This window comes from Phoenix dactylifera, chromosome 17, assembly GCF_051530095.1.
Source record: "Phoenix dactylifera cultivar Ajwa chromosome 17, Ajwa_hap1_PhDact_Kaust_v1.1, whole genome shotgun sequence".
Taxonomy (NCBI): domain Eukaryota; kingdom Viridiplantae; phylum Streptophyta; class Magnoliopsida; order Arecales; family Arecaceae; genus Phoenix; species Phoenix dactylifera.
Window position 1 is genome coordinate 6823888 of NC_143206.1, and position 72089 is coordinate 6895976.

General features: G+C 41.1%; 2 protein-coding genes and 1 pseudogene across 8 annotated transcripts; all 3 read left to right on the plus strand.

Annotated features, from left to right (window-relative positions):
* Nucleotides 1-10600: 10600 nt before the first annotated feature.
* LOC120106756 (protein NRT1/ PTR FAMILY 3.1-like) lies at nt 10601-13722 on the plus strand. Of its 2 annotated transcripts, XM_089928201.1 has the most exons (4): nt 10800-10952; nt 11151-11277; nt 11373-12376; nt 12576-13722. In XM_089928201.1, the coding sequence occupies exons 3-4, from the start codon at nt 11538-11540 to the stop codon at nt 13477-13479; spliced, it is 1743 nt and encodes a 580-aa protein (XP_089784327.1). In that variant the 5' UTR covers nt 10800-10952; nt 11151-11277; nt 11373-11537; the 3' UTR covers nt 13480-13722. The 2 variants fall into 2 exon arrangements, with proteins under 2 accessions (XP_038975735.2, XP_089784327.1); XM_039119807.3 differs by lacking the exon at nt 11151-11277 and having other exon boundaries at nt 10601-10952; nt 11605-12376.
* A 3404-nt stretch (nt 13723-17126) lies between these two features.
* Nucleotides 17127-44227, plus strand: LOC103699717 (protein NRT1/ PTR FAMILY 3.1-like; annotated as a pseudogene). The gene is made up of 6 exons (XR_016398840.1): nt 17127-17387; nt 18106-18602; nt 18927; nt 36903-37175; nt 37427-37588; nt 43266-44227. The product of XR_016398840.1 is annotated as a protein NRT1/ PTR FAMILY 3.1-like (transcript).
* An 8209-nt stretch (nt 44228-52436) lies between these two features.
* Nucleotides 52437-65750, plus strand: LOC149751014 (uncharacterized). Of its 5 annotated transcripts, none has more exons than XR_016398837.1 (7): nt 52437-52686; nt 54514-54573; nt 54821-55067; nt 56430-56510; nt 56647-56712; nt 64482-64560; nt 65313-65750. XR_016398837.1 is itself a non-coding variant. In XM_089928110.1 (6 exons), the coding sequence occupies exons 1-4, from the start codon at nt 52546-52548 to the stop codon at nt 56444-56446; spliced, it is 465 nt and encodes a 154-aa protein (XP_089784236.1). In that variant the 5' UTR covers nt 52437-52545; the 3' UTR covers nt 56447-56510; nt 56647-56712; nt 64482-64840. The 5 variants fall into 5 exon arrangements, 1 of the variants encoding a protein (XP_089784236.1); XR_016398838.1 differs by lacking the exon at nt 65313-65750 and adding an exon at nt 53443-53611 and having other exon boundaries at nt 52470-52686; nt 64482-64840; XR_016398839.1 differs by lacking the exons at nt 52437-52686; nt 65313-65750 and adding exons at nt 52693-53306; nt 53443-53611 and having other exon boundaries at nt 64482-64840.
* The last annotated feature ends 6339 nt before the right edge of the window (nt 65751-72089 follow it).

The window sequence follows — 72089 nt, forward strand, 5'->3', positions numbered from 1 at the left end:
TACAAGGATGAAGTAGTGTGCGATGTGGTGGATATGGATGCATGTCATGTTCTACTCGGGCGTCCATGGCAGCATGACACAGATGTTACATTCAGGAGCCGAGACAACACATACTTATTCCGATGGCAGGGTAGAAAAATTCTGTTATTGGTGCCTATGAAAGAGAAGCCTACCCCCAAAACTTCTCAAGTGGAGGGGAAGTCTTTCCTTGCTATTTCTGGTGCGCAGTTCATGGCAGAACTCAAGGGGGCTGAAGAGGTTATGGTGTTGGTTGTTAAGGGGTCGGAGATGCCTATCATGCAGCAAGTGCCCGAGGAGTTCAAAGAATTGCTGATAGAGTTCAAAGACATCACCCCTGCAGATTACCGAATGGACTGCCTCCCATGCGAGATATTCAGCACCATATTGATTTGGTGTTTGGTGCAAGTCTCCCCAATCTGCCTCATTACTGCATGAGTCCTAAGGAGAGCAAAATTCTGCAGCAACAAGTTGAAGATTTGATCAAGAAGGGGCTGATTCGGGAGAGCATGAGTCCGTGCGCGGTGCCTGCACTTTTGACGCCGAAGAAGGATGGGAGTTGGCGCATGTGTGTGGACAGCCGTGCGATCAACAGGATAACAATAAAATACAGGTTTCCCATACCCCGTTTGAATGATATGCTCGACATGTTAGAAGGAGCCAAGATCTTCTCCAAAATTGATCTTCGGAGCGGCTACCATAAGATCCAAATTCGACCCGGTGACGAATGGAAGACGACATTCAAGACGAAGGATGGACTTTACGAGTGGATGGTCATGCCTTTTAGCCTATCCAACGCACCGAGCACCTTCATGAGAATAATGAACCAGGTACTAAAATCATTTATTGGAAAGTTCGTCGTCGTCTACTTTGATGATATTCTGATCTATAGTCGCAATGAAATTGAGCATAAGGAGCACTTGAGAGCAGTTTTGCTTGCTTTATGGGAGAATCAGTTATTTGTTAATCTTAAGAAGTGTCATTTTGTTACACAACGCTTGGTGTTCCTGGGATTTGTTGTTGGGGCTGATGGCATACAGGTTGATGAAGAGAAGGTAAAAGCAATACGGGAGTGGCCGATTCCTACAAATGTTAGCCAAGTCCGCAGCTTTCATGGGTTAGCGACATTCTATCGGCGTTTCGTTCGGAACTTCAATACCATCATCGCTCCCATCACCGAATGCATGAAGAAGGGCCAATTTCAATGGAGGGAGCAGCAACAAGCAAGTTTTGAATTGATAAAAGAAAAGCTAACTTCTGCACCAGTACTAGCATTACCGAGTTTTGAGAAGTTATTTGAAGTGGAGTGTGATGCTTCTGTGGTCGGCATAGGGGCTGTTTTGACCCAAGAAGGACGGCCCGTGGAGTACTTCAGTGAAAAACTTAGTGAAGCACGGCAAAAGTGGACAACCTACGAGCTAGAGTTCTATGCGATCATCTGGGCGTTGAAGCATTGGGAGCATTACCTTATTCAAAAAAAATTGTTCTGGACAGCGACCATCAAGCCTTGAAGTACATCAATAATCAGAACAATTTGAACCGAATGCATGTTCGATGGGTAAGCTTTTTGCAGAAATTTTCCTTTGTGTTGAAGCATCGATCTGGGTAACAAAATCGGATGGCAGATGCTCTGAGTCGACGTAATGCTTTATTAACTACCATGCAGGCAGAGGTTGTGGGGTTTGAATATTTGAAAGAGTTGTATGCAGAGGATGAGGATTTCAAAGATGTATGGGCAAAGTGTACAAGTCATCAAGCAACTGGAGACTTCAACATTCAGGATGGCTATCTATTTCGGGGCAATTCCTTATGTATTCCTAGATCCTCATTGCGAGAGAAGCTGATTAGAGACCTTCATGGTGGCGGTCTTAGTGGGCATATGGGTCGGGACAAGACCATTGCCAGTCTCACGGAAAGGTATCATTGGCCGCAGCTGAGAAGAGATGTTGGAAAATTTATTCAAAGGTGTTATACTTGCCAAACAGCGAAGGGGCAATCGCAAAACACTGGACTATATATGCCTCTACCTGTGCCAAATGCTATTTGGGAGGATCTGTCGATGGATTTTGTGTTGGGTCTTCCCCGAACACAAAGAGGTGTAGACTCAGTTTTCGTGGTGGTGGACAGATTCTCCAAGATAGCGCATTTCATCCCTTGCAAGAAGACATCAGATGCATCCCACATTGCAAGGTTGTTCTTTCGAGAGATTGTTCGTTTGCATGGAGTACCACAATCCATAACATCAGATCGGGATTCCAAATTTTTGAGTCACTTCTGGCTTACTCTATGGAGGATGTTTGACACTTCATTAAATTTCAGCAGCACTGCGCATCCTCAGACTGATGGACAGACGAAAGTGGTTAACAGGACACTGGATAATTTGATCCATTGTATTTGTGGGAGCACCCCGAAAAATTGGGATTATGCCTTAGCTCAAGCAGAGTTTGCTTACAACAATGCTGTCCATAGCGGGACCGGAAGATCACCTTTCTCCATTGTTTATTCAAAGGCACTAAAGCATGCAGTGGATCCGGCGCGCCTACCGAAAACCTTTGGGAAGAGCGTGGCAGCGGAACATTTGGCAGAGGAGGTTCAAACTATACAGTTGGAGGTGAAGAAGCGCCTAGAGGACACAAATGCTAAGTACAAATCAACGGCAGATAGACGTCGAAGGCACAAAGAATTTCAAGAAGGTGACATGGTGATGGTTTTCCTACGCAAAGAAAGGTTTTCCGTGGGAACTTACAGCAAATGGAAGCCAAGAAAGTACGGCCCATACAGAATCTTGAAAAAGATCAATAACAATGCTTACGTTGTGGACCTGCCAGATGATATGGGAATTTCAAAGACTTTTAATGTTGCTGATATCTATGAATACCATAATCCTGAGGAGCAGTTATATCCAGATGCGAACTCGAGGACGAGTTGAGTTCAAGTGGAGGGGACTGATGCAGAACCGGAATGAACCCAACATTGTTTTAAAATTCTGGTTTGGTTGAGTCTAATTGAGTCCTTGTTAGGTTGATTTCCAATTTAAGCTTGCTTAGGGTCTGAGTTAAGTTGAATTAAGAGTCTGTTTGATTAGGGATTTAGGGTTATTGGTGAAGTATAAAAGATGTAAAGGAGCGGAGGCCAGAATGCGTCTTGAAACCGTGTGTTTTAAGGTGTGAAGAACCTTGCTTTTGTCAGTAATAAAGCTTCAGTTGAGACTGGCGCATGATGCAACTGTATGGATCGAGATATGATCTTTAAATTCTAAAACAGTCTAAAACTGTATCTTGACATGATTTTAAGATATTAATTACTAGTGCTGAATTCATGAAGGCAAGTTTTGACAAGAGAGACCCTACAATGATATATTCCAGCTGACATGTAGGGATCTGCCCTCTCAGAGAATCATAAAAAAGTTGGGCTCTAGACAGAGAGGAAGAAAAACCATGTTTCAAGTAGAGAATTGCATTCATCACTCAGATAAGGTACAAGTCAAAGAGAAAACTGAATCACATTTAGAAGTTAAAGAAAATATCAATGATTTGGAATGATTGCTGAAAACTACTTATTCAAGAGCAACTCTGCATGGATCATATGTAGTACAGATATTCTTTTTCGAATAGCAGAATATCATCTTTTTATCTACTAATTATGATAAAACCATCTTTGTTCCTTTATGTAGGTGGCTGCAGTTCCTGAGGATGTTGGAATAGCTGGAGCACTACGAGCTGTGACACACCACCTTACCACCAATGATATTCTGGTAATAACCAAGATCCTTCATTGATGCTAAAGGAAAATTATATTATAGATATGGTATGCATTATTGTTAGCTACTTCATTTTCATTGTAGATCCTGTGTAGAGACCTGGTCTCTGATGTACCTCCTGGATCTGTGGCTGCAACTCACAGAAGACGGGTTGAGGTTGATAAAGATATTCGAGGACAAAAGAGCATACTCCATGCAGTAGGTCAGGTATGAATTATCATTATTGGGATTGATTACATGAAACAAATGCATATTTTCCAGTTATGTTTCACTTCTTGATATCAAGATAAAATAATGATTTGTTGGTTTTCATTCACACGGATAGTCTAGGCTAATTTTGGTTTCATAGAATCATTTAGGAAATTGTACAAACCTTTAGCCCCAGAAGAGAAAAACGATGAAAAAGAGAAGGGAAAGGTTAAAGAAAGGGAAAAAAAAAGAATTCCGGATAATTTCTTAGACTTGACACGATCTGATTACACAGCCCCCTGTGTCTGTTATATAATGATAAATTGACCTAAACTAATTTATAAACTGATCTAATTGCCATGATTTAATGATTAGAAGAGACTAAAAGAGGCTGGTTGCTAGGAGAAGTGGGCTCAGACTCTTCTTTTTCTTTCTTCTTCCTTTTCTTTCTTTCTTCTTTCCCTTTCTGTTCTGTGTCACACTGTCTTTTTTGGCTGCATGAGAGAAACCACAGTCCCTTGTTGCTGTGGAATTATGGAGAAGTTTGTACAGTCCCTGGTGACAAGTGAGGATGGATTCCAGAATTCCACTACTGGTTTGGTCTGACTTGGATGTGAACGGACCAATTATCTTAGAAAAAGAGCTCTACTTTTAAATGGGATTATAACAGAGATACAATCTGAAGTAGCTAGATCATTAGATGAGGCTTGAATTTAGGAATTTTATTAGTTTATATATTTATTTTCAGTTAATTTCATTTTTTTATTTGCTTCCTGTGGAATGAATGTTGAGTATCCATAAATAATTATATGAGTGAGAGATGTTCGGGGCTGCATGCAAGTTTTTAGGAGGAAAATTGGGCACTGGCCTGGTAGGGAGGGAAACATGGGGAAGAGAAAGGAAGGGAATAATAAAAGATAAAAAAAGGAGAAATAAGAAGGAAAGGAGAGGAGAAAGAGAACAGGAAAAGAAGAATTAGGAAAGAAAGATAATTACAGGAGAAGCAAGAAGGTGGTTGACCCTATATGGAGCAATGGAGCATTATTTTGCCTTCGAAAATAAAATATTTCTTTTTTTTGGTTTATGTGTTAATTCTACTTATCTTGGCAAAATCTTAAGTTAGATAAATAGAACCATGGTTTGTTCATTAAATGTTCTTCATCTTTCTACACTTTTGGGCTTGTTGAGTCATCCTAGGGCGTTGGTTTGTTTCTTGTGCACGATTTCTGCAGAAGTATGAAATTTATTTTTAAATATTTTTTTTTAAGTTTTGAAATAATTTATACCTTGTGGATAATGCCTGAATAAACTCTGCCTTATTATTTTAGTACTTGGATGGAAATGATTAGAAAACCTAACATAAAATAACTGGAAGGACCCTTAAGACTGAAAATTTACTCCCTAAGACTCAAAAACATCAAAAAATGACACAAATTATTTATGAAAAATAAAATTTAAAAACTAGTTCTCTTCCTAACCTGAAATTACGTCACTTTTTGTTTTTGGGACTCTCTCTTTGAAGCTTTATATCTGACCCATCTTGTTAAGCTAAGCCTTGGTATTGTTGTTGAAAGAAGTAACAAACATAATTGTATACATTGATTGCATCATGATGACTGTATTTAAGAAAGGGATGAGAAAACTGTTAAAACTGACTTATCATTCTTTCGTTGTTCACATTTCAAATGTATATGAACTCATTTTCCCTTGTGGTTATGAGTGATCCATAATACCATAACAATTACATTGTACGGACCCTTCAATTTAGCCTGAATTATCTGCACCTACTTAAACTGGGATATCGGTATGACACTTGGACATGTCTTTGGAGGAACAAATGCTAATTAGATGCTGAAAAGATTTGATGCTCAGAGACACACCAGCACCTGACGCAGGAGTCCTAGTCCATGTAACATAGCATTAAGAATACTTTCATTTCTTGTTTAGCTCGCTTTCTTCTACAATGTCACCACCATATTTTTGCACGTGAATGTTGGGATCTCAGCGATCATTGGACCATGATCAACGTGATATTGAAGTTGTTTAATCCCTATTTTAGTTGACATGTTAGTTGCTACTATAAGCCAGCAGGTTGCGACTTGAACCCAAGAAATAAAATGTAAACTTATTAAACATGACAAAATTATCAGTTCTCAAGTTTTGATCATATGTCGCATTCAGAGGTTTTTCTAAGTTCAAGGTCAGCGTTCTTCTGCTAAACCTTGGAGTTGTATTTTTAAGTAGGTTTATCCGTAGAGTGTTGAAGCTTAAGAATAAAAGCAAAACAAAATGATAGGAGGAAGAACGATGAACTCAAACTATTCTACTGAACTTGGAAATTGATGTTTCAATGATTTAAGGGACGATGCCAATTTTATAATTTGAAGTGGAAAATCTTCTTGATTTTGCTGTTCGTCCAAGTCCAGACACGTCTGAGATTAATATGAAGGCCCATTGGCTCAAAATATAGGTAAAGCAAATGGTGATATGTGAGGTCAGAGTGTTTCCTACTAAAATAATGATGATCAGTGGATCTACAATCTGTTTCTTTATATACTCTATATGTTCATGAAACATTAAGTTATCTTTGATTTTTTTGGATCATTATTTTGTCAAACTGCATAATGTGAAAGAAGAATCAGTCACCTCATGATAAAAAAAGCCAAACAGCCACAAACTAACTGTTCAGCACGTTGGAGATTTTGCTTTTTAACTTGGGTACAGAACTTCTTCCTCTATGCTTTCCAAGAGACTATGAAAATCCCATCAGCTGTCAAACTAGTTGGTATTGGTGCATCTATCTGCAGTCGGACAACAAGAATCATGTAGCGAGTGAACAATGTAATGAGCGTCAAGCGTTAAGGTGGAAAAGCTGGATTTTGAACAACTTGATTGTATGTATTTGGACAATAAAAAAAGCTTACGTCATTCACTGATGATTTAGATGAAGCAGATCCGGTCTAAAAGTAGTCTTAGTGCCAGCAAGTGAGCCAAAAACATTAGATTATTGTATACTTCTACAATAGAAAAAGGTGCGTCTAGGGCTATATGCAATTTTATTACCTACAAGAGTTGAAAAGATGGCTAGTTATCTTAAAGACAAATTATCTCTAAAAAGCATACCTTGAGTGACTAAACATGATGGGGATAAGGATTCACACATATTGCCAATGTCGATCAGGTGTTGGCATAGTATATATCATGCTGTATTATGTCACAGTTTGTATGAAGTGCATGGAAGGACATACAAGTTGGTTATAAATATTTGAAAATGACATGCTTAGATATGCAACTTTATTCTATTCTTTTCAAAACAAAGCAATGTGAACTGCATTTTGTTAGTGAATGTGTGTGCTTATGTTAAAGAGAAAATCCTATAGAGAGAGAAAATTCCATAGAGAGAGAAAGTGCCATAGTAAGTGAACATCCTAAAGAGAGAGAAAGTGGGGAAGAGAGAGAAAAGAGAGCAGAATTAGAGGGAGGAGGAAGGAGAGAGGAAAGAGAGAGAGAAAGATGAGAGGAGAGAGAAGAAGAGAGGAAACTCTCTTCTTTCTCCTCAGAACAGAGGAAAGTTCATCTCTCCCTTCCTCTTCTCAGATCAGAGGGCAATGTTGGAGTGTGTGGAGACCCAAGGTGTTTTAGATTGCACGTGGATGCATTTCGGATCGAAATTTTGCATTGAAGAAAGCTTCTATAGATTTCAGCAGCAGTGGGGTAGACTTCAGCAGTTCAAGAGTCGACTCGCATCTGTGTAGAAGTTGACTCGCACTATGCCGGAGTCGACTCGAGCTTTGTCCAGATTTTGGATGTTTTTGTTTCGTCTGAGGGAGACGACTCGCACTGTACAGGAGTCGACTCGCACTGTGCCAGAGTCGACTCGAGCTTTGTCCAGATTTCAGATGTTTTTGTTTCGTCTGAGAAAGCCGACTCTCTCTCTGATAGAGTCAACTCGATATCGGGAAGTTGACTCGAGCACTGCAAGAGTCGACTCCAGTTCGGACAGGAAGTTCGGAAATTCGCTGAAACGGAAGGAAAAGTCAAAGTTTGTCTTTGATTGGGACTTCTCCAAGCCAGAGGATAAGTTCAAGACATTTCAGAAGAAGTCTTCTCAGTTTGATATGCAAAAGGAGTGCTAGATTAAGAAGGACTCTGTTTGGGATCTCAAGGCTATAAATTCGTGGCCAAGGACTCTGGGTGTGGTGAATACGATAGAGAGAAAGACCAAAAAACGTGAAAGAAAGAGAGGAAGAGTGTTCTCTTGTAAAAGAAAAAAGGTTGTTTTTTCTTTGTTCGAGTGATCGGTTTGTGATTGACTTGGGATTATGCTCTCCGTTGTTATTGTTCTACTGCAATAGATTTGAGTACATTTTTGAGGATGTAGGTAAATATTTGCCGAACCTTGGTAAATTCTGGTGTGTCTTGTTAATTGTCTTACATAGTAATTTATTTTGTATTATTTTTTGACTCGTAAATCAGTGTAAGATCCTGCAGTTTCGTTAGGTTAGTCCTCCCCAACGAGTGGTCGAAGCCTGCTGGGGATTCCGGGCTCTTCTCCCAATAGGCGGCAGGCCCAGGTGGCCCAACCCCCGAGGACGATGGTGTTGGGCAGCTCTTCGGCCGTGGAACCACCGGCAATGGTGGTCGGCCGGCAAGAAGAAGGGAAGGAAAGTGGATGAAGACCATCAAACAACCCATCAAACTCAGCCTGATCAGGGTCGATCTATTTGATCGACAGTCACACGCTCTCAAAGTTCTTAGACAACGGTGAAACTCGGCCGAATCTGGCAGTCGGTGGCGGAGGAACTCTAAAGAGAGTCTCGCCAAAACAGAGCAAACAGGGGATCTTCCTCTTGGTCGATTTTCGGCCGATTACTTGGCCAACATCCGTGATTCCGGCTCGAGGGAAGAAGGGCAAAGAAAGAGGAAGAAGGATAGGGTGTTACCTCAGCTCCGGCAGCATCCGGTGATCCTGATTTCCGACAAACACAGTCATGGACACCTGCAAACTCAATGGAAAGAAGAACAAGGAGGGAGAAACAATGGAAGTCGCTAGAGAAGGAGGCTTAGGAGGGAGAGGGGAACTCATGAAGCCCCTAAATAGCGATGGACATGATCGGAAGCCAACGCGAAGTCGGATTCCTTTTGACGGTATCGGGAGGAAGAAGACTTCCATCGGGAGTCCTCTCTCTCCCTAGGCGACTTCTTTTGTGTGTGTGTGTGTGTGTGTGTGTTTGGCCTAGATTCAATCGGGCTGGTCAAATGGACCAGGCTCAATTTGTTCAAGGGTCGGGTCTTACATTCTCAAAATAGACCTATTTGCAATATCCCTAAGCATATTTTTCTTCAACATAAGAGTTTCATTCATAATTCACATACAAATTCATACCTCGAAGAATATTCCAATTAGGTATCATACAATCTTTCATAGCTCAAATCTTAAACAACTTCATATGAATGGATCCTAAGTTGCCACCAAAATAATTAACTTCAAGTTAGAAGTAATATCACAGTATACCACTATATCAAAATGAAAACTTCCAAATTAACTGGTAAACAAATAATTATATCGCATGATAATATTCCATGATCAATCCTCCTACAATAAATTTAGTCAAAATCCAATTAATCATCACTTGAAATATAAATTGCTCTACCAAGAAAATTCCCAAGGTAGCTTATTCACACTTTGGCTACGAGCCCAGTTAGCTAGCATTCTAATTTCAATAAGCGTATCAAACAAAATTTCAGATAAAATAACACAAATTTATCAATAACAAAAACAAAGACGCTTGTTTCATTGCCTAATTTCTACCCATCTCTCAAACTTTCCGACAGACCTTAACGATCCCAAAATTTAAGCTCCAATATGATTATTTCAATCACAATCCTTAGGAATCTTAAATCTAAACTCTAAAACTACTAAATTTGTCACACCCCGAGCCCGGAGCGCGATATACGCCGCACACCTGTATGGCGAACCATACAGGGATGCAAGGCAACAGATCAATTCAAAGCAATAAGAATGGATCTAAAGATACCATGGAGTTCCAGTCTAGTATAAGAATGGATCAAATTCGGCATGCTAGTAAAAGAAAGACACATACATGCACACTTTGATTTGCCGAGTTGAAACAAGCGGACTTAGAGCATTATGGACCCTGAGACGCTGGAGTTCCCAGTCTAGTATAAGAATGGATATCTTTTGGCTTGCTACCAGAAGAAGCACACCAACTTTGATCTGCCAAGTTGAAACCAATTATTTGGAGCATATATGGACCGAGTGACACTTTGAAGTTCCAGTCTAGTATAAGAAATGATACACTTTGGCATGCTGACAAATGAAGCAAACCTACTTTGATCTGCCAAGTTGAGATGAATTATTTGAACCATGATGGACCTAATGACACTATGAAGATCCAGTCTAGTGCAAGCCAATGATGTATTTTGGCATTCTAACAATAGAAAAGCGCCCACTTTGATATGCCAATCCACTGTCTGAGCCTAACTCACCACAGCGTGGGGTATGTATGGCTCTGCAGTACAATTGCTGCCAAACAAAAACTAAGTGCTTTGGCTTTTCCAGAACACGTACCTACTGCCGAAATAAATTCATTAAAGGGCCATGAATCGCTTAAGACCGTGAACCTTCATCTCGTTCCTTTGTCCATGGCTCCATGGGCCCAAAACAGGCGTACCAGGCTGGACCATAGATAGTGATGTTGGACAAGATTTCATGGTGTCGAAGGAGATGCGTAGACATAGTTTGTATCTAGTCATTTAATGGCAGTGGTGTCTCTCTCTATATATAGATGGCACCACCACTCATATGCTCAAGGTAAGGAGAGTCATACATTGGCCAAGGCCTTAAGCATTGCTACTCTTCTATTTGGGGAGGTTGGACAGTTCTATCTGTGAGCAATGGCTGAGGATGGAAGAGAAAAGGAGAGGAAGCAGGGGGGTCTCAAGACCATGCCATTTATACTAGGTGAACTACATATGATACAAGTAGTTATTCTCAAACTTCACTAGTTGGTAAATTTGTGTTGTTTATTTAGACTTTTCGGTTTCTGGGCTTGTTTCTTTTTTGCTGGAAGGAATTGGATAGAAACTTAATTTGAGCACTAAGTAGGAGTCTAATGCCGTTATTAGTCTCTCATTATGGATCTCCTCTGCTTGACAATAGGCGAGTTCTATGGTATTGCACATCTCGCTCCTTCAAAGTAGTATTTTGGGGATCAAATCTAAAGTTTATGGCCTTTGGAGATTTTGTCTTGCGCTCTAAGTTTATGATGTATAATTTAGGATTAATGGTACGAAAATAATATTTTTTACTCCTTTCTTTCTAACTTCAATTCATGGGAAACTTTATGTAGTCATGCTCTGTTTTCTCTGTTACTCTTAATAGAAGGAATTAGAAACAGATGCGACGTCATGATATCTGGTGTTTACGACTTGGTTTCATCATCCCAGGGAAGTGACTCAACTTTAACAAGTTTTTACATAGTCAAAAAAAGAAAAAACTTTGACAAACTTTATATTATGGTTCCACTAGTAGTATTCAACTATTTTCATGGAGCTTAAAGGACATCAATTTCCTTTCATATTTCTAAGATTGCTCAAATTATACTTCCATGCAGCAAATGAAATCTGCGACAGATTTGCCACCTCGGGATTCAGTGCAAACAAGATCACATACTTAACCCAGCAGCTTCACATGCCTCTGGTTCAGGCCTCAAACACCCTCACCAACTTTGGTGGCACGTCAAGCCTGACCCCTATCGTCGGCGCCCTGATCGCCGACTCCTTCGCCGGCCGCTTCTGGACCATAACTGTGGGCTCCATCATCTATCAGCTTGGAATGATGACCCTCACCATATCAGCCGTCCTCCCGTCGCTCCGCCCGCCACCCTGTTCCCCTCAACAACCATGCCGGCAAGCGTCGTCACTGCAGCTCGCAGTTCTCTATCTCTCACTCCTCTGCACATCCATTGGCTCCGGCGGCATCCGTCCCTGCGTCGTGGCCTTCGGGGCCGACCAGGTCGAACTCCAGGGGGAGGCCGGCCAGAAGTGGAACTTCTTTAACCTTTACTTCTTCAGCATGGGGATGCCTGTACTCTTGGCCTTGACTGTGGTGGTGTACATCCAGGAGAATGTGGGCTGGGGCTGGGGCTTTGGCATTCCCACCGTTGCCATGTGCCTCTCTATAATAGCTTTTGTGATAGGTTATCCTCTCTACATTAAGATGAAGCCTGGGGGGAGCCCATTAACCAGGTTGACCCAAGTCCTGGTCGCTGCCTTCAGGAAGAGGAATGTGGTAAAACCTGAGGACCCTAGTCTCCTCTACGAGGATAAGGAGCTGGATGCTGATATCTCTACCACCGGGAGGCTACTTCACACCAACCAGCTTGTGTAAGCCACTGAACACTGAATTTTATCAAAAAAATTCCAAGTCTGGGTTTGTTTTCTCAAAATTATACTTAGAAAGTATCGCATGTGCCCACAAATTCGACAGATTAATATGCTAAAAATTATTTGGTACTTGAAAAATAAGAAAAGATTAGGAGAAGATGATTACTTTCAACTGATTGTGGAAACTGGTTGCATGAAGGTTTTTGGATCGAGCGGCGGTGGTGGTGGAGGGTGACATCGAAGAGTCTGGCCAACCGAGGCTCTGGAGGTTATCGACGGTCCACCGCGTGGAGGAGCTCAAGTCCATCATCCGAATGATCCCCATTTGGTCGGTCGGCATCTTTGTGGTGACTGCAGCCTCCCACAGCTACACCTTTGCAATCCAACAGGCACGTTCCATGGACCGCCACCTTACCCCCAAGTTTCAAATCCCCCCAGCCACCATCTCCATCTTCACAGTCATGGCCATGCTCCTCAGCTTAGCCTTCTATGATCGGGTCTTCGTCCCGGTGGCTCGTCGGATCACTGGAAAGCCTTCCGGCATCACATACCTTCAGCGCATGGGCATTGGCTTGGCCATCTCCAATTTAGCCAATGTTGCTGCAGCTCTTGTCGAAACCAAGCGGAAGGCGGTCGCGGCGGAGCACGGGCTGCTCGATACGCCGGACGCGACCATTCCAATCAGTGTCTTCTGGTTGGTGCCTCAGTATGCGATCCACGGGCTGGCTGACGCCTTCTCGTCAGTGGCACACATGGAGTTTCTCTATGATCAGTCCCCGGAGAGCATGAGAAGCACGGCAGCCGCTCTGTTCTGGCTTGCGGGATCCCTCGGGAACTACCTGGGGACTTTGCTGGTGACTCTGGTTCATGACTATACTGAGGAAAAGGGGGACTGGCTCCAGGACAACATCAATAGGGGGAAGTTGGATTACTACTACTGGCTTGTGACAGGAATGCAGGTATTCAACCTTGGGTACTATATCATCTGCGCAATGTTTTATACCTTTAAGCCTTTGGAAGTAGCCAAGCCTGAGAACCCTTCGAAAGTTGTGGACGAGGAAGTTGGTGCCAAAGAAGTGGAGTTCAGCAAAGTGGGAACTTAGAGATTGGAAAGATGAAGGAAGTTTACCATTGGTGTAGATATTGTTATCCACTGTAGCTAAGTTTTGCCAACAATAATAGTAAGTATATTGTTGGAGGATTAAGTACCGTATATTAAGCGCATATTACATGCATATAGCCTTAGTGGTATGCTGATCACCTCGTGATCGTTGTAACCACCACGTATGTAATAATTCTCTCTTAATATATTAACATATAGAGAAGGAGAGCTATTAACAACCCAATGGAAGCTCTGATCTTCTTCTTTTCTTTTCTTTTCTTTTTTTTTTTTTTGGGTACATCGGCTCCTCACACCATATGTATATAAGTACCGCTATTCATATTAGAAAAAAGATGCTGACTAAACGAATAGGAAACATCCGTCTGGTTCACCCAAAGACCCCCCCCCCCCCCCCCCCCCCCCCGAGTGATGCGTCGTATAAGAGGCCATCCAGTCGGCCACTGTGTTAGGCTTCCGGTAAACACGAGTGGCTCTGAAGGAGCCATAGTCTTTAGCCATCCGTCATATGTCAAGGAGCAAGGACTGCCCATTTGACTCAAAATATCGTACCCGAACCTCCTCGATCATAGAGGCCGAGTTATCCTCTAGATGGATGCACTCCGCACCCTCTGATCTCTTTAAAACTTCATTGATGCTCTTGCATTTTATTCAATCCCACGACGTCGTCATGCATCGTTCCCATCACAAGCACCCATTTGCTCTCCGTTCCTCTTGCATCCACCTCTTAGCTACCAGTCCTATCAAATCGTGTAATTTTCTTGAAAAGATATTAGATCACCGTGGGAAACTTTCAAATGAGTAATGCTTACCCGTCTATTATTCACACAAACCTTTCGATGACTTATCGGCTGCCTTGTTTGAGGAAAAGTGTCACTAAAATGGAGACGAACCGGAATCACGTCCGATCTTGTTTCTTGATTGAGTAGAAAAGGGATATATGAAGTTCGTTCTCTTCCTCTGTGCATCTCCCTTATGGGTAAATCCCAATAATAAAGGGGCAACTTTTGTGTTGTTTGTGATTTGATGTTACCGTTTAGATTTTCTCTTAGAGAAAAAAAAAACATTTCTTTTAATAGATCTCCTCTTGTTCCTCAATCGTCGGAGAATGTGGCGTTGTATTAGAGAAAGTTCTCTGTTCCGAACATTTCCTAGAAGTAGATGACACATTTTAAATCTTAATGCAGGCATGGCATATCTCGTTGAATCAGTCTTTTTCGCCACATCGCGTATAATGGGAATCGAACCCAATTCTTCCACGACCCCCCACGAATGGTGCTCCCTTAACTCAATTAACTACGAGAATTCCTGTGGTTGCCTAGTTGTTGTCAGTTCTCATAGGTCCTAGATATACTACTTCGTAAACACTAGCTGAAACCCTGTAATTGACCAACTGCTAGACAGTGCTCAGGTAAAAGATAGTGTCAGAAAGCGAGCAGGAAAGCTCAGAAAGTGTGGCGTTCCGAAGACCTACCTGCTCTGCTCCCTATTGCAGAAACCCGGACCTGCCTCTCCCGTAGTAAAAACTCCCCTCTCCAGTGGGACCCGCCCTCAGGCTGGGCCAAAAGCCTCGTCTCCCTCAACTGATTCAAGTGATTCAGTCACTAGGAAAGTAATCTCACTTAAAAAGGGAATATCTAAAACTTAGTCAAAATTACAACGCTAAATCGAAAGTCCTTTTTTTATATACAACACAAAAATATTCCTCCCTTACGAACAATAAAATCCAGTGGATGGTTTGGAAGGCTTTTAGAGTGAAGAAAGTTCTTTACCATCGGAGACTGGCTTTCGTGAAAGCACCATTGATGGAGAGTATGTTCTCACAAAGCATGTCTGTGGGGCGTGCTCTTACAAAATTTTCTCAACCTAAGTTTATATGATTTTTTTTTCCTTTTCTTTTGAGACTCCTTGAGCCTAACTTTTCCACAAAAAAAAAGGCCTTTCTTCGAGGAAAATGAATATCATGTCATGCTTTTAATTTTAGTATCTTCTCTTACATTTCTTAAATTTTAAATTATTGGCTAACCAGGACCCTCTACTTGAAGGCGTCCTAGCTCTCAGAAGCAACAACATCGGAAGGCCCTGAAATAGTTCTAGCATTTTCATTCACAAGGACTTGCGTAGCCCATGGGCAAGCAAGTCTTGTCTATTGATGCAGCAATCTGGATCAATCTGGACTATCTCTCAACGTTGAATTGGATGAATAGTTCTAGCATTTTCATCCACAAGAACTTGCGTAGCCCATGAGCAAGCAAGTCTTGTCCACTGATGTAGCAATCTGGACTATCTCTCAACATTGAATTGGATGAATAGTTCTATCATTTTCATCCACAAGGACTTGTGTAGCCCATGAGCAAGCAAGTCTTGTCCACCGATGCAGCAATCTAGACTATCTCTCAACGTTGAATTGGATGAATAGTTCTACCATTTTCATCCACAAGGATTTGTGCAGTCCATGAGCAAGCAAGTCTTGTCCACTGATGCAGCAATATGGACTATCTCTCAACATTGAATTGAATGAATAGTTGTAGCATTTTCATCCACAAGGACTTGTGTAGCCCATGAGCAAGCAAGTCTTGTCGACTGATGCAGCAATCTGGACTATCTCTCAACGTTGAATTGGATGTGCGTGGATGAACTACACAAGGGCTTCTACACTTCAATGACATGTAGGTCAATAGCTACACATCATAATTTGTGGCAAATAACCACTGAATTGCTCAAAAAGAAAATCCTCATTCTTCTCCAAATGGAGCGAAAACCATCCCTACTTTCGGTCATATGTCTGCTTACAGGAATCACAGCAACCAAATATGATGAATTCACATACAATGGATTCCAAAGGAGTGAGTTGTACGTTGATCGCGCAGTGTGAGATGTGGGAACGAATTATTTGGAGCACTATGGACCTAAAGATACCATGGAGTTCCAGTCTAGTATAAGAATGGATCAAATTCGGCATGCTAGTATAAGAAACACACATACATGCACACTTCGATTTGCCGAGCTGAAACAAGCGGCCTTAGAGCATTATGGACCCAGTGACGCTGGAGTTCCCAGTCCAGTATAAGAATGGATACCTTTTGGCTTGCTACCAGAAGAAGCAGACCAACTTTGATCTGCCAAGTTGAAACCAATTATTTGGAGCATTATGGACCGAGTGACACTTTGAAGTTCCAGTCTAGTATAAGAAATGATACACTTTGGCATGCTGACAAATGAAGCAAACCTACTTTGATCTGCCAAGGAGACGAATTATTTGAACCATGATGGACCTAATGACACTATGAATATCCAGTCTAGTGCAAGAAAATGATGTATTTTGGCATTCTAACAATAGAAAAGCGCCCACTTTAATATGCCAATCCAGTGTCTGAGCCTAACTCACACCACAGCGTGGGGTATCCATGGCTCTGCAGTACAATTGCTGCCAAACAAAAGCTAAGTGCTTTAGCTTTTCCAGAACACGTACCTACTGCCGAAATAAATTAATTAAAGGGCCATGAATCGCTAAAGACCGTGACCGTTCATCTCGTTCCTTTGTCCATGGCTCCATGGGCCCGAAACACGCGTACCAGGCTGGACCATAATAGTGATGTTGGACAAGAGTTCATGGTGTCGTAGGACATGCGTGGACATACTTTGTCTCTAGTCCTTCACCCTTGCAGGGGAGGGGTATCTTCGTTTAATAGTAGTGGAGTCTCTCTATATAGAGATGGCACCGCCACTCATATGCTCAAGGTAAGGAGAGTCACACATTGGCCAAGGCCTTAAGCATTGTTACTCTTCTACTGGGGGAGGTTGGACAGTTCTATCTGTGAGCAATGGCTGAGGATGGAAGAGAGAAGGAGAGGAAGCAGGGTGGTCTCAAGACCATGCCATTTATACTAGGTGAACTATATATGATACAAGTAGTTATTCTCAACTTCACTAGTTGGTAAATTTGTGTTGTTTATTTAGACTCTCCGTTTTCTGGGTTCTTGTTTCTTTTTTGCTGCAAGGAATCGGATTGTAACTTGATTTGAGCACTGAGTAGGAGTCTAACATCATCCTCAATCACTGTCTATCATAGTTCCATAAATCATGCCATTTTAAAGATTGAATGCCGTTATTAGTCTCTCTCATTATTGATCTCCTCTGCTTGACAATGGGTGAGTTCTATGGTATTGCACATCTCGCTCCTTCAAATTAGTATTTGGGGCTCAGCTGTAAAGTTTATGGGCTTTGGGGATTTTGTCTTGCGCTCTAAGTTCATGATGTATAATTTAGGATTAATGGTACGAAAATAATATTTTTTACTCCTTTCTTTCTAACTTCAATTCATGGGAAACTTTATGTAGTCATGCTCTGTTTTCTCTGTTCCTCTTAATAGAAGGAATTAGAAACAGATGCGTCGTCATGATATCTGGTGTTTACGACTTGGTTTCATCATCCCCGGGAAGTGATCTCAACTTTAACAAGTTTTTACATAATCAAGAAAAGAAAAAACTTTGACAAACTTTATATTATAGTTCGTTCCATTAGTAGTATTCAACTATTTTCATGGAGCTTAAAGGACATCAATCTCCTTTCATATTTCTAAGATTGCTCAAATTATACTTCCATGCAGCAAATGAAATCTGCGACAGATTTGCCACCTCGGGATTCAGTGCAAACAAGATCACATACTTAACCCAGCAGCTTCACATGCCTCTGGTTCAGGCCTCAAACACCCTCACCAACTTTGGTGGCACGTCAAGCCTGACACCTATCGTCGGCGCCCTGATCGCCGACTCCTTCGCCGGCCGCTTCTGGACCATAACTGTAGGCTCCATCATCTATCAGCTTGGAATGATGACCCTCACCATATCAGCCGTCCTCCCGTCGCTCCGCCCGCCACCCTGTTCCCCTCAACAACCATTCCGGCAAGCGTCGTCATGGCAGCTCGCAGTTCTCTACCTCTCACTCCTCTGCACATCCATTGGCTCTGGCGGCATCCGTCCCTGCGTCGTGGCCTTCGGGGCCGACCAGGTCGAACTCCAGGGGGAGGCCGGCCACAAGTGGAACTTCTTTAACCTTTACTTCTTCAGCATGGGGATGCCTGTACTCTTGGCCTTGACTGTGGTGGTGTATGAAGAGTTTCAGACGATGAAAAGAAAAGAAGAAGATTCGGAACAGGGGAAAATGAAATGAATGAAAGAATGAGCAAGCAGGAGGTTTATCACATGTGGAGTTATCGGAGTTGAGATCCTTCCTATCTATGCATGATGCTCTTCTTAGCCAACAGGAGATCTTTTGGAGGCAGAAGTCAAGAGTACAGTGGATTCAGGAAGGGGACAGGAACACAAAGTTCTTTCATCAGTCTACATTGATCAGAAGACAGCGGAATAGGATCAGATCTATCAGGGACGAGGATGGACAGGCTATAGAGGACCCGATTATGATTTGCAGGGTGTTTGAGCAGTTCTTCAGGACTAGGTGGACGGAGCGGACAGGGAGTGGAATATTTACTGAGCTACCCTTATCTCCTGAGGGGGTCTCCGATGAGGACTCTTTAGCACTGATCAGACCGGTATCGGGACGGGAGATTCAGGAGGCAGTGTGGTCCCTGGAGGGGGACAAGGCGCCCGGACCGGATGGCTTTCCGCCCGTGTTCTTCCGTAGGTATTGGTCGATTGTCGGCCTTGATGTTATTGAGGCCATTCAGCAGTTTTTTAGCACGGCGGAGATGAGCCCGGAGTGGCAGAGGACTTTTATTACTTTGATCCCCAAGCGCCAGGTTGCTACTGAGCCTGGCCACTTTAGGCCTATTAGCCTTTGTTCTACTTTATATAAGATTACAGCTAAGATTTTGGCAATTAGAATGAGAGGGATTTTACCCAGAATCATCAGTCCAGAGCAGGGTGCTTTTATTGGGGGGAGGAACATATCAGATAATGTCCTTATTGCCTAGGAGTTCATGTTTGACCTGGTGAAGGCTCCAGTGCGGCGCTGTCTTATGGGGGTCAAGCTTGATATGGAGAGGGCATATGATAGGATGTGCTGGGATTTTCTTCGACATTCCTTACAGAGCTTTGGCTTCCATGAGATGTGGATCAGGTGGATCATGGGCTGTGTGAGGGGGCCATCCTTCTCCATTCTGGTTAATGGTTCACCTTCACACTTTTTTGATGCTTCGGTTGGTCTTCGTCAGGGGTGTCCGCTGTCTCCCTTGCTTTTCATTATCTGTGCAGATGCATTATCCAGAGCTCTTCGAGTAGCAGTGGACACACAGACTCTGGAGGCTTATAGGCCAGTGCAGGGGGCTGTGCCGATCTCCCATCTACTCTTTGCTGATGACTGTTTGCTGTTGGCTAGGGCGACCAGGCAGAATGCCCATGTGATCCGGAGGACCCTCTATGCTTATTGCTCGGCTTCTGGACAACGGGTCAACTTGAACAAATCGTCTATCTTTTTCAGTCCAAAGACCAAGGTTCAGATAAAGGCCGGAATTATGGAGACTCTGGGTGTGGGTGAGCAGGAGGGCACCTTGACTTATTTGGGTGTGCCGATACTTGGGCGACGCATGCGCAGTGGAGATACCAGTTCTCTTGAGCATAACATTAGGCACAGGCTGGAGGGGTGGCAGATGCATTCACTATCCATGATGGGCAGAGTCACATTGGCACGGTCAGTTCTTAGTGCTATTCCGGTATATCTTGTATCCCATACTGTTCCTCCCGTAGCTTCATTGAGGTCAGTTGAGCGGCTCATCAGGGACTTTATCTGGGGGAGGCGTGGTGATAGAGGCAGGGTACATCTAGTGGCTTGGGAGGTGGTCTGTCAGCCGGTCAAACATGGTGGCTTGGGTGTGCCGTCATTGGTGGCGCGACGGGAGGCATCGATTCTGCGGCTAGCAGCTAGCCTCTTGTTGGAGCCTGAGAGTTTATGGTCCTCACTGATGAGGGCTAAGTACGGGGCATTGACGGTTGGCATTAGGGCGGGACGGCTCCATTCCCCTATCTGGAGGGAGATCAGTGTTAGGGCTCCGTTGGTGCTTCCGGCCATCCGGTGGGCTGTCGGGGATGGTATGTCTGTGGATATCCTTGAGGATAGCTGGGTGACTGAGTTACCGATTAGCAGGCTACCGGTCATGGTGGATACGAGCAGGCAGCTGGAACGTCGTGTTGGCGATCTACTTGTACCGGAGGAGGGGAGCTGGGATGAGGTGTTCATTCGGGAGACATTTGGGGAGCAGCTTGTGGAGAGGATTCTGGCATTACCGATCCCATCCCGGGCGGAGCCTGACAGACTGGTCTGGTTACCGACGGGCCGATCGCGGGTACGTGCCAGGGATATTCATGCGTGGACTAGGCGGGAGCCGGAGAGGCGGATTGATGGTGGATGGATATGGAGGATGAGGGTGCATCCCCGGGTGGCGCTCTTCATTTGGAAGGTAGCCTGGGGTTGCCTTCCGACCAGGAGTGTATTGGCCCGGCGGGGGATGAGGATGGGCTCACTATGCGAGGTATGTCTGGATGCTGAGGAGACGGTCGGCCACGTCCTCCTTCGATGTCCTGTAGCTATGCAGTGTTGGAGATTGGCCTCGGCGCTACTACCACCTTTATGGGAGTCGGTGGAGGATATGCTCCGGTTCTTGAGTGAGTCTATTCGTAGGCCGAGGGAGGCTGAGACCGGTTCCATTGTGGCTTATCTAGCCTATCACATATGGCTAGCCAGGAATGATCGTCTATTCGAGGGTGGGCGGCTGACCCCACGGGCTGTGATGGAGAGAGCTCTGAGGCAGGCAGCTGAGACATCTACATTGACCACGTCGGCTCCACCTGGGAGGACTAGGGACATCTGGGGTACCTGCACTGCTGTTTCAGCGTCCAGGTTCAGTTACTTTTCTTGGGTACCCCCACCCCCCGGTTATCTCAAGGTGAATTTCGACGGTGGCTCGGCGGAGGATGGCACCTCTGGGGGCGTGGGTTTTGTTATCAGGGACCATCGGGGTACTTTTATTGCTGCGGGGGGACGGAGCACTTTTGGCGTTTCGGCGGTGGGAGCAGAGCTGCAGGCTGCTTGGGAGGGTGTTTGGTTTGCGAGACGAGTTCTGGGGGCAGAGAGACTCGTTCTCGAGGGTGACTGTTCTGTGGTGATTGACTGGATTTGTGGTGTGGACATATACGGTGATGGCCATCCCCTGATACGGGATACCCGGAGCTTGGTGCGGGAGCTGATTTCTTGTCAGGTTGTCCATGCTTACCGAGAGGCGAATAGTGCAGCAGATTGGGTCGCCTCTTATGTTGCCCGGCATACCGGGGAGGTTTTCTGGGCTAGGTTGGATGGCGTTCCACACGCCTTATTTTGTTTACTTTTCTTTGATATGTCTGGTTGTATTCACGTTAGTGGTATATGAATGAAATACCGTTTTGATCAAAAAAAAAAAAAAAAAAAAAAAGAATGAGCAAGCAGCTCTCTTGTGTTCTTTCCATTGATAAACTCAACTCATATTTATACATAAAACTGTAGCTGCTTAACTGAATAATAGAAGAGTTAACTAAATAACTGATTAACTGACTTAACTAGATAGAGTTGACTTAACTAGATACAGTTGAGCATCTGAAACTGAATTAACCATATACAGTTGAATGTCTGAATATTAACACTCCCCCTCAAGATGGAGTGTGTAAATTATGAACACCCATCTTGCTAAATAAAGTATGGAATCTAGCAATTCCAAGGCTTTTAGTCAATAAGTCAGCAAGTTGCATAACACCAGGAACATGCAAAGTTCGAACCACTCCGGACTGTATCTTGTCTCGCACGATGTGACAATCAATTTCGATGTGCTTGGTCCTTTCATGAAACACCAGATTAGCAGCAATATGTAAGGCCGCCGTATTATCACAAAATAACAAAGCTGCTCTTGGGTGTGAAACATTGAGATCATGAAGGAGACTAATCAGCCAAGTGAGCTCACAACAAGTGGATGCCATGGACCGATACTCAGCTTCTGCTGAAGACCTTGATACAGTATGTTGTTTCTTGGATTTCCATGATATAAGTGAATTTCCAAGAAAGATGCAAAAGCCTGTGACAGATCGTCGAGTGTCAGAACAAGCTCCCCAATCTGCATCACAAAATGCTTTCAAGTGTAGCTCAGAATTTGAAGGAAAAAACAAGCCTTGCCCTGGTGTTCCCTTTAGATATTGAGGATGATAGTGTTATTTTGATGATTAACAAGCAATAATCGAGAGTATGTTATAAGTTAATTCGATACTTCATTTGTAAGTCTGTTACTCTCAGTATATTCGTATAATTATATAAAGATGCATTTCATTGTTTATATAGATGAATCTAACCTTGAGTTGCAGCAAAGTGTGGATTGAGTCGACCCCAAGGTTGATTGGGTCGACCCCGGCACATCAAGAAAGCATTTGGCACACTTTTGCAAAAATGGCACAGATGAACAGTAAGTTGGGTCGACCCAAGGAAAGCATGAGTCGACCCAAACATCAAGCTTCTCAACAACTCAGAAAATGATTCTCTGGAAATACTGAGAGGGTCGACCCAAGATAAAGTTGAGTCGACCCAAGCTTGAGTCGACCCAAACCCTGAGTGGGTCGACCCAAAGGCAAGACAGAACAGATGACAGAAAAGGTTCTCTGGAAACCCTGAGAGGGTCGACCCAAGAAGAAGTTGAGTCGACCCAACTGAACCTTGAGTCGACCCAAAGAAATGTTGGGTCGACCCAAGTGAAGGAAGGGTGAATTGCAAGTTTCTGTGGTTCTGAGAGGGTTGACCCAAGGAAAGTTTGAGTCGACCCAAGGACAGGTTGAGCCGACCCAAACACAGGCAAAAGCATAACAGCTAGTTCTGCAGAAGTACTTTTTGTCCTTCCAACAGTGAGTAACGGCTAGTTTTTGAATTCTAACCATTAGGGCTTGTCCAATGGATGAAGAAAACTATTTAAAGTGGCACTATTCATTAGAGAGAACATCCTTTTGCAAGAATATCAAATAGTACACAAGAAAGACAAAGTGCCCTAATCTTCTTCATCCAAGTGCTTCATTCAAGAGTCAAAAGAAAGTGGTTGAGCAGATTCAAAGAGTCATTAAGAGCTCCATCCACCCGTGAAGAGTGAAGCATCCTTGACAAAGAAGAGAGAAGTCATATCAAGCGATAACCATTCTCTAAACTCTTCTTTGTAGATTATATTGTTATATTTGCTCATCTAGGAGTTTAAATCTTCTTCCTTTGTTTATTAAACTACATGTAAAGGTTGGTTGGTTAGCCCGCAAAACCAACGGAATAGGTTGATTGATGAACCCGGAAAACCAATTGTAAAGGTTCGTTGGTGAGCCCGTAAAACCAACATAGGTTCGTTGGTGAGCCCGTAAAACCAACATAGATTTTTGGTGAACCCGGAAAACCAAAGTGTAAAGGTTTTTGGATTGTGAGCCCGAAAAACAATCCAACTGTAATCCGCGAAATTATAGTGAATTCCCAAGGGGTCGCTTGGGGAGTGGACGTAGGTGCTAAGGAGAGCACCGAACCACTATACTTCTTGTTGTTTGCATTGTGATTTGTTTAAATTCACTAACTCATCATTTAACACAAGTAAGATAGTTAAAATTAAAAGAAACCAATTCACCCCCCCTCTTGGCTTGTCACCTTGGGCAACAAGTGGTATCAGAGCAAGGTGCTCCAATAGTACTCATTGATCTCACAATCAAGAGTTAAAGATCATGACAACCCAAGTGAGATGTTCTATGAGTGAGGGGCAATCCACAAATAGACCACTTCTATTTAATGGCACAAACTACACATATTGGAAAGCTAGGATGAGGATATTCATTCAAGCTTTAGACTATGAATTATGGTACATCATTACTAGAGGGCCTCACACACCCACACTTAATATAGAGGGCACTATCATACCCAAACCAGAAATGGATTGGAATGAAAGTGATAGAAGATTGGCACAGTTAAATGCAAAAGCTATAAATGTACTTTATTGCTCATTAGATGTAAGTGAATTTAATAGAATATCTACTTGCATCTCTGCTAAAGAAATTTGGGACAAACTTGAGGTCACTCATGAAGGGACCAATCAAGTTAAGGAGTCAAAAATAAACATATTAGTACACAAGTATGAATTGTTTAAAATGGAATCTACTGAGTCCATAACTGATATGTTTACTCGTTTTACTGAAATTATAAATGGGCTTAAGAGTTTAGGAAAGTCTTACACTAACTCTGAATTGGTGCGAAAAATTCTCAGGTCTCTACCAAGAATTTGGGAGGCCAAGGTAACCGCAATTCAGGAAGCTAAGGACCTCAACACACTGCAATTAGAGGAACTTCTAGGATCACTCATGACCCATGAGTTGACAATGAGGCAAAATTCGGAAGATGAGGTCAAGAGAAGAAAGCCCATTGCCCTAAAGACTACCACCCCTAAACAACAAACTGAATCGGAAGATTCAGATGATGATGATGAATTTGATGAAGAAGGGATGGCTATGCTTGGAAGAAAATTCAGAAAATTTATGAGAGGTAAGAACAGATTATATAAAAAGAAACCCTTCCTCAAAGGTAGCTCAAGCAAAGAAAAGGGTAAGGACAAAGAAAAGGAAAAAGAAACTCCTATTTGTTATGAGTGTAACAAATCCGGGCATTATAAGATAGATTGCCCAAATTTGAAATGAATGGCAAGAAAACTGAAAAAGAAGAACTTCATGGCTGAATGGAGTGAAAGTGAGGAGTCAAGTTCGGAAGAGGAAGATCATCAAGAGACGGCCCAAATGTGTCATATGGCCAATGACGATGAGGTAGATTCTGAACTTGAATGTGATTTTACTGTTGATGAATTACATGATGCATTCTTAGAACTCATGGAAGAACATAAGAAACTTATCAATAAAAATAAAGTTCTAAAAGAAGAAAATCAATCTCTTATCAAAGATAAGTTAAAACTATCTCATAACTATGAAACATTAAGTAGGAAACTTACAAATGAAACCAAGAATCTAATTGCTGAAAATATCAAGTTAAAAGAAGATGCTGAAAAATATAAATTCTTAGTAGATAAGTTTACACTTAGTTCTACCAAATTAAATATGATTCTTGATAGTCAAAAAGCTGTATATGATAAGGCTGGATTAGGATATAAAACAAATAGAAAACAAAAATTCTTAAAGAACATTTTTGTAAAAGCTAAAAATGAAAATATTACTTGTCATTGCTGCAATAAATTAGGACATAAAGCATATGAATGTAACTATAGAAAGTCCAGTCAAAACAAATTAAGTAATAATCATAAGATTAAATTCAAGAAAGTTTGGGTTCCAAAAGGAACATCAAGTACTAACCCTAAAGGACCCAACATAGTTTGGGTACCTAAAGCTCTTTCTTGATCTTGATTGCAGGGGTATCTTGCAGCTGATAAAGTGGAAAAACGATGGTATCTAGATAGCGGCTGTTCAAGACACATGACCAGTGACGTAGACCAATTTGTCACCTTGGAATCAAAGAAGGGTGGAGTAGTAACCTATGGAGACAATGGTAAAGGACATATCATTGGAAAGGGTAAAATTTTCATTACTCCATCCATTTTTATAGAAAATGTCTTATTAGTTAAGGGTTTGAAACATAACCTGCTTAGCATAAGTCATTTTTGTGATAAAGGGTTTAAAGTCACATTTGAAGCATCAGTATGCATAATCACAAATCCTAAAGATAATAGCATTGTACTTGTAGGACAAAGGCAAAGAAATATTTACTTGGTAGATCTTCATGATTTAGGCAAGAAAAATGGATTATGCTTAATTACTAATGAAGAAAAGAAAAATGAAACAAGTTGGCTTTGGCATCGTAGACTAGGACATGCTAGTATGGAATTAATATCAAAACTAGTCAAGAAGGAATTAATAAAAGATGTGCCAAAACTGATTTTTAAAAAAGACAAAATCTGTGGACCATGCTCATTGGAAAAACAAACTAAATCATCTTTCAAATCAAAGAATATAGTATCAACAACTAGGCCTTTTGAACTCATACACATGGATTTATTTGGACCCACTAGAACTGCGAGTCTAGGAGGGAAGAAATATGGACTAGTAATTGTAGATGATTTCTCAAGATATACATGGGTTTCATTTTTGGCACATAAGAATGAAGCATTTTCAGAATTCTTGAAACTATATAGTAATATCATAAATGAAAAGAAGCTCACCTTAGTAGCAATTCGAAGTGATCATGGTACTGAATTTGAAAATCAACACTTTAAAGAATTTTGTAATAAAAATGGTATTTCACATCAATTCTCAGCACCTAGAACGCCTCAACAAAATGGGGTTGTTGAAAGGAAAAACAGGACATTGGCAGAAATGGCACGCACGATGTTGTGTGAGTCAAATCTTCCAAAGTACTTTTGGGCTGAAGCTATAAACACTGCTTGCCATATTCTAAATCGGATTTTAATACGACCAATAACCAAGAAAACTCCTTATGAACTTTGGAAGAATAAGAACCAACTGCTAAATATCTTAGAGTATTTGGATGTAGATGTTTCATCTTAAACAATGGCAAGGAGGATCTAAGTAAATTTGATGCCAAGTCAGATGAAGGTATCTTCTTAGGATACTCCACATCTAGCAGGGCATACAGAGTATTTAATAAAAGAACTCTTGTAGTGGAAGAGTTAGTTAATATCATATTTGATGAGTCTGATAGTGAGTCTGCTAGGAAAGAAAATATTCTTGATGATGATACAGGAATTATCGACTTTGAAAAGTTGAATATTGATGACGTGCCAATTCAAGATAAGGGAGATGATTGCGTGCCACCACAATCTCAAAACTTGCCAAAGGAATGGAGGTATGCATATGGACACCCTAAAGACTTAATCATTGGTGATCCATCTCAAGGGGTAAGAACTCGATCATCTCTTAGAAATTTAAATGATTATCTTGCTTTTGTTTCACAATTAGAATCTAAGACTTATGAAGAAGCTGAAAAAGATACTAATTGGATAAATGCCATGCAAGAAGAATTAAATCAATTCAAAAGAAGTAATGTATGGACATTAACTGAAAGACCAAAACATAATTCAGTAATTGGAACAAAATGGATCTTTAGAAATAAATTAGATGAAAATGGGTTAGTTATAAGAAATAAAGCTAGACTTGTAGCTAAGGGATACAATCAAGAAGAAGGAATAGATTTTGATGAAACATTTGCTCCTGTAGCTAGATTAGAGGCCATTAGACTATTTCTAGCATTTGCATGTTTCATGAATTTTAAATTATATCAAATGGATGTAAAGAGTGCATTCTTAAATGGTTTTATTGAGGAAGAAGTATATGTAGAGCAACCTCCTGGTTTTGAGAATCATGAATTGCCAAATCATGTGTTTAAACTACATAAGGCATTATATGGATTAAAGCAAGCACCTAGGGCTTGGTATGATCGATTAAGCAAATTTCTGCTTAATAATGACTTTAGTAGAGGAAATGTAGATAAAACACTATTTCTCAAAAGAAAGACCAAAAATCTATTAGTGGTACAAATATATGTAGATGACATAATCTTTGGTGCCACAAATGATACTCTTTGCAAAGAATTTGCTGATTTAATGCATGGAGAATTCGAAATGAGTTTGATGGAAGAACTAAGTTTCTTTCTAGGATTACAACTCAAACAAACTAAAGAAGGCATTTTCATTCATCCAACTAAGTATACAAAGGAAATACTAAAGAAGTTTGGGAATGAAAATCATAAGGGAGTAGGTACTCCAATGAATCCTACTAGTAAGCTAGACAAAGATGAAAAAGGGAAGAGTATTGATATTAAGCTTTATAGAGGACTAATTGGATCCTTGCTCTACCTTACTGCTAGTAGACCAGACATCGTATTTAGTGTAGGAATATGTGCTAGATACCAATCAGATCCTAAGGAGTCACATTTAAGTGCTGTTAAAAGAATCCTTAGATATTTAAAAGGAACTACGAATATAGGATTATGGTACTCAAGAGACTCGTGTCTAGATTTGCTTGCATACTCAGATGCTGATTTTGCTGGATGCAAATTAGATAGGAAGAGCACTAGTGGTACATGTCAATTCTTAGGAAACAACTTAGTATCATGGTTTAGCAAAAAGCAGAATTCAGTGGCACTGTCAACAGCTGAAGCTGAATATATAGCTGCTGGTAGTTGTTGTGCTCAAGTACTATGGCTTAAGCAACAACTAGAGGACTATGGAGTTAAGCTAGATAATATTCCTATTAAGTGTGATAATACTAGTGCCATCAATCTTACTAAAAATCCGGTTCAGCATTCTAAAGCCAAACACATAGAAATACGATATCATTTTATTAGGGATCATGTGCAAAATGGAAACATATGTATTGAGCATATATGCACTGAAAAACAATTAGCCGACATATTCACAAAACCCTTGAGTGAAGATAGATTCTGCATGCTAAGGAGGGAATTAGGCATATGTGATCCTTTTTATTGAAGAGATATAAAAGGGAGCAAGCTGTCTCATGATACATTCCTCCCATTTCTAAAAACTCATGAAACATGAGTCAAACTTGTCATATATAGATTCCCTACTCATGTATCATTGTCCCAGAAAGAATTTATAAGGATTAGAAGCAAGAAAATTTTTAGAAGCAAAAAGGAATAAAAAAAAAATTCTGAACTTGGGTCGACCCAACCCAGAATAGGGTCGACCCAACGTTGAGTCGACCCAAGAAAATTCTTGAGTCGACCCAATGTCGGGACCCCACTATTAAAAGGGGGACCCGAGAGCTCTTTTAGGGCACTGTTTGCCCTTGTCCTCTTCTGAAAACCCTATTTCCCACTCTCCAAACTCCTCCAATCATCTCCAAACAGTAGATTACTTTAAGATCTTGGAGAAATGGGACCCAAAAGAGCCGTAGCCAAGAGATCCGGAAGAGTCTCACGGATCCAACGTGAGGAAAGACATGCTACGGAGCCATCTACAGTGTCTCCACAACGTGAGGCACGTGCAGAGCCACCTCCTCCTCCTTCCCCCTCAGTAATACTTGCAAGATTTGCGGGGAGACCAGTTACAACAGGGAGAAGGATCCATTCCGAGTTATTTGATCAAGAAGGGTTCCGTTTGAGGGAATGGATCCAAAGGCAAGGTTGGGAGTATCTTTGCTCCCTAGATGTGATGATCTATCCCGGATTAGTTCGGGAGTTCTATGCCTTCCTCAAAACTGGAATGGGAGGGCTTATTTTGGAAGTTCGAGGAGTTAGGGTTCGAGTTTCTGAGGAGAGTTTGAGTGAGCTACTTCATCTTCCATGTGAAGGAGCCACTCCAGAAAAGCCTGAAAATAAGATGAGAGCCCTACAGTTGATAATGGAAAATGAAAACTTCGACTTTTCTGAGAAGGTAATAGCTAGCTCTCTTTCTGCTGAAATGAGGTTATTGCTCAGTATCATAAATAAGATTTTATTTCCGAAGAGCGGGAGATTTGATCTCATCACAGAGCGAGATCTAGTAATGATGGAGCATATTATTCAGGGTATTCCCCTGAATCTCCCGGCCATGATCCTGAGGCAGATGAGGAAGGTGATCTGCAACTCCAGAGTATCTCTGCCTTATGGTATGATACTCACCTTGATCTTCCGACAGCACGACATATCTGTCGAGGGGGAGATCTCCAGGCAGCTACTTCATACTGATACATACACTGCACGATCACTTATACGCATGGGCTATGAGAAAGTGAACGGGCAGTGGGTTCATACTGGAGCAGGGATTCAGGGTGATGCACCAGAGGGTGATGCACCAGATATTGGAGACCCTATCCCTGAGGATGAGGAGCATATGGATCATCCTACTGCACCTTCAGAGGCTGGACCTTCGTCATCTGTTCCTGCGGGAGACACAGATGAGTATTGGAGTAGGATGACTGAGCTTATATCAGCTCAGACGAGGATTTTCTCTGATAGGCTGATGAGCAGACTCGATGTCATGACTGCTGAGATCAGTGATCTGAGAGAGCAGATAGGAGCTCTACGGAGAGAGAGAGAGGTTCATCGACCATCTGTGCCACAGGAGCTGAGTCAGAGATTTCGGCACAGAGTCATCCAGCTCATCGTGCTCCACGCCAGACTCAGTCTCATCAGGCTCGACCTCCCCTCGCCACGTACACTAGGAGGATGAGGACTAGATCCCAGCCATTAGATACTCCCTAGGCTGATATTAGTATTTCTGTTTAGAGCCTAGGATAGGTATCTAGTTCTCATACGTATTTTGTGTTTATCATGTACTTTGAACTTTGATTGAGGAACATTGTATTTGCTTTTGTTTTTGGCATTATTGTACTAAAATGTTCCTATTTTGATCAATGAAGTTTGAATGTTTGTCACTTATTGTATCTATTCCCATGCACCTATTTGATGATAACAAAAAGGGGGAGAAGTAAAGAAAGAGAAATAAGTTGTGAAATAAGTTGTGTAAGAAAAGAGAAATAACTTGTAAAACAAATTGAAAATTATAATGAGAAAGCATATACATTTTAGGGGGAGCAATCTGTAACAATGAGAACAATCAAATCTAAAATTTCTATTAAATTTCAGAATTTGGCACATAGAATTTCAGAATTTGGCACGCACCTTTCACACCTCGATACATAACCTGAAACTCATGTTTTATCTCAAATTTTTGGAGTTTCATCTTTAATGAAATATAATTGAAAGGGGGAGCAATTCAAAAAGTCAAATTGGAAACATTTGGATGAAATAGGGGGAGACTTCACTCTCATATTTGAAAAGCTGAAATTCAGCAACTTGAGCCCTTTTAAAACTGATTTTAAGACAAGTATCAATAGGTTCATACTCTATATTTTGTAATCATCAAAAAGGGGGAGATTGAGGATGATAGTGTTATTTTGATGATTAACAAGCAATAATCGAGAGTATGTTATAAGTTAATTCGATACTTCATTTGTAAGTCTGTTACTCTCAGTATATTCGTATAGTTATATAAAAATGCATTTCATTGTTTATATGGATGAATCTAACCTTGAGTTGCAGCAAAGTGTGGATTGAGTCGACCCCAAGGTTGATTGGGTCGACCCCGGCATATCAAGAAAGCATTTGGCACACTTCTGCAAAAATGGCACAGATGAACAGTAAGTTGGGTCGACCCAAGGAAAGCATGAGTCGACCCAAACATCAAGCTTCTCAACAACTCAGAAAATGGTTCTCTGGAAATACTGAGAGGGTCGACCCAAGATAAAGTTGAGTCGACCCAAGCTTGAGTCGACCCAAACCCTGAGTGGGTCGACCCAAAGGCAAGACAGAACAGATGACAGAAAAGGTTCTCTGGAAACCCTGAGAGGGTCGACCCAAGAAGAAGTTGAGTCGACCCAACTGAACCTTGAGTCGACCCAAAGAAATGTTAGGTCGACCCAAGTGAAGGAAGGCTGAATTGCAAGTTTCTGTGGTTCTGAGAGGGTCGACCCAAGGAAAGTTTGAGTCGACCCAAGTGAAAGTTGGGTCGACCCAAGGACAGGTTGAGCCGACCCAAACACGAGCAGAAGCATAACGGCTAGTTCTGCAGAAGTACTTTTTGTCCTTCCAACAGTGAGTAACGGCTAGTTTTTGAATTCTAACCATTGGGGCTTGTCCAATGAATGAAGAAAACTATTTAAAGTGGCACTATTCATTAGAGAGAATATCCTTTTGCAAGAATATCAAAGAGTACACAAGAAAGACAAAGTGCCCTAATCTTCTTCATCCAAGTGCTTCATCAAGAGTCAAAAGAAAGTGGTTGAGCAGATTCAAAGAGTCATTAAGAGCTCCATCCACCCGTGAAGAGTGAAGCATCCTTGACAAAGAAGAGAGAAGTCATATCAAGCGATAACTATTCTCTAAACTCTTCTTTGTAGATTATATTATTATATTTGCTCATCTAGGAGTTTAAATCTTCTTCCTTTGTTTATTAAACTACTTGTAAAGGTTGGTTGGTTAGCCCGCAAAACCAACAGAATAGGTTGATTGGTGAACCCGAAAAACTAATTGTAAAGGTTCGTTGGTGAGCCCGTAAAACCAACATAGGTTCGTTGGTGAGCCCGTAAAACCAACATAGGTTTTTGGTGAACCCGGAAAACCAAAGTGTAAAGGTTTTTGGATTGTGAGCCCGGAAAACAATCCAACTGTAATCCGCGGGATTATAGTGAATTCCCAAGGGGTCGCTTGGGGAGTGGACGTAGGTGCTAAGGAGAGCACCGAACCACTATACTTCTTGTTGTTTGCATTGTGATTTGTTTAAGTTCACTAACTCATCATTTAACACAAGTAAGATAGTTAAAATTAAAAGAAACCAATTCACCCCCCCCCCCCCTCTTGGCTTGTCACCTTGGGCAACAGATATCTTAAGACATAAAAAGCTGCATCAAGATGTGGTTGCTTGGGAGAGTCTAGAAACTGACTTAAGACTTGTACACAATAAGTCAGATCAGGCCTTGTTATAGTAAGATAAAGTAATCTCCCTACAAGCCTTATGTAGATTGAACGATCAGGAATGGGATCCCCTTCATATTTGCTAAGTTTTAAATTTTGTGCCATAGGACATTTTGCAGCTTTTGCACTAAGATATCCTGCATCATTCAATACCTCTAAAGCATATTTTCATTGAGAAATAGAGATTCCTTTGGAGCTTCTAGCCACTTCAAGACCAAGAAAATACTTAAGGACTCCCTAGATCCTTAAGTTTAAATTGCAGATCTAAGTTTTCTTGAACTGATTGATGTAAGATATATCATTACCAGCAATGATTATGTCATCAACATAAACTAATATAGCTGTGTAGGAGCAACCATTCTTTCTTGTGAACAGAGTGTAATCAGCCTTAGATTGAATGAAATCATGAGAAATAATGAAAGAGGACAATTTTTCAAACCATTGTCTTGAAGCCTGCTTCAAACCATAGATGGATTTATTCAAGCGGCATACTAACCTTTCCCTTTTCTCCCCTTGTATCTCATAACCTGGTGGTTGTGTCATATAAACTTCCTCATGTAAATCACCATGTAAAAATGCATTATTTACATCAAGTTGATATAAGAACCAGCTGTTAATGGCTGCAACTGCCAAAAGAGTCTTAATTGTCACTAATTTTGCAACTGGGGAAAAAGTATCATGATAATCTAACCCAGCTTGTTGTGTATACCCCTTAGCAACAAGTCTTGCTTTCTTCCTTTCTTCAGTTCCATCTGATTTAAATTTCTGCTTGTAAACCCACTTACAGTCTACTGCTTGTTTTCCTTTCGACAGCGTGGTAATGGTCCATGTGTTATTACCAACAAGGGCTTTGATTTCAGCATTCATGGCAGCACACCAATCAGGTAGTTTGGATGCTTCAGCATAGGTCTTTGGCTCAGTGAAAGATGGGATAGATAAGGCAAAGACTCGGTGAGATGGAGAAAGCTTTGCATAACCCAAAAAGTTTGAAATATCATGGAGTTTGCCTTGTTTTGCACAGAAATTTGATTGTTGAATGATTGATTGAGGATTTGAAGCATTTGAAACTAGGTTACAATGATACTCTTGAAGATAAGTAGGAGGATGCCCAGCTCGAGAAGATCTTTTAAGTGGTAAAGTCGGAAAAGATGCTTCAGCAGCTCTATCAACAGAATTCTGTGGCACAGCAGAATTTTGTGGCACAGCAGCTGCATCAATGGAACTAGTATTGTTTTGAGAGGAACTAGCATCATGTGAAGTAGTAGATGATGGAAGGAAAAGAGTATCATGATACTGAAATTCAAACTGCTGCGTATCATGATACGGGACTGAATAATTGTTGGAAGTGTGTTGAAGAGGAAAATTGTGTTCATAGAAGACAACATCCCTAGAAATGAGGGTGGATTTAGGTTGAATGTCATAGAGTTTGTAAACCTTCATACCATGAGGGTAACCAATGAAGATATATTGCCTAGCCCTTGGATCAAATTTTGACCTATTTCTTTTCAAAGTAGAAGCATAACATAGGAAACCAAAGACTCTTAAGTGAGAGTAGGATGGTTTTGAAGAGAATAACACTTCATAAGGAGATTTGTTAGACAATTTGGGAGTAGGTATCCTATTGATAAGGTACACAGCAGTAAGAACACATTCTCTCCAAAAATTCAAAGGAAGGTTAGCTTGAAATCTTAACGCTCTAGCAATATTAAGGATGTGTTGATGTTTCCTCTCTATCACTCCATTTTGCTGAGGTGTATCAACACAACTAAGCTGATGTAATATCCCTTTTGATGCATAAAATTCTCTCATACCAAACTCTAATCCATTGTCTGATCTAAGTGATTTTATTTTGGTAGAAAATTGGGTTTCAACAAAGGAATAAAAGGTTTGAATAATTTTCTGAGTTTGAGATTTAGAATGCATCAAATAAACCCAAGTTGCTCTACTGTAATCATCTACAATAGTAAGAAAATATTTAGAACCATCAATTAAGGGTGTTGAGAAAGGCCCCCAAATGTCACAATGAACCAATTCAAAAATGGAATTAGAGCAATGTTCAGAATTGGGCAAATTCAGCCTATGTTGTTTTGCAAGTGAACAAATACCACAAGGCTTATCTTTGCTTTCTTTGTCAACATGTAATTCAGGTACAAGTTTATTGAGTAAACTAAGCCTAGGAAGAGATGGATGACCTAGTCTATAATGCCAGAAATCAGAAACGGAAATAGAAACAGGGACTGTAGCTGAATGCACAGAAACAGGATGTGTAACAGAATTCGAATGGACAGCAGAATAGGATGAGTAATCAATTGAACCTTTGTTTAATTGAAGATGATAAAGACCATCTTCAAGCTTCCCCACTCCGATCATCATCCAAGTGACCAGGTCCTGTATGAAGCAAGAATTTGCAAGGAAGATTAGGCAACAATGATGAGCATTTACAAGCTTGCTTGCTAAAATTAAGTTGAAAGAGAAGCAGGGTACACAAAGCACATTGGTTAAGGTTAGATGTTCTGAAACTTTGACTGTCCCTATATGTGTCACAGAGACTTGATCACCATTGGGCAACTTAACAGTGGCATTAACCTTTGTTGGAGTTTCAGAAAATTGGAAAATGGAACATACCATATGATCTGTTGCTCCTATATCTATAATCCATGAAAACTGAGATCGTTTTCGATTAGAAGTGCTCAAAAGACTAATGTGGTTACTTGCAAATGCAGAGGTTGATGGCATTTGAGGATTATTACTTTCTATCCTCAATTTTCCAACTTGATTTGCAGACGGCACAGTTGGTGGCACACTTGCAGCAGAATTGGCTGTATAAGATTGCAACTACGACTTCAGCATGGAAAGAATCCTTTGGCATTGTTCCGAAGTGATTGTGAGAATAGAAAAGTCTTACACAAGATCTGGTGCAGACGTACCAGAGATCTGGTTGACTGTGGGAATTATTCCTTTGCTCTTTGTGAAGTTAAAACCAGGTGGAAAACCATGAAGGCAATAACATTTATCCCTCGTATGTCCTGGTTTACCACAGTGGTTGCATATAGGCCTGTTTTTCTTAAGCATTTGGCCTACATTACTCCGTTTTTGAATGGGTCTTGAAGGATAATTGAATGCAGTCGGATTGTGGAAAGATTGATTGCCAAGAGGATTTGAATTAAAGGTAGACTTACTGGTGAAAGCAGGAGCTGTAACTTCAGTGTTTTGAGTTGTAGCAGCCACCTCTCGTTGCCTTTCCTCTTGAAGCACAAGTGCAAACACTTTATTGACTAGTGGTAAAGGATCATGAGCAGGATCTGTCCATGAATGCTTGAGTATGAATCATCCAATCCCATCAAGAACTGCATGACTTGCTCCTCGGATTGATACTCAATTTGCTGAGGTCTGAAGTTCCCTAGCTCTTCCCAAAGCCCCTTCAACCTTGTGAAATATGAGATCACAGAACCATTATTCTGAGTAATGGACAATATGGTTTTCTGTAGCTGATAGATCCTGGGACCATTACTTTGGCTAAACCTTTCCTTTAGATCAATCCAGATTTGTCTAGCAGATTCCATGTAGATCACACTAGTGCTCATTCCTTTGGAATGGATTTCAAGATCCAAGTGGAAACTAGCATATTGCATCGCCTCCAAGCAGCATGATGGAAGCGCCTACTGCTCTGATACCATGAAAAGTTTCAGACGATGAAAAGAAAAGAAGAAGATTCGGAACAGGGGAAAATGAAATGAATCTCTCTTGTGTTCTTTCCATTGATAAACTCAACTCATATTTATACATAAAACTGTAGCTGCTTAACTGAATAACAGAAGAGTTAACTAAATAACTGACTAACTGACTTAACTAGATACAGTTGACTTAACTAGATATAGTTGAGCATCTGAAACTGAATTAACCATATACAGTTGAATGTTTGAATATTAACAGTGTACATCCAGGAGAATGTGGGCTGGGGCTGGGGCTTTGGCATTCCCACCGTTGCCATGTGCCTCTCTATAATAGCTTTTGTGATAGGTTGTCCTCTCTACATTAAGATGAAGCCGGGGGGAGCCCATTAACCAGGTTGACCCAAGTCCTGGTCGCTGCCTTCAGGAAGAGGAATGTGGTAAAATCTGAGGACCCTAGTCTCCTCTACGAGGATAAGGAGCTGGATGCTGATATCTCTACCACCGGCAGGCTATGTCACACCAACCTGCTTGTGTAAGCCACTGAACACTAAATTTTATCAAAAAAATTCCAGTCTGGGTTTGTTTTCTCAAAATTAAAAATATATAAACTACACACTACAGCTATGAATATCAAGGGAAGAAAATTAAAAGACATTCAAAGTATTGCATGTGCCCGCAATTCGACAGATTAATATACTAAAAATTATTTGGCTCTTGAAAAATAAGAAAAGATTAGGAGAAGATGATTTCTTTCAACTGATTGTGGAGACTGCTTGCATGAAGGTTTTTGGATCGAGCAGCGGTAGTGGTGGAGGGTGACATCAAAGAGTCTGGCCAACTGAGGCTCTGGAGGTTATCAACGGTCCACCGCATGGAGGAGCTCAAATCCATCATTCGAATGATCCCTATTTGGTCGGTCGGCATCTTTGTGGTGACTGCAGCTGGGTCGACTCGAAAGATCGGCACTGAGAACTGGCACGCTCCGTCCTTCTGAGAGAGTCGACTCTTTCAATCTTGGAGTCGACTCGAGCAGACCTCAAGTCAACTCCCGCAGGGCTTGAGTCGACTCCTGTAGGCAACTCGAAAAACACTTCTCTGTCTTTCTCTGTGGCACTGAGGGAGTCGGCTCCCTTAGTCCAGGTGTCGACTCCAGAAAACCTAGAGTCGACTCGAACAAGCGTGAGGTCAACTCCTGCAGCCTCAGAACTTTGCAACTCTCTATTTCTCACTGTGGCATGTAGCGAGTCGATCTTCTCATCCCTGGGGTCGACTTAAGCTTCACATGAGTCGACTCCTAGATGCTAGGGTCGAGTCCACTCATATGGCAAAGACTTTTCAAGCAAACTTGAGCTGAAATTCAACTGCAGTCATTTCGAGTTTCGAGGCACCTTTTCTCAACAATCTTCCACTTGCTGAGAAACAAGCCTGAAGCAACCATAACCCCATGAACATTATGATCTCTAATCATCCTCTATGTGTGTGAACCTTTGTCTTCACTTCTAGCTGTGAAGACCAACAGAAGATGCACATATGTGTAACTTCTCAAGAGTGACCACCTTTGTCAACATATCTGCTGGGTTGTCCATTGTACGTATCTTCTCTAGCCGAAAAAGATCTTCTTCGAGGAGTGACCGAATAAAGCAATATTTGATATCAATGTGTTTGGTCCTTGAGTGAAAAGCAGCATTCTTTGCCAAATATATAGCACTCTAGCTGTCGCTATACAACTTCGCATCGCCTTGCTCCTTGCCAAGCTCTTTCATCAAACCTTGTAACCAAACCATCTCCTTGCTCGCTTCAGTAAGAGCAACATATTTGGCCTCGGTCGTAGACAACGTTATAATCTTTTGCGGCTTCGAAATCCATAAAACTGCAGCACTTCCTAGCGTGAACACATATCCGATAGTACTCTTTCTACCATCAATGTCTCCAACCATGTTAGAATCCACAAAACCATATAAGCAAACATCAAGAACCACCATAGCATAGTAGTAAGTCTCTGGTTCCCTTCAGATACCGTAATATCCACTTCACAGCTCTCCAATGCTCCTGGTCTAGATCGCTCATGTATCTGCTCACTACTTTCACTACATGGGCAATATCCGATCTCGTGCAAACCATGGCATACATAAAGCTTCCGACCGCTGATGAGTAGGGTACATTCTTTATCTCATCTCGATCATCTTGTGTAGGACACTCCTACTTAGATAATTTGAAGTGTGCGCCCAGCGGAGTACTCACAGCTTTAGCCCCGTCCATATAGAACCGCTTCAGCACCTTATCAATGTACTCTCCCTGAGACAACTTGAACGTTTTAAGCTTCCTATCCCTGCTGATATGCACCCCAAGAACTTTCTTGGCTTCACCCAAATCCTTCATTGAAAACTTTTGGGACAGTTGTTCCTTCAGTTTCACAATTTCTTCCATGTTGGCACTTGCCACCAACATATCATCTATATACAGAAGTAGAATGATATATGAGCTCTTCAATCCCTTGAAGTAGCAGCAATGATCACCGTTACACCTCTGAAAATCATTCTTCAGCATAAACTGATCAAACTTCAAGTACCACTGACGAGGTGCTTGTTTTAACCCGTACAGACTTTTCTGAAATCGGCACACCCAATCTTTCTTTTCCTTCACACATATCCTTATGGCTGCTTTATGTAGATTTTCTCTTCAAGGTCGCCATGTAAAAATACAGTCTTGATGTCAAGCTGCTCAAGATGTAAGTCTTTAGCTGCCACTATACTCAGCACCATCAGGATAGTAGACATCTTCACAACTGGGGAGAAGATCTCATCAAAATTAATGCCCTCCTTTTGCTGAAAGCCCTTGACAACAAGTCTCATTTTGAACCTCTCAGAACCATCCGGTTCAATCTTTAGTCTGTATACCTATTTGTTGTGCAAAGCTCTCTTCCCCTTTGGAAGTGAAACCAAATCCCACGTCCTGTTGGATGATAGAAAATCCATTTTATCATCCATGGAAAGCTTCCACTTGTCATTGGCTTCAATCTGCAAAGCCTCCTTGTAGCTTTTTGGCTCACCACCATACATAAGCAACAAGTATTATAGGGAATCAGCATACCTAGATGGAGTTTTTATGTTTCTTTTACCCTTACGCAAAGCAATCGGGATATCAGCTCTCATTTTGAACCTCTCAGAACCATCCGGTTCAATCTTTAGTCTGTATACCTATTTGTTGTGCAAAGCTCTCTTCCCCTTCGGAAGTGAAACCAAATCCCACGTCCTGTTGGATGATAGAAAATCCATTTTATCATCCATGGAAAGCTTCCACTTGTCATTGGCTTCGATCTGCAAAGCCTCCTTGTAGCTTTTTGGCTCACCACCATACATAAGCAACAAGTATTATAGGGAATCAGCATACCTAGATGGAGTTTTTATGTTTCTTTTACCCTTACGCAAAGCAATCGGGATATCAGCTGTCGGTTTTTCTTCTTGTTGTACTTCTCCTATCGGCTCAACAACTTCTTCATCGTCTCGAGACATTGTTTCATCATCCAGCTCTGCGTATTTCGACTTTACCGCTTTGGCGTCTTGGCCTATCTGTTGCTGCAGGACCTTGTACAGAACCTCTTCATTGAATACAATATTTCTGCTCTTGATGACTTTCCAACCTGTCGCATCCCAGAACCAGTATCCAAAGTCATCACCACCGTACCCAATGAATATGTACTTCTTTGACTTTGCATCTAGCTTGGTTCTATGTCTGCAGTATCAAACACGTAAGAGATGCAACCAAAAGCATGCAAGTGAGATAGTTTCACCTCTTTTCCACTCCATGCTTCCTCCGACAGTCCAAGCTCCAATGCAATTGAAGGTCCTTTGTTGATCAGATACACTACTGTGCTGACCGCTTCTGCCCAAAAACTCTTCGACAACCCCACATGAAGCCTCATGCACCGTGCCCATTCATTGATGGTGCGATTCATGCGTTCTGCAACGCGATTTTGCTATGGCGTTTCTAAAACCGTCTTCAATCTTCGAATTCCAGCTGAGGCACAATAAGCCTCAAACTCATCACTGCAGTATTCGCCTCCGTTGTCAGACTTGAGACACTTCCATCTCTAATCTGTCTTATTCTTTATTAGAGCCTTCCATCTCTTGAACTTCTTAAATACATCAGATTTGTGCTTCAAGAAGTAGACCCATAGCTTTCAAATAGCGTAATCGATGAACGTGATATAGTACCTTGCTCCTTCATGAGAAACCACTTGAGTTGGTCTCCACACATCAGTACGTATGAGTTCTAACTTAAAATTTTTTTTAGTACTACCTCCTTTTGAAAAACTGACCTTCTTCTGCTTCGACAATATACAGTCTTCACAGAATTCCAAATCCACAGATTTCAGGTCTTCCAGTTTTTCTTTGGACATCATCACATTCATCCCTTTCTAACTCATGTGACCGAGTCTTATGTGCCATGTCCTTGCATCAACAGTCAGATTTGCAGCACTGACGGTGGAATTAGTATCAGTTGTCATGTATAGTGTTTCCGACGTGGAGCCTCGAGCAATCACCAAGGCTCCCTTAGTGATCTTCAAGCATCATCATTGAAGGTAGTCACAAACCCCAAATCCGATAACTAACTTACCCAAATCAAATTTCGAGCCAGTTTGGGTACATGTCGCACATCTCTTAGAGTTAAAGTCATCCCACTTGATGTCTTTATCTGAGCATCTTCCTTTCCTACAATGTTGCAACTATCGCCATCACCAAGATACACCTTGCTGTGATCATCTGCAACATAGTTTGAGATGATTGCCTTGTTCCCAGTAGCATGGAGCGAGGCACCTGAGTCGACTATCCACGACAGCAGATGAACAGCACAGGAAAGTATCAGGGCATCGTCTTCACTTGCAGTTTCGGCTAGATTAGCACTTGCCTTAGTGTCAGAACCACCGTTGTTTTTCGGCATTTTACAGTCTTTCCTCAAGTGACCATTCTGCCCACAATTTCAGCACTTTCCAAGAGGTCTAGACTTGTTTCTAGACTTGGATCGTCCATCCCTATTTCTTTGTCCCTTCTTTGAAGTCCTTTCACATTCTTCAAAAGTCAGCGCGTTTCCAGAGAACTCGCTGATGGATCTAGGGTTTTCCTTCGAGCCTCTTTACTCAGAATAAGAGCCACCACTTCATCAAACATCGTTGTAGTCTTCCCCGAAAATTACTAACTGCTGTGATGAAGCTTTCCCAACTTTCAAGCATCTGACCTAGAAGAGCCCACGCCTTCACCTCATCAGTGAACGTGATCTTCATAGATTCCAATTGGGCACATAGGGTGTTGATTTCACTCATATGTGAATGAACACTCCCACTATCTCTCATCTTCAAAGTAAACAATCGTCGAATCAGGAATACCTTATTTGCTCTTGTTGGCTCATCATACATTGAGGTCAGTGTGTCCATCAAATCTTTTACAGTCTTCACTTTGGATATATTGGCGAGGATCTCCGATGCCAAGGATAAATGGATAGCGACGAGCGCCTTCTTATCAAGACGCTCCCACTTCTCCGTCAGCATGTCTGTCAGCTTCGCTTCTTCTCCGTCCAGTGGCAGATCCAGATCCTTTGAGAGTAAGTAATCCTCCATCTGCACCTTCCACACACCAAAGTTTTGTCCGTTGAATTTCTCTATCCTCAAACTTCCTTCGTCAGCCATTGGAACATAGGAAACATTGCTCTAATACCAGTTGTTGGGGATGAAAAACACTCACCTTTAGATCATACTATTCCCTTTTCTGGATCTAAACTGCAGAAAGACGAATCAAGAAAAAGAAGACAACAATTTTACATGGTTCACCCCAATACGGGTTACGTCCACGAAGATCATACTCACAGATTTCAGTATATTCAGCAAGGGTTACAACGATCTGTCTTCTCTATTGGAGATTGCACAAGTAGGGTTTACAAGAGAGATCAAACACTTCTAGGGTTTACAAGAGAGATAAGAAAACCACATATAGGGTTCACAAAAGACTCTTATTTATATGTTTCCAATGTATAAGGAAACTTTCCTACGAAACCCTAAGTCAAAAGTCCATCTTGCCATCCGTTTCAATCAATTCCGTGATCAGAAGTCGACTCGTCACTTTCAGGGGTCGACTCCTGATAAGTTCGAGTCGACTTGGAAATCCTCGGATCGACTCGGAAATCCTCGGATCGACTCAAAAGATCGGCATCGAGAACTGGCACGCTTTGTCTTTCTGAGAGAGTCGACTATTTCAGTCTTAGAGTCGACTTGAGCAGACCTCAAGTTGACTCCTGCAGGGCTTGAGTCGACTGCTGCAGGCAACCCGAAAAACACCTCTCTGTCTTTCTCTGTGGCACTGAGAGAGTTGGATCCCTCAGTCTAGGGGTCGACTCCAGAAAATATGGAGTCGACTCAACCAAGCGTGATGTCGACTCCTGCAGCCTCAGAACTTTGCAACTCTCTATTTCTCACTGTGGCATGTAGTGAGTCGATCTTCTCATCCTTGGGGTCGACTCAAGCTTCACATGAGTCAACTCCTAGATGCTAGGGGTCGACTCCATTCATCTGGCAAAGACTTTTTAAGCAAACTTGAGCCGAAATTCAACTGCAGTCGTTTCGAGTTGCGAGGCACTTTTTCTCAACAGCCTCCTACAGCTACACCTTTGCAATCCAACGGGCACGTTCTATGGACCGCCACCTTACCCCCAAGTTTCAAATCCCCCCGGCCACCATCTCCATCTTCACAGTCATGGCCATGCTCCTCAGCTTAGCATTCTATGACCGGGTCTTCGTCCCGGTGGCTCGTCGGGTCACCGGAAAGCCTTCCGGCATCACATACCTTCAGCGCATGGGCATTGGCTTGGCCATCTCCAATTTAGCCAATGTTGCTGCAGCTCTTGTCGAAACCAAGCGGAAGGCGGTCGCGGCGGAGCACGGGCTGCTCAATACGCCGGACGCGACCATTCCAATCAGTGTCTTCTGGTTGGTGCCTCAGTATGCGATCCACGGGCTCGCTGACGCCTTCTCGTCAGTGGCACACATGGAGTTTCTCTATGATCAGTCCCCGGAGAGCATGAGAAGCACGGCAGCCGCTCTGTTCTGGCTTGCGGGATCCCTCGGGAACTACCTGGGGACTTTGCTGGTGACTCTGGTTCATGACTATACTAAGGAAAAGGGGGACTGGCTCCAGGACAACATCAACAGGGGGAAGTTGGATTACTACTACTGGCTTGTGACTGGAATGCAGGTGTTCAACCTTGGGTACTATATCATCTGTGCTAGGTTTTATACCTTTAAGCCATTGGAAGTAGCCAAGCCTGAGAAGCCTTCGAAAGTTCTGGACGAGGAAGTTGGTGCCAAAGAAGTGGAGTTCAGCAAAATGGGAACTTGAGAGATTGGAATAATGAAGGAAGTTTACCATTGGTGTAGATATTGTTATCCACTGTAGCTAAGTTTTGCCAACAATAATAGTAAGTAATATTGTTGGAGGATTTAGTACCGTATATTAAGCATATTACATGCATATAGCCTTAGTGGTATGTTGATCACCTCGTGATCATCGTAACCACTACGTATGTAATAATTCTCTCTTAATATATTAACATATAGAGAAGGAGAGCTATTAACAATCCAATGGAAGCTCTGATCTCTCTAAAACTTCATTGATGCTCCTGCATGACGTCGTCACGCATCGTTCCCATCACAAGCACCCATTTTCTCTTCGTTCCTCTTGCATCCACCTCCTACCAGTCCTATCAAACCATTGATAAAGAGTATGCTCTCACAAAGCATGTCAGCTTACGAAATTTTCTCAACAGGTTCTCTCCACAAGTTGGATGTGTATTGTAACACCCGGCCCTTTGTGAATCGGGCTTGGTCCACTTGACCAGCCTGGTATTTAATTTAGGTTGCGGCCTAAGCTTGGCTTGAAGTGGGGCCCATATGATCGAAGTGAAAACCTCCACCTCAGCAAAAGGAGGAGGCGGACTCCCATTCCCCAATCTCCAACAGGGTCTAGGAAAGCTAGCCTCTGCCGCTTATATAAAACCCCTGCCACCCCATGTAATGTTGCACTGATATCACTCTCTCTCTCTCTCCTTCCTTTTTTTTTTTTTTTTTTTCAAACTTTCACCAGCATATCTGATTATTGTGTATCGATCTACCAGTGCATCACCTTCCCTGGCAGAATATCGATGTATGAGCGCATAATCATCATTGATAAAGGTATTGATGTACTGGTGTATGACTATCACTAGTAAGATATCGATGTACTCACTAATAAGGTATCAATACATAGTCATGCTGCGGGTCTAAATTTAATTCCAATCAAAGCTCTTTTTTTCAAAAATATGTTCCATATTCCAGGTTGAAAGCCACACCGAAATCAACACAATCGATCAAGAATTATATAATATTTTATAAAAAGTATATTTAATAATAAAATATTAGGCATCAAGTTTATAAATTATAAATAATTTGATTTTAATATTTTTAATTTATCGATAAATTTAGAAATGTGAAGCATTATTTACTTTGTAAATAGAATCAAATGACAAATCCAATGATGCCTTGTATTTTTATCAAAAATTCAGCCATGACTAATCTCAAAATTTCCACACAAGATTGAACCTAATAATTTAAGAATATTATCATGGAAATTAAGGCAACGGGTCTAGCTAGAATGAGGTATACAATGGTGTGGGTTAGTTCAATCTGGTAATCCAATTGGTGTAATCATAAAACAGGATTCAAATCAAAGTTTAGTGTATAACGAGTAGAGGTTTAGGACCCTTTTATCGGATTGACCCAGCTTGCAGGGGAGGGACCCTCCAGGGTCTATCCAAAAAGAAGAGAAAGAAAAAAAAAAATTATATATATATATATAAATATAAAGAAAATAAGAATTTTTTTTTCTTCTCCCTCCTTTTGTTGGAAAAAAAGAGGAAGGGGGCCTTTTCTTTTTTCTTTTTTTTTTTTGCTGATGCTTAGGCGGGCGTCTCATAGTACACGCGTACGGAGACACCCAATAAGTCAGAAAATACTATATCATGAAGAGCTATAGGAAGCTCTCCCCCCTCCATCCACAAAATGTCGTCTGAGTGACTGGCCACGTAAGAGGCCACCCAATTTGCGGCCCCATTAGCCTCTCTATAAACATACTTGGCCAGAAAGGCGTCCCCATCATAAACAAAGAAATGCAGACCATGTGCTGATCGAGCATGGCGATGGAACTGCTGCGGGTTATGCTGGAAATGGGTAGAATCATGGAAAATAGGTAGAAAATAGAAGATGATCTGAAACCACAATAATATGGCAATTTCTTATTATTCATGAAGCCAACGAGAGAGAGAATAAAATACGGGAAATTACTTTCCCATCCTTAGGAAGACTCCTCTTTACCAAAAAGTCTTTGTTGATTAAATCTAAAACATCCAGTCCAGAGATTTTCCAAATTGTAATTTCTGGTCCCTGAGCCGCTTTTAATTTAAAATAAAATACCGAAAATGCCCCACCTCTCCTGATCTGCCATCCCCCCGAAGAAGAAGAAGAAGAAGAAGAAGAAGAAGAAGAAGAAAATGGCTGGTGCCGAAGAAGATGAAGAAGGGTGCCCTCCCGCGTCCGCGGCCGCCGCCGACTGCGGCCCGACCCCCTCCTGCGGCCCCCTCCTGCAGCCGCCGCCGGCTCGCGAGAGGAGAAGATAGAAGAAAGAAGAAGAAGGGAAGAAGAGAAGGAAAAAAAGAAAAAAAAGAAAAAAAAAAAGAAAAAGAAAAAAGGGAAAAAATAAAAATAAAGTTAAATAAGCTTGGAACACAGTTAAATAAGTTTGGAATACACTTAATTTAGCCTGCAACACAGTTAAATAAGTTTGGAACACACTTAATCCAGCCTGCAACACAGTTAAATAAGTTTGGAACACACTTAATCCAGCCTGAAACACAGTTAATCTAGACTGGAACACAGTTAAATAAGCCTGGAACATAGTTAAATAAGTTTGGAACACAGTTAAATAAGCCTGAAACATAGTTAAATAAGCCTGGAACACAGTTAAATAAGTTTGGAACACACTTAATCTAGCCTGGCACACAGTTAAAAATAAGCTTGGAACATAGTTATTTTGCCTCCGAACATAGTTATTTTGCCTCTGCACACAGTTAAATAAGCTTGAAACACAATTAAATAAGTTTGGAACACACTTAATCTAGCTTGGAACACAGTTAAATAAGTTTGGAACACACTTAATCCAGCCTGGCACACAGTTAAATAAGCTTGGAACACAGTTAAATAAGTTTAGAACACACTTAATCCAGCCTGGCACACAGTTAAATAAGCTTGGAACACAGTTAAATAAGTTTGGAACACACTTAATCTAGCCTGGCACATAGTTAAATAAACTTGGAACACAATTAAATAAGTTTGGAACACACTTAATCCAGCCTCGCACACAGGGGTCACTTAAGGGGTCGACTCCCGCAATGTTGGTGATGACCCAAAGATTGATTTTGATGATCACAAAACCTTGAAGTATAAATACTAATGTTTGTGTTGCAAGAAGAAAGATAATTTGTTTTGCAAGGAACATAGCAAGTTGGAAAAATACAAGAAGGCCTCAAAAGCTCTCAAGAAAAGTTGGAAGAAACCTACACTTCATTGGCCCAAGTTTCAAGTTCAAAGAATTCAAGTTGGAGGAGCAAATTTAAAAAAAGATTCAAAAGAATAATCCTCGAGTCGACTCCTGAAAGTTTAGAGTCGACTCTGGCACTCTGGAGTTTCAAGGAACAGTGCTCGAGTCGACTCCGGGACTCTACGAGTCGACTCCGACTGAGAACAGGCAAAAAGACAGAGAGTTGTTTTTCAGCAATACAGTGCTCGAGTCGACTCCAACTTCAGCGCTACAGTGTGGAGTCGACTCCCAGCTACAGTGCCGGCAGACTACTATTCACGAGTCGACTCTTATTTCAGCCGAGTCGACTCCTGCTTCAACCGAGTCGACTCCTGCTTCAGCCGAGTCAACTCTAGCACGCTGGGAGGCATAACGGCTAGTTTTTTCTTGACTCCAACGGCTCTATTTTTGCCTCTAATGGCTAGATTTTTGTTTCCACGCCATCTAAAGCTATAAAATCAAGAGGAGAGCTAGGGGAGAAGTATGGAAGTGGGAGAGAACATTTAGGGAAGAGATTTCAAAGAGATTACAAGGAAAATCTCCCAAAAGCACAAAAGGGCCATTCAAAGTAAAAGAGAGAGAAGAAGAACATCCAAGTGAATCCCAAAGCTTCCTCTCCAACTGTGTACTGCCTCGGTGATCCTCTACTTCGTGCAAAATCAGAAGAGGGTCAAGTAAAGAAGAAGCCGAGTTCCTTCATCTACAAATTTGTTTGAGGGCTTCTTCTCTTTACTTTGCTTGTTTATATTTGCTATATTTTGCTTATTTGAGAAGCTTGTATTTGATTTAAACTCTTGTTCTAATATCTTGTAACTTGATTCAATCAAGGGATTGAATCAAGGGGTTAAGGTTTGTTGGTGAGCCAAAGGGAAAACCAACGTTGCAAGGTTGTGGTTGGTGAGCCTTTGGGAAACCAACTGGGTTGATTGTGAACCCGGAAAACAATCGTTGTAAGGTTGTGGTTGGTGAGCCTTTGGAAAAACCAATTGGGTTTGATTGTGAACCCGGGAAAACAATCGGTTGGTTCTAGTCGGTGAGCCTGTGAAAACCGACCGAGTTCGTTGTGATCTCGCAAAACAACAAGTTGGGTTGTGAGCTTGTAAAACAACCGGCTGTAATCTGAGGAATTATAGTGAAATTCCCAAGAGGTCTTGGGGAGTGGATGTAGGTGCTGGGGTGCACCGAACCACTTTACATCTTTGTGTTTGTGATGTCTTATCACTTGTATTTCATGCCTTACATTCATTCTTGATTGTGTAAAATCTCTAGCTTTGTTTTCTATAGAGTTATAAGTGATTGTTTAGAATTTGCTTAGCTTCCTCTCCATTCTTACCATACACATAGATTAAAATTGATCATACAACTATAAGTTAATTTTAGATCAATTGCACCCTAAGGCCATAGTATAATTGCTCTAGCTTAATTTTCCACTACTTTACTTGCAATTGCCTAGAGCTTAAGTAAATAACATCTTATCATTCTGCTGCATTCAATTCAAAGTAAAAATTAGGGAATATAATTTTTAGAAAACCCAATTCACCCCCCCTCTTGGGTTGTCACCTTGGGCAACAGTTGGGGTCGACTCGAACTGTCCAGAGGTCGACTCAAATCTGCGTGAGGTCGACATTTAGGCTTGGCTGATTTCGGCTGCTCTCTGTCTTTGCTCTGTGCCACTTAAGGGGTCGACTCGCCTTGCACTGGGGTCGACTCGAACTATCCAGAGGTCGACTCGAATCTACGTGAGGTCGACTTGAATCTGCGTGAGGTTGACACTTAGGCTTGGTTGATTTCGGCTGCTCTCTGTCTTTGCTCTGTGCCACTTAAGGGGTCGACTCGCCTTGCACTGGGGTCGACTCGAACTGTCCAGAGGTCGACTTGAATCTACGTGAGGTCGACACTTAGACTTGGCTGATTTCGGCTGCTCTCTTTTTTTGCTCTGTGCCACTTAAGGGGTCGACTCGCCTTGCACTGGGGTCGACTCGAATTGTCCAGAGGTCGACTCGAATCTGCGTGAGGTCAACACTTAGGCTTGGCTGATTTCGGCTACTCTCTGTCTTTGCACTGTGCCACTTAAGGGGTCGACTCTCTTGCACTGGGGTCGACTCGAACTGTCTAGAAATCGACTCGAATTTGCGTGAGGTCGACACTTAGGCTTGGTTGATTTTGGCTGCTCTCTTTCTTTACTCTGTGCCACTTAAGGGGTCGACTCGCCTTGCATTAGGGTCGACTCGAACTATTCAGAGGTCGACTTGTAGAACAAATTTCCTAAGAGGACTTAACTATATGCACAGTTCTACTAACTGTGTTCGCAGATAAAATAATTATGTTTGCAGACAAAATAACTATATTCGCAGGCAAAATAATTGTGTACAGAGACAAAATAACTATATGCAGAGGCAAAATAACTGTGTGCAGAGGCAAAATAACTGTATTCGCAGGTAAGATAACTATGTGCAGAGGCAAAATAACTGTGTTCACAGGCAAAATAACTGTGTGCAGAGGCAAAATAACTGTGTGCATAGGCAAAATAACTGTGTTCACAGGCAAAATAAATGTGTTCCAAGCTTATTAATTGTGTGCCAGGCTAGATTAAGTGTGTTCCAAACATATTTAACTATGTTCTAAGCTTATTTAACTATGTGCAGAGGCAAAATAACTGTGTTTGGAGGCAAAATAACTGTGTTCCAAGCTTATTTAACTGTGTGCCAGTCTAGATTAAGTGTGTTCCAAACTTATTTAATTGTGTTCCAGGCTAGATTAAGTATGTTCCAAACTTATTTAATTGTGTGCCAAGCTTATTTAACTGTGTGTAGAGGCAAAATAACTGTATTCGGAGGCAAAATAACTGTGTTCCATGCTTATTTAACTGTGTGCCAGGCTAGATTAAGTTGTTCCAAACTTATTTAACTGTGTTCCAAGCTAGATTAAGTGTGTCCTAAATTTATTTAATTGTGTGCCAAGCTTATTTAACTGTGTGCAGAGGCAAAATAACTGTGTTCCAAGCTTATTTAACTGCGTCCAAGCTAGATTAAATTTATTCCAAACTTATTTAACTATGTTCTAAGCTTATTTAACTGTGTGCTAGGCTAGATTAAGTGTGTTCCAAACTTATTTAACTGCGTTCCAGGCTTATTTAACAGTGTTCCAAACTTATTTAACTGTGTTCCAGGCTTATTTAACTGTGTTCCATGCTAGATTAACTATGTTCCAGACTGGAATAAGTGTGTTCCAAACTTATTTAACTGTGTTCCAGGCTAGATTAAGTGTGTTCCAAACTTATTTAACTGTGTTCCATGCTTATTTAACTGTGTTCCAAGCTTATTTAACTGTGTTCCAAACTTATTTAACTGTGTTCCAAGCTTATTTAACTATGTACCAGGCTAAATTAAGTGTGTTCTAAACTTATTTAACTGTGTTCCAGACTAGATTAAGTGTGTTCCAAACTTATTTAACTGTGTTCCAAGCTTATTTAACTGTGTGCAGAGGCAAAATAACTGTGTTCGGAGGCAAAATAACTGCATTCCAAGCTTATTTAACTGTGTGCCAGGCTAGATTAAGTGTGTTCCAAACTTATTTAACTGTGTTCTATACTAGATTAAGTATGTTCCAAACTTATTTAACTGTGTTCCAGGCTTATTTAACTGTTTTCCAAACTTATTTAAATATGTTCCAGGCTTATTTAACTATATTCCAGGCTAGATTAATTGTGTTCCAGACTAGATTAAGTATGTTCCAAACTTATTTAACGGTATTTCCGGCTAGATTAAGTGTGTTCCAAACTTATTTAACTGTGTTCCAAACTTATTTAACTATGTAACAGGCTTATTTAACTGTGTTCTAAACTTATTTAACTGTGTTCCAAGCTAGATTAACCGTATTCCAGGCTAGATTAAGTGTGTTTCAAACTTATTTAACTGTATTTCAGGCTTAAATAATTGTGTTCCAGGCTTATTTAACTGTATTCCAAACTTATTTAACTATATTCCAGGCTGGATTAAGTATATGTTCCAAACTTATTTAACTGTGTTCTAGACTTATTTTACTATGTGCCAGGCTGAATTAAGTGTGTTCCAAAATTATTTAACTGTGTTCCAAGCTTATTTAACTGTGTGTCAGGCTAGATTAAGTGTGTTCCAAACTTATTTAACTTTATTTTTATTTTTCTTTTCTTTTCTTTTCTTCTTTTTCTTTTCTTTTCTTTTCTTTTCTTTTCTTTTCTTTTCTTTTTTCTTTTCTTTTCTTTTTTTCTTCTCTTCTTCCCTTCTCCTTCTTTCTTCTTCCTTCTCCTCCCGGGAGGCAGGCGGTGACGAAAGGGGGCCGGGTGGTGGCGGCTGCAGGAAGGGGCCACAGGGGGGAGCCGAGTCGCAACCGGCAGCGCCTGCGGTAGCCGCGGCTGGCCAGCGGTTTCTCTTCTTCGGCACCTCCCCATCGTGGGGGCGGGGGCATTCCCGGCGGCGCGGAAAGGGGCAGCAGGCGTGGGAGGCGGCGGGCTGTGGCCGACGGCAGGTGCGGAAGGGGGCTTGGGAGGGGGCGGGCCGTGGCCGGCGGCTGCTTTTTTCTTCTCCTTCTTCGGTGGGAATAGAAGAGGCGGGGGTATTTTCGTCCCATAAAGCAATGTTGAAATATATATGGACCGGTTGTTAAACAACCTGTCAACTGGAATTTAAGGTTAATGGCGGGTCAATAAATGGACCGCTAAGCAAGTTCCCCAATAAAATATAGAACCCTATACGGCTATACGCCTCGCATACAAAGGGAGCGCTCCACCATTTGAGCTTCAATCCCCTTAGACAAAGCCTCTCTCAAGTAATTCAAGAATTTTGCCCATCCCCGCCTCAACCCTTCGCGGCTGCCGTGGTGCGCGATCCCTGGACCAGGATTACCTCCTCGGCCGTGAAACCGGATGGATTTCCAAGTCATCGTGCTCACCGGCGGCGCTTCCAAAAAGCTCGCCGCTTTCGTCTCTTAGGTCCCTCACTACAAGAAAATAGGGTTTTACCAACCTTTACTGCCGACGCTTTTTACAAGCGTCGGCGATTTTTGGTCCAGCCCCAATATATGCCAATGCTTTCTAAAAGCGTCGGCCATATACGCTAATTAGCGTCGTGGTAGATTGTGGCACGACGATGCGTATACGCGTCGTCATAACTCAAATTCACTACAAAAAAAACAAGCAGGCCGTTCCCCTCCTCATTCTGCATCCCGATCTCAAGCCCTAGCTCCTCTCCTCCTTCCTCCTCTCCGGCGATGAATTTCCCACCCTTGTCCTCTCCGGTCTCCGCCGCCTCCTCCGCACCTAAAATCAAACTCCCCCACAACCCACACCAAGAACACCGGCTCCCTCCCCCTACCCTACTCCGGTATCTCTCCACGAATCCCCCACCGAAGGTATGGAAACACCCTTCGTGCTTGCTTTTCTTGCAGGAATCTTTTGTTTCATTCTAACTCCCAAGTTTTCGATCTGGTGATAGCCTTCTCTGGATTATCGATTCTGTTGGATGATGAATTTGGTTTGATTGATGTGCTTTTTGGCCTTTTTTGGGCCTTTTTTCTTGATCATTTGATGCTTATTTATGGTTGCATTGGTAGATGTGATTCCTACAGTGAAATGAGTGCTCTTTTTTCCGATTTTGGATTCTGATCTGATTTAATTGAAGTAGTTCTTAGAGACATGATCATCTGGGTAAAATCCGTTTCGTTGTTCCCGAAACTGTCTGCACGACAATGCCAAGTGGTGGTCGAGTTTGAAAGCGAATAGGAAAAAAAAGGAGAAAGAAAAATCGGGAATTGGTTTTGTGTACGGGTTTCTCTAGCGGGGTTAAACTATGGTGTTCACACTTTCACTTGTAGTGGTCCATGTAGTTAGATTAGGATCGATAATGGAGTTTGAGGTCAAGAATGTCAGGTTGTGATTATAAACGGAAGTCGATGTTGTTTTGGGGGCAAGAGTGTTTCTAGGTTGAGCTTTTGAATTGACTTTCTTTCTTGGGATCATATAAATGGGGAAGGTAATGGACTGAAGATTGGAATTTCTGATATGAATTTATTTTATCATGTGTGGTGTTTCTTTTTCTTTTGGAATCTAACTGTTGGGAGAGCGAATTGTTTGAATAAGATTGTTGCGGTTGATGCGTCCAAATACAGGGGTCGGAAGAGGGCTTCTGTGACCTACTGCATGGCTTATATTCTTAGCTGTATCACCAAGCATTCTCCAGAGTACAAGGTTTTGATGTTGGGACGTGTATTGGGAGGAATCGCAACATCTCTACTCTTTTCAGCCTTTGAGTCATGGCTTGTTGCAGAACATTTTAAGGTCATGATGATTGATTTTTTATTTCCTTTCTGTTCTTTTAACTCTGCTGTAGTTTACTCAAGAAAAGATAGATTCGGTCATCTTTCTCAGTTTGAAATCTTAGATATACACAGCAATGAGACGGGTTTTGTACTCAACTAAAGTTGAATTTTAGTACCAAAATAAGCTGAGAAACTTGAGCAATTTTTTCTAGTGTGATGTATCCATCAGATTGGTTCTCTCGATTTCTGTATTGGCTATTACTTTTCTGTGTTTTGCTGCTGTGTGCTTAGCTCCTTTGCTTTCTGTGTTTTGCAACATGATTCTTATATGAGTTTTGCATTATGCAGCTGTAAGATGTTAGTTGCAAACTCCATATCTCTTTACCATGTCTATATATTGAACGTTAGATTGCAAGTTGTCTGAATCATAGACTGGTTATTAGCCCAAAAATGTTATGCTTTCCATGCCCAAACTTGTACAATTCCAAAGGTTTATTTGAATATTTGGAGAGCGTAATATTATTTTTTTGATTACATCGACTGCATTCTTGCCCTAGCTTGAATTTCTTGTGAGGTTTGAGCATAATGTACTGGACTTGTAAAGGCTTTTGTGACATGTAAAAAGGCTAATGGAAGGAAATTGCAAAAACAACTAAGAAATACTAATAAGTTTCAAAAATTGATAATGCGTGTTGCTGACGTTTTTTTAAATTTTTTCCATATCTTTTCTGAATCTGAAGGTGACAACTTAGATTATTTCACATGACATGTTAAACAAGTTAATAAGCATGAGAAGTTATTATTACATTAAGTTTGTCAGTATATCACATTTACCTGATAGATTAATTGTACACCTTTTTATCTTGAAATTCTTGTTTATATAACCTCCTTTACACATGCACTAACTAGTTCTTTTTGCAGGACTGGACTGGGCTAACCTTCCAAGAAATAATGGAAGAAGTAGAAAAAATAAAAACCACGGTATGGAACTAAACTACAATGGTTCTTTTTGGTTCTATTTTATGTTTCCTCTGTTTTTGGATTTTGTAGCTATATAGTTTATTTTTTCTCAAGAGGGTCAGTGAAAGATGACACTATTCTCAGGGACAAATTCTAATTTCAGTTGAGCTTTAGCTGATGATATTCTGCTTTTCATGGATATGTTCATTTGTATAAATTGTTACTCACAAATTCGTCCAAGTGCTGATTGTTTGCTAATCTGGTCCAGCTGCAGCTACCACACCAGATTGGCAACTCAATTTATGGACCTTATGGACCCCAACTTGTTGCTGGAGGCAAACTACAGCAGATATGGCAAGCGCATATGGCCCAATACAGGCCGCGTCTTGGTATTCCCGCATGGCAGACCATGAGGCTGCAGGACCCATCCCTGCTTCCCTGTGCTCAGCCTCCATCCACATTTCCTCAGCCTTCCAGAGAGATGCAGGTTGGATCCTATCAGCTGCGGTGGATCGGTAATCTCCCATTACTTGATACATATAGGAAGAAAGTGCTGTACTCGTAACATGTTATTAGATCTAACAAAAGCAAAACAGCCCCACGGACCCCAAAGAATAAAGGAATGAGATGAAAGTATATACTGGAATGAAAAGTGAGGCAGTTCTTTTTAGCATATGAATAAAAGTGAGGCAGTTCATTTGTTGTTTTAAAAGCAAAATGTCAGTATGAATAAACTAGCTGCCTGAGACTGTTGATTTGAATCTCAGTGACTGTTGATTTGAATGTTTGTGTCAATGTAAATGTAATACAGATTCATATTGTTATAATGCGTTTTTATAATTTATATTCATATTTTTATTTTTTTTAAAAAAATACATTTGCCGACGCTTTAAAGCGTCGGCCAAAATACATTTTCCGACGCTTTAAAGCGTCGGCGAAAACGCAAAACTGGGCATGCTTTGGGCTTTCCCGATGTTTTAAAGCGTCGGAAAAGCTATTTTTGCCGATGCTTTTATTAGCGTCGGGAAAGCCCTGTTTTTGCCGACGCTTTCTCTTAGCATCGGCAAAAACCGGATCCACGCCCACCTGCCCGACGTCTGACCCACGCTTTGAGGTGCGTGGGCTGAAAATTCGCCGATGCTTTTCTTTTGTAGTACCCTGGAATATCTCTGGATTATGCCTATAAAGAAAATCAGAAGCACAACTATTTCAACTTGATCATCTTTTTATGTGAAAACAATGTTGTGGTAATGAGCAATGTCTTCTATCGCATTTTGCCTCCTAGGAGCAATGCATGGATTGAACAAAGAGAGACTATTTCTTGATCGATGGAAGTGAGTGAATGCGTCTTGTAACCATGTGTTTTAAGGTGTGAATACCTTGCTTTTGTAGGTAATAAAGCTTCAGTTGAGACTGGCACATGATGCAACTGTATGGATCGAGATATGACCTTTAAATCCTAAAAAAGTCTAAAACTGTATCTTGACATGATTTTAAGATATTAATTACTAGTGCTGAATTCATGAAGGCAAGTTTTGACAAGAGAGACCCTACAATGATATATTCCAGCTGACATGTAGGGATCTGCCCTCTCAGAGAATCATAAAAAAGTTGGGCTCTAGACAGAGAGGAAGAAAAACCATGTTTCAAGTAGAGAATTGCATTCATCACTCAGATAAGGTACAAATCAAAGAGCAAACTGAATCACATTTAGAATTTAAAGAAAATATCAATGATTTGGAATGATTGCTGCAAACTACTTATTCAAGAGTAACTCTGCATGGATCATATGTAGTACAGATATTCTTTTTCGAATAGCAGAATATCATCTTTTTATCTACTAATTATGATAAAAGCATGTTTGTTCCTTTATGTAGGTGACTGCAGTCCCTGAGGATGTTGGAATAGCTGGAGCACTATGAGCTGTGACACACCACCTTACCACCAATGATATTCTGGTAATAACCAAGATCCTTCATTGATGCTAAAGGAAAGTTATATTATAGATATGGTATCCGTTATTGTTAGCTTGTAGATCCTGAGTAGAGACCTGGTCTCTGATGTACCTCCTGGGTCTGTGGCTGCTACTCACAGAAGACACGGGTTGAGGTTGATAAAGATATTCGAGGACAAAAGAGCATACTCCATGCAGTAGGTCAGGTATGAATTATCATTATTGGGATTGATTACATGAAACAAATGTATATTTTCCAGTTATGTTTCACTTCTTGATATCAAGATAAAATAATTATTTGTTGGTTTTCATTCACATAGATAGTCTAGGCTAATTTTGGTTTTATAGAATCATTTAGGAAATTGTACAAACCCTTAGCCCCAGAAGAGAGAAACAATGAAAAAGAGAAGGGAAAAGTTAAAGAAAGGAGAAAAAAAAGGAGTTCCGGATAATTTCTTAGACTTGACACGATCTGATTACACAGCCCCCTGTCTGTTATATAATGATAAATTGACCTGCTAAACTAATTTATAAACTGATCTAATTGCCATGATTCAATGATTAGAAGACACTAAAAGAGGCAGCTGGTTGCTAGGAGAATTGGGGTCAGGCTCTTCTTTTTCTTTCTTCTTCCTTTTCTTTCTTCCTTCTTTCCCTTTCCGTTCTGTGTCACACTGTCTTTTTAGGCTGCATGAGAGAAACCACAGTCCCTTGTTGCTGTGGAATTATGGAGAAGTTTGTACAGTCTCTGGTGACAAGTGAGGATGGATTCCAGATTTCCACTACTGGTTTGGTCTGACTTGGATATGAACGGACCAATATCTTAGAAAAAGAGCTCTACTTTTAAATGGGATTATAACTGAGATCCAATCTGAAGTAGCTAGATCATTAGATGAGGCTTGAATTTAGAAATTTTATTTGTTTAGATATTTATTTTCAGTTAATTTCAGTTTTTTATTTGCTTCCTGTGGAATGAATGTTGAGTATCCATAAATAATTATATGAGTGAGAGATGTTCGGGGCTGCATGCATGCTTTTAGGAGGGAAATTGGGCACTGGCCTGGTACTGGTAGGGAGGGAAACACGGGGAAGAGAAAGGAAGGGAATAGTAAAAGATAAAAAGGAGAAAAAAGAAGGAAAGGAGAGGAGAAAGAGAAGAGGAAAAGAAGAATTAGGAAAGAAAGATAATTAGATGAGAAGCAAGAAGATGGTTGACCCTATATGGAGCAATGGAGAATTATTTTTCCTTCCAAAATAAAATATTTCTTTTTTTTTGGTTTATGTGTTAATTCTACTTATCTTGGCAGACTCTAAGTTAGATAAATAGAACCATGGTTAGTTCATTGTTCTCATCTTTCTTTCCATCTTTCTACACTTTTGGGCTTGTTGAGTCATTCTAGGACGTTGGTTTGTTTCTTATGCATGATTACTGCAAAAGTATGAAATTTATTTTTAAATATTTTTTAATGTTTGGAAATAATCTATACTTTGTAGATTTAATGCCTGAATAAACTCTACTTTATTATTTTAGTACTTGGATGGAAATGATTAGAAAACCTAACATAAAATAACTGGAAGGCCGAAGGACCCTTTGGACTGAAAATTTACTCCCTAAGACTCAGAGACATCAAAAATGACACAAATAAATTTATGAAATTATGACGGTTTGGGCTGCCTTTACTGCTTCCTGCAGCCTATGAATCTTTGCAATGTCTATTAACATGAGGTTGATACAATGTGCAGCATATGGGGTTTAGAAAATATGTAACCACCGTTCCATCATGATCTCTTCAGTGGTCTTATATTATGTCCTATTATCAGTGATAATCTGCACGTCACTATTTGATCAATCATCTCTGATGGAGATATCAGAGTTGTTTATTCCGATGATCGCGCCTTCAGAGCCACTCACTCGCGTTCGCATTAGAGATTGACATTATTGTGGCTAGGAGATGCTCTTGAGCCACCAGATTGACTCAGGCCTTGTATTGGGTTCATTCGAGTCTGCGTCATGCTTCTTTTATTGCCTTATTAGTTGCTTTTGTTTAAGTCGATTTGGTTGCGTTTCTGTTATTTTAGAGTCGATTTGGTTGTTGAGTCAAGTGATTGGATCAATTGATCAATGTAAGACCTAATTATAAGGATCCAATTTTGGGTGTGATCAATTGGTTTAATAGTCTAATATTAGTAAGGTTTAATTTGGTATGTAATTAATTAATTGACTTAGTCAATTAATTAAAGAGTCCAAATTTGGTTAGTTGTTAATTGTTTGATTTGGTCAATTCATGATGTAACGCCTATATAAGAGCCACCCCGCTCATGAATTAGGAATGAAATGATTGAATAAAAAAAGAACTTTAGCCTCCTGCTTCTTCTTCTTCCTCCTTCTCTCCTCTTCTTTCTGCATCTCTATAACCTTTTCTTTCTGCGTCTCTATAACCTATTCTTCCTCCTTCTTCTCTTCTTCTTCTTCTTTCTCTTTTCCTCTCTTCTCCTTGCAGTGGTCCGCCATCAGCTTGGTATCCGAACCACAGCTTTGTCTCCGTCACCAAAGCTCTTCGATTTTGCAGCCCTATGATTCGCGCTATTACGCTAGTTACCGAATTTTCGCCATCCTCTGGGCTATGCCTACTCACCCGTCCCTGTCCCCGTCCCCGTCCCCGTCCCCGCCAACTTCCATCCCCTGTTCCCTCTCTCTCGGCTCTCACAAGGGAAAAACCTCCTCGTCAATTCACCGCACACCCCGTTCCTTCCCCTCTCTCACATCTTTCGATTCTGTCTCCTCTATTCCGGCCCACACCGCACACTCCTGTCATCAGGAAAAAAAAAAATTGAAAGAGAAGCAACAAAACCTCCCTTCCCTGTTCCCCTTTCCCTCCCCTGTTCATCTTCTCCCGTCGCCCGCTCCATGCCGCTTGCCGCGCGCCATCCACCCATCGCCGCTTCCACTCCACCGCCGCTGCCGCCACCACCTCTGCGCCATACCGCCCCCCCTCTCGGCCTCCTCTGCCGCAAGGAGCACCAGCAGCGCCGTCTCCTCGTGGCCGTCCGTTTCCGCCGCGCCGCCCTTTGCCGCGACCGCCTCCGCCACACCATCTGTGCCTAGCCTCATCTCCGCCCCGCCACCCTCGTCCCACCCGCTCTAGTGGCCGCCCCCGCCGCTAACCCTCCTCCCCGTCCCCGTCGATGCTCGCCGCTCCATCCTCCCCTTCGAGCCGTCGACGCCCACCTGTGCCCGAGCCGTCGCCGCCCGAGCAGACCAGCCGCAGTGCCACCCCGCCCTTGCCGTCTCCGTCCCCGACCACCTCCTCTTTCCCCTGGTTCACCGCCCTGCACCCCTGGTTCACCGCCCGACACCCCCCCCCTCCGTGACCCCTCCTTTTCATCCCTCAAAGGGTTCGGTCCAGAACCCATCTACCTCCCGCCGTCTCGCCGGAACCGCCACCCTTCTTCCCCACCGTCGGCCGCCGCCCGAGCCCACCGCCTCTCGCCCCGGGTCGCCTCCACTTCCTCCTTTCCCCTTTTCACACCACAACGATACCTCCTTTCTCACGGGCCCAAATCGCACGGGCCGAATCTTTCATCAGGGCTGCCTTCCCCCACCCTATTCCGCCCGCTTCACAGGTCCAAGCCCACGCGCCCCGATCGTACACAGGCCCAACCCGCCACTTCTATAAGCCCACAACTACTGCACCTTTTTTTTTTTAATAAAAGCAGCAATTTATATAGCTCTAACGTGAGTATATCCTGCCAAATCATCAGAAAATAAAGAGTACAAGGGATAGAAAATGTCTCCTCTAGATGTCCAGAAGAACTCTCTGAAGTGCCAGGCGACGAAGGAGGCGATCCAGTTTGCTGCCCGGTTCGCCTTCCGAAATACATGTGCTGCCTGGAGACCGCCAATCTCCTAAACCAGTCTGTGGGTCTCTCTGATGAGAGGATGGCCATCACCATACCTATCCATACCTCGGATCCAGACAATCACCACAGAAGAATCCCCTTCGAGATGCACCCGCTCTGTACCGAGAAACCTCCTCACATATGAGAGCCCCTCCCATGCAGCCCGAAGCTCTGCCCCTACAATAGTGAGCCCAGGCGTACACCGACCTCCGGCTGCTACCAACCTGCCAAGAGAATCTCTGATCACAAATCCAACACCCCCATATACACCGTCACCGACGTACTACTGTCGAAGTTTACTTTGAGATGACCAAGAAGTGGGGACACCCAAGAAACAAGGGTGAACCTAGGCGCTGTGACAGCAGAGAGAGTGCCCCAGATATCTCTGGCCATCTCAGTAGAGAACAACGCGGTAGCTGCGGTAACTTTCCCCGCCTGTAGTGTAGCTCTATCTATCACCATCCTCGGAGACGACCTCCTATCCTTAAATAGGCCAGCATTCCTGTCCAACCAAATATGATAAGCCAAGTATGCTCTAAAAATCTCCTTCTCCCAGAATTTGGGACTCCACATAAAAACTCTCAACAAATGGATCAGGTCCTGTACCGACTCCACCGACTGGGGAAAGGGTGCCGGTGATCTACTCTGTATCTTCCTCGCCCTAGGGCACTGTAAAAGAACATAATCAATGGTCTCCTCAGTCTCCGCACATACCTCACAGCACTAGGTAACCCGTACTCCTCGCCGAGCTAGCAAACTCCAGGTCGGTAGGCAGCTCCTTCCCAACCCCCGTTCACACCATAGAACCCGCCTCCCCTCCTCAAGCCCATTCACACCACAAAACCCACCGCTCCTTCCCAATCTCGTTCACACCACATCAGCTTCATTGTCATGTATGCGTTCACCTTCTTCTTTGCCACCTTTGATCCCAACAACACCACCTTTATTGTGCCTACAGAAATTGGGGACATCAGAGCCCTTTATTCCGATGATCGTGCCTTCAGAGCCACTCGCTCACATTCGCACCAGAAATTGGCATCATTGTGGCTGGAAGATGCTCTTAAACCACCAGATTGAGTCAGACCCTAAAATGGGTCCATTCGAGTCTGCATCATGTTTCTTTTATTGCCTTATTAGTTGCTTTTGTTTGAGTCGATTTGGTTGTGTTTCTACTATTTTGGAGTCGATTTGGTTGTTGAGTCAAGTGATTGGATCAATTGATCAATGTAAGACCTAATTATATGGTCCAATTTTGGGTGTGATCAATTGGTTTCATGGTCTAATGTTAGTAAGATTTAATTTGATATGTAGTCAATTAATTGACTTAGTCAATTAATTGAACGGTCCAAGTTTGGTTAGTTATTAATTGTTTGACTTGGTCAATTCATGATGTAAAGCCTATATAAGGGCCACCCCGCTCATGAATTAGGAATGGAATGATTGAATAAAAAAAAAATCCTAGCCTCCTTTCTATTTCTTCTTCTTCTTCCTCCTCCTCTTTTCTTCTTCTTGCGTCTCTATAACCTTTTCTTCCTCCTTCCCTTCTTCCTCTTTTCCTCTCTTCTCCTAGTAGTGGTCCGCCATCAATCTCCTCCATCAATCTGAGGATGTACATGGCGTTGTGCACCTGATCGAAAGTATCAACTGACTTATGGAAGAATATCTTCGTATCACAATATGTCAACAAGTTGATAAGCTCCACCTAGTAGGACTAGTTCGACCGTCATACATCATCATCAGTCCATGTGTAGGTCATTTGCTCTCGTACGAAGCAATCCACTTCTCTAGCTTCTTATTATTATCAAAAAGCTCATCGTAGATATTCTTCCATTCTAAAAGATCTATATTGGGATCGGCAACCTGCATGGAGAAAATGACAAATCTATAGTACGTATTGTCTACCACATTTGTTGGGATATAGCTGAAGTAGAACTAGAATCCCATAACTTGCTGCATATTCTTGTTTAGCATTGTGTCAACCCTGTGCTAATTTGAATCCTTATTGGGGAAGGCATGTGGATGTAAATCATGGATGGTAGCTCTTGGTGGAATCTCCCTAGAGGACTTCTTTCTGCTACCAAAAGTCTTCCGTATAGATGCAATATGACCACTGCCTCTGCTGATAGATTCTCTAACTGAGGAGGTCCTCCTGAACTCTAGATCTGCCCTGCTACTCGCAGAACTGGAGCCCGATTCGTAATATGAAGGCACAAATCAAGCCTTATGCTTTGCCACTTAAGTCATGCAGCCACTAATAATCCAAGCTTGCTTGAATGGTAGCTTGAATTTGTGCCTCATTGTCATCTGGAGTGAAAGCCTTCTCTGATTTATCTACTGCATAGTACTAATTTTACATTATTTATTTATTTATTTATTTAATCATTTTTATATTAAAAAATATATTTATATACCATAAGTTCATAAAAATATGTTTTCTATTTCAGAAAATACTTCTGGAATATGTACCATGTACTATAATTTTTCATAATTTTTGGTATTAATTATATATTTTTAATTATTTTTAAATTAAAAAAAATAAAATTTTAAATATAACTACTTTAAAAAATTAATTTGAGCTCAGATCCATGTAGAACTTTACAATGGATGCTATATATATTTTTCTAGGCCCATGGGCATGCACCAAGGAATTCTTATTTCTCAATTTTTTTCAAATTTAGGCCTAAGATACTTTGCACATGATCGTATCAAAAGTTAAATAAATGGACACCAAATTTAGCTGAAGAGTAGCTTGCACGCTCCTAAATACATTTCTGATTTTATATTTTTCTTAAAATTTTATTTTATTTTTTAATCTAAAATTATATTTTTAAATTTTAAAAATTATATATAATCTAAAAATTAAAATTTTTTATGTCATCGTGTAGATCATCTATAAATCTACAACATATCATAAAATCAAGCCAAAATCAAAAATTTTGGCATGATCTTCTCTTATTTTGTAAATTTCAAGATACTTTTTGGCATATAAAAAAAGAGAGAAAATGAGCTAGGGAAGAGGAAGCATACCTTCTTTAGGGTTGGATCTTCCTTCAATCATGTTGAGTCAACATATTTTTTGTCGTGGGGAAGGGAAGTATTCAGATAGGTTGGGTAGGCTTAAGAAACTTCCCGGGCCTTCCCAGTCAGCCTTTTATAACAAAAGGAAGAGGGAGGGGAGGGGGGCCGGTTCAGAACTAGTCCGGTTCGCACTTATTCCACACGGAACTGTCCGATTCATACCAAGTCCAAGCAGTTTGTGACCGATTCCGGCTGGTTCCTATCGGTTCGGAACTGGTTCCAACTAGTTTGGAGCTAGTTCTAAAAAAAAGAGATGAACCGACTCAGTCTTCTACTAGGACTGGTGGGTACAGGGTGAACCTGACAGTTCAGCGGACCTTGTTGCAAATAGTCATTGTTTAGTTCTCGTTTAGTTCCACTCCAGGCAGATCTAGGCAAACTTACAGCCCTCGATTCTAATATGATGTAGATAATGATAATAGAGGCTTTGTTACTTGGGATATTGGCATTATTGAAAACTTGCCTTGAATAGGAAAGTAGCTAAACACTGATTTTCTGCATTGCACTATGCTGATTGTGCATGTTGGCATTGTGGCTTGCGCTGCAACAAATGGTCATTTGGCATTCCTCCGTTTCCAACATGGGAGGATTATGTAACTTGTAAATTGCGTGAACTGTCACATAACCTACCTGCAAATGAGTCCAATTGAGACATTATTAGGGAGTCGAATTACCGATACATAAAAACATAATTGACAGAAGACCCAGAGGACAGAATCATTTGTAGGAATAATTCATTCTCCATGATTGTCTTAATGCTGTAATTATGTTGTAAACTGTACTAGAATTACTAAAAATCTGCTATAGTACAATACAATGGTCGCTAACCCATCAATCACACTAATATGATGTAGATAATGCTTGTTCCTTGTAGAAAACTGAATTGATACAGATCACCTTTTTTCGTTCTGATCAGTGTGTCAACCTTGTTACAGAATGTTCTCCTGCTTCGTATATTGTCTTATTGCTTATTATATTCAATCTTTCCTATTATCAGGTTGGAGCAGGTTATTTTGTTACATCTGGCACTGAGCACGAGTCTGTCTTTGGCAAGAAACTAGACTTAACTTGTCTTTGTAAGTTTTCTACCTAAATAGCTTGTTTTCTTTTTCCTAGGGGCTCATGTATCAAAATGTTTTGAGGTGCAAAAAAATAGAGAAAAGAATATCAACTATTAGATATGTGGTGCGGACATTAGTACCGGACCGTTTGTTACGTTGGGCCACGGTCGTCGCAGAGGACGGTCCAGCCACTTTCATTGTAGCTGGATTGATTTATTTACTTGTTTTATATTATGTTGATTGAACTTATTTGCATACTGTCATTTTAGGACTTTTATAAAATTATTTTTTTTTAGAGTTTTTTTTGTTATTTTATGATCCTCTATATATATATATATATATATATATATATATATATATATATATATATATATATATATATATATATATATATATATATATATATATATATATATATATATATATATATATATATATATATATATATATATATATATGATCCATGCACTTATTTAGGATTATTGAATGATTAAATAAAAATAGCTTCTTTTTTTCTAAAATTCTAATATGAAGCCAAGGCTAAACCTGATTCTTCATCCTCTCACTTTTCTTCTCTTTTTCTCTTCTTTTTTTCTTCTTTCTTCTCTCTTTCTATCTCTGCATCAATATGCCCACCTGAAGCAACTTAAAAATATTTTTTCAACCTTTTTTTGTTTTGTCTGAACATCTCAAGTCCTAGATTATATGCATCATTCAAATCCCTGGTGTAGAATACTTCCTTTCTTTTATAAATATTCAACATTGAGGAATGCGTAGAATTCGCCAATGTGAACAACAATCAACACACAGATGGCAACAGATGGTATGTTCTCTGGCCAAATTCATTGTAAGTAATGGCTTTGTGACAATATGTCGTCAAGCCCTAGGTACCTTTTCTGACAATTGCCATTCTGTATGAATTGATTTAGTCTTCTCAGTTTGAAAAGACCTGTACTTGAGTGTATCATTGGTGTGAACCCATCACTTTGTGGTCATATGCGAAGGAATTTTTAACTGCCTCATTTTGTTCAATACCTGCTCCATATTTTACGTACAAAAGCATATCCAAGAGCATATCTTATGTACAAAAGCATAAGATATGTACAAAAGCATAATGCGAACGAATTATACCAAGAGCATATCTTATGTACAAAAGTTATCCCATGAAGATTGTAATCTGCATGGTGCTATATGTTTCTTTCCTTGAACCTTAAGTGCTTTATTGTCTAATCTACTTGATACTATGTTGAGATAAAGTTTTATGTGATGGTAATAGGAAATGTCTCTTTTATCACATGTCGTGTTTTTCTCACTTCTAATTGTCACGGCTCGAACCCATCACTCGGGTCCGGTACGTGACCGGCCGCATAAGCCTAGAACAGTGCCCTAAAGATCATGCAAGGCCTAAGATAAACAAAAATTCCAATAAATTCATAATTAATGTATTTAAACCAAACCAACTAAAATGTACTGAATGATTACATAAATTTAAATGTCCATAAGCAAAAGATAAATTAACTTCTATCTATCTAGCAGTCTGACTCCAGATCGAGCTCACTTCTTATCTCACCCGACAGATTTTACGAATCCAGTGCCTCTGAAAAAAAAATGTAAGTGTAGTATGAGCTTTTCCAGCCCAGTAAGAATCCCAACAGCCACACACAGTAATAATAATAAAATAATCAAAGCATCAAATAAATGTCATTTCATCATTTCAAAGGCGCAACAAATAACAAATATATATAACCATTTCATATACATAAATCCTTTTTCACATTATATGATCCATTCCCGTATTATTCTGATTCTCAAGTTTTCAGACTTTTCACTTCTGGCTTTGGACTAACCAAGATCATGTCCCAGTCCAAGACTGCACAAATCCTACGCATAAGCTCGTGGCAGCTATCCCACGCGTAAGCCCGTGGAGGCTATCCTACGCATAAGCTCGTAGAGATTTTCCCACGCATCAGCTCGTGGCAGCTATCCTACACATAAGCTCGTAGAGGCTATTTTATGACAAGGTTAGTCCAACCCATTTTACATGTCTAGCTTTACATGTTTAATCACATTTCAATCACATCACATATTTTCATAAATTCTCAAAAATATATTAATCCTTCCTAATTTAATTATTTCAATATTTTCATAATAAACACAATGCACATCTCGTATGTGTCATATCAGCTCATAAAACAAATAACAACATAATTATAAAATAAACCCAACGATAAATCAAATATATGCATAGAGGTGCTCAGATGTAGGGATTCTTACAAGAAATTGTAGACTGACTCAAACACGGATCCGAATCACAACCTACGCGCTGGGGTGCCGAGTCCCCTGATCAAAGTCTCCTGGCACCGCTGACTCTTTCCCTACAATATCAATTATAAATCACAAACTAAATTATTTAACAATTAGATATTTTAAATCATAATTCACATATATTATGGGGTCCATCACCAGGTCCCCAACATCTCAATCCCTCCAGATCCAGGGGCAATCGGGGTGGCCCGACCCCCACCCTTGTACCACCGGCCTATGTCGTCGCCAGCCATGGCCGCAGCCACGCCGCAACGATGGTCAGTCCCGGTGAAGAGACCAAAAGAAGGGAAAAATTTCTCTCTCTTCATGGTTGGGAGTACATCTCCTTCCTTCTATTTACTTTGGTCCAAGGGCAGGAGCCATGGTGGTTGTTTCCTCTCCCTCCCCAACCCGACACACCTCGGCCATCACTGGCCGAACCATCGCCGGCCGCCACCGTTGCAATCGCCGGCGATGGTGGCCGGCCAAGAGAGGGAGAGAAGAAGAGGTCCTTTCCTCTTCTTCTCCCAAGAACCCGATGTATTCCCCCCCCCCTCCTCCATCATCAACGGAAGGCCACCATGATGGTGGCTCGGCCTTCATCCGACGGCAGCCCCAGTGGCTCAGGTCTCACCGTCGTCGCCGGCTGGCGGCCAACCAACGAGAGGAAGGGAAGGGGATGGGATCACGAGGAAGATGACCTTAGATCCACTACTCCCGATCACCAATCAAGCCCAGAAAGCCCTCTCCGACCCCCTCACATACCCGACCAACCCCACCTGCCATGAATCCCGGCCAACCCGACGGCCGGCGGCGGCGAGATCTGGAAGAGAGGGGCCAAAATAGGCGTACCCTGTCTCGAATCCTTCTCCAACGATCTCACCGGCCAAATCTCCACCAACATAACCCTAAACCTAGCAAATGAAACGCAAGGAAAGGAGCTACACTTACCTCCGTCCGACGGGGTGCTCCGGTGACCTTCCCGGCGAGAAATCGGTGGAGAAATCCTACCCGATTTGTGGGAGAGGTCTTCGCTGAAGGGAGAAGGCTTCTTCCTCAACCACCGGCCGGATCTTGGAACCTCCCTTCTCCAGCGATCGATCTCCCCCGACGATCGGCCTCCGCTCACGCCGCCACCCCCTCTATAACACCCTTCTTAAAAAGAGGGATGGGCCCGGTCTTTTCGGGCCGGCCCGTCAACCCTCTTTCTTTCTTTTTTTTTCTTTTTTTTTCGAGGTATTACATATTCTCCCCCTTAAAAAAAATTTCGTCCTCGAAATTAACTTACTTGAAGCCTCAAACTTTTAAAATATGCATCCATTATATCATCCCCGAGATCTCAAATAGTCTTCCTCTCGAAGTACCTACTCACAAGATTTTGACATACAAAAATATCAGCATCTCAAAACTTGATCCTTTCTATTTACCACACGCAGTAAGTTCTTTTGATCTCCTTCAAAAGAATTCCAAACTCCCAACCTTGGATTAAAATGCCATAATTATATCCCAAAGAAATTAATTTCTCTTGATTCTTCATAGAGATCATAATTGGCTTAACAGAAATAGGAGAAATCTTTAGTATCAAATGCTCTTAATTTTCTATAATCATTTTTCTTTTCTTAACTTGCCTATGATTAAATAATCAACCTTTATCCTACGAAAACCGCAAGCCTGTTCAAATAGGTATATTAACAATGTCAAAGCTAGGAGTCGAAGAACTATGTTAAATCATTCCAGGCCCAAGCTTAATCACAGAGCTATCAATCCGTTAACGCTAAATTTGAGATGCCCCAAAAATATCAGCATCTCAAAAACTTGATCCTTTCTATTTACCACACGCAGTAAGTTCTTTTGATCTCCTTCAAAAGAATTCCAAACTCCCATCCTTGGATTAAAATGCTATAATTATATCCCAAAGAAATTAATTTCTCTTGATTCTACATAGAGATCATAATTGGCTTAACAGAAATAGGAGAAATCTTTAGTATCAAATGCTCTTAATTTTCTATAATCATTTTTCTTTTCTTAACTTTGCCTATGATTAAATGATCAACCTTTATCCTAGGAAAACCGCAAGCCTGTTCAAATAGGTATATTAACAATGTCAAAGCTAGGAGTCGAAGAACTATGTTAAATCATTCCAGGCCCAAGCTTAATCATAGAGCTATCAATCCGTTAATGCTAAATTTGAGATGCCCCAAAAATATCAGCATCTCAAAAACTTGATCCTTTCTATTTACCACACGCAGTAAGTTCTTTTGATCTCCTTCAAAAGAATTCCAAACTCCCATCCTTGGATTAAAATACCATAATTATATCCCAAAGAAATTAATTTCTCTTGATTCTACATAGAGATCATAATTGGCTTAACAGAAATAGGAGAAATCTTTAGTATCAAATGCTCTTAATTTTCTATAATCATTTTTCTTTTCTTAACTTTGCCTATGATTAAATGATCAACCTTTATCCTAGGAAAACCGCAAGCCTGTTCAAATAGGTATATTAACAATGTCAAAGCTAGGAGTCGAAGAACTATGTTAAATCATTCCAGGCCCAAGCTTAATCACAGAGCTATCAATCCGTTAACGCTAAATTTGAGATGCCCCAAAATTCTTCTTAAAATTATCAAAAAATAGGAGAGCCCATAACTACTTTCAGTAGACAAAGAATCAATGACATTCCCCTCTACTAGAAAACTAACTCAAGTCTTCCATAATAATATCTTTCAAATCAAGGTAGTATTATTATTATTATTATTATTTTTTTCTGATCGGTTTCAAAATAACTCAAACCACTACACTTCCGCTGCACACTCTGATCTAACTCATTAAATTCTCTAAAGTCACAAAATGTTTTCTGACCAAAGTATCACTTTGCATCGAGACTAAGAAAATCCAAATTTTAAATTTTCAAGTAGAACTAGAGCAAAACCTCTAGATCTTTTTATCCTCGATTTATATAGAGTATACTTACCATAACTAACCCCCAATCCTTTAGTCAAGTTTAAGGTCACTACGTGATCTCCACAACCTTCTTAGAATCCAAAATATCTAGGTTTAATTTAAAGGGGGTAATTCTTGTATTCCCTTAGCAATTTAATTAGAAAATCTACATTGATTTTCCTTCTAACAGAATTTACTTCAAATTCAATGGGTTAGAATTGTTGAGCCAATATCACTATGAGTAGGAATTAACTCTATCAACCTCCAAATCCTTTTTCACCAAAATTCTTAATGTCTATGATCAATGCTACACATAATAACTCACATAAGCATCTCAAAATCGAAATCTCTACTCAATATTGTATTTTACAATGACAAAGATTTCTGGTTAGATCATAAACCTAGACTTGAGTTCAAGTTAACACATCCAATAGTCTCCAACAATTATAAGAAAAATTCAGTAGCCCAATCCAAATTTACAAATTCATATAATTAGAATACTCCACCAATTTGCATACTATATGGCCTTAAGAATTTAATCCACTAATAGAAATATGCAAATTTACAATATTCAAACATGTCAATTCCAAATATAATCCACATACAGATTTAACCTCGAAAAATATTCTTTTCAATATTATGAAATCTTCTTAGCTCACTCCAATACTAAATCAACGTACAAATCCTACTCTAATAATTAGCAGCAAAATCAAAAGTATGATCACATCAAAACCCATATCAAGTTTGAATTTTTAGATCATTTAAATAATATCTAAACATCGTATAACCGATATGCCATTGTTGACCTTCCTACACTTATCTTAGGTCAAACTTCTCTTATCATGATCAAAGACAATTTATACTTTCCTTCTACACTCATCGAAAACCAAACCCGATGCATACATTTTATCACAATGCCCAGTGATCTTAGACCTTAAGCACTGAATTTAATTGTCATGTTCCAAGTGATCATAACCTTAAGCTATGATATATTTCTGTCACAATACCTAGTGATCTTAAATATATGCTCATATTCCGATTTTGTCACTATCCCCAGTGATCTTAAACCTCAAACTCTAATGCCACTAAGCCCACAGTCTCTAGTGGTCTTAAACCTTAGATTACAATATCATTCCTGTTACAATCTCAAGTGATTATAAATCAAGGCTCTGATAGTTTTCCTATCATAATTCCCCACTCACACTTACCTGAACCTAACCTTAGGATACCTTAACCTTTAGCTCTGATACCAAATCTGTCACGTTCCGAACCCATCAGCCGGGTCCGGTACGTGACCGGCCACATGAGCCCTAGAGCAGTGCCCTAAAGATCATGCAAGGCCTAAGATAAACAAAAATTTCAATAAATCCATAATTAATGTATTTAAACCAAACCAACTAAAATGTACTGAATGATTACATAAATTCAAATGTCCATAAGCAAAAGATAAATTAACTTCTATCATCTAGCAGTCTGACTCCAGATCGAGCTCACTTTTTGTCTCACCCGACAGATTCTACGAATCCAGTGCCTCTGAAAAAAAAATGTAAGTGTAGTATGAGCTTTTCCAGCCCAGTAAGAATCCCAACAGCTACACACAGTAATCATAATAAAATAATCAAACCATCAAATAAATGTCATTTCATCATTTCAAAGGCTCAACAAACAACAAATATATATAACTATTTCATATACATAAATCCTTTTTCACATTATGTGATCCATTCCCGTATTATTCTGATTCCCAAGTTTTCAGACTTTTCACTTCTGGCTTTGGACTAACCAAGATCATGTCCCAGTCCAAGACTGCACAAATCCCACGCATAAGCTCGTGGCAGCTATCCCACGTGTAAGCCCGTGGAGGCTATCCTACGCATAAGCTCGTAGAGATTTTTCCACGCATCAGCTCGTGGCAGCTATCTTACGCATAAGCTCGTAGAGGCTATTTTATGATAAGGTTAGTCCAACCCATTTTACATGTCTAGCTTTACATGTTTAATCACATTTCAATCACATCACGTATTTTCATAAATTCTCAAAAATATATTAATCCTTCCCAATTTAATTATTTCAATATTTTCATAATAAACACAACGCACATCTCATATGTGTCATATCAGCTCATAAAACAAATAACAACATAATTATAAAATAAACCCAACGATAAATCAAATATATGCATAGAGGTGCTCAGATGTAGGGATTCTTACAAGAAATTGTAGACTGACTCAAACACGGATCCGAATCACAACCTACGCGCTGGGGTGCCGAGTCCCCTGATCAAAATCTCCTGACACC

Bases quoted from the DNA above. Each gene is read 5' to 3' on its own strand.
- LOC120106756 (XM_039119807.3), top strand. From the start codon at position 10,886: ATGGCTGAGGATGGAAGAGAAAAGGAGAGGAAGCAGGGGGGTCTCAAG. The intron at 10,953-11,604 runs GTGAACTACATA...ACTTCCATGCAG, and splicing joins GACCATGCCATTTATACTAG to CAAATGAAATCTGCGACAGA. The intron at 12,377-12,575 runs GTAAGCCACTGA...GGTTGCATGAAG, and splicing joins CTTCACACCAACCAGCTTGT to GTTTTTGGATCGAGCGGCGG.
- LOC149751014 (XM_089928110.1), top strand. From the start codon at position 52,546: ATGAATTTCCCACCCTTGTCCTCTCCGGTCTCCGCCGCCTCCTCCGCA. The intron at 52,687-54,513 runs GTATGGAAACAC...TTCTTTTTGCAG, and splicing joins CCACGAATCCCCCACCGAAG to GACTGGACTGGGCTAACCTT. The intron at 54,574-54,820 runs GTATGGAACTAA...AATCTGGTCCAG, and splicing joins TAGAAAAAATAAAAACCACG to CTGCAGCTACCACACCAGAT.